Source organism: Neovison vison, chromosome X, assembly GCF_020171115.1.
Source record: "Neovison vison isolate M4711 chromosome X, ASM_NN_V1, whole genome shotgun sequence".
Lineage (NCBI taxonomy): Eukaryota > Metazoa > Chordata > Mammalia > Carnivora > Mustelidae > Neogale > Neogale vison.
In genome coordinates, this window is record NC_058105.1 from 112426820 (window position 1) to 112498453 (window position 71634).

Genomic DNA, 71634 nt, shown 5'->3' on the forward strand with positions numbered 1-71634 from the left:
GATCATGACCTGAGCTGAAGGCAGAAGTTTAACCCAGGTGCCCTTATTTTTAACTTTTTTTTTTTAACAGATTTTACTTATTCATTTGACAGACAGAAAGAGATCACAAATAGGCAGAGAGGCAGGCAGAGAGAGAGGGGGAAGCAGGCTCCTCGGCGGGCAGGGGGGCCGACGCAGGGCTCAACACAGGGCTCAATCCCAGGACCCTGGGATCATGATCTGAGCCTAAAGCAGGGGCTTTAAGCCACTGAGCCACCCAGGCGCCCCCTATTTTTAACTTTTTGAGAACCCTCCAAACTGTTCCATAGAGTGGCTCTATCAGTTTGCACTCCTACCAGTAGCGTAAGAGGGTTCCTCTTTTCCACATCTTTACTAACATCTGTTGTTTCCTGTATTGTTAATTTTAGCCATTCTGACAGTTATAGTATGATATCGCCTCATAGTTTTGATTTGTATTTCCCTGATGCTGAGTGATATTGAACATCTTTTCATGTGTCTATTAGCCATCTGGATGTCTTCTTTGGAAAAATGTTTATTCATGACTTCTGCCCATTTTTAAATTGGATTATTTGTCTTTTGGGTATTGAGTTTGATAAGTTCTTTATATATTTTGGATACTAACCCTTTTTCAGATATGTCATTTGCAAATATTTTCTCCCATTCCATAGGCTGCCTTTTAGTTTTGTTGTTTCCTTTGCTGTGCAGAAAATTTTTATCTTTTTTAAAAAAGTTTTTATTTATTTATTTGACACAGAGAGAGATATCACAAGTAGGCAGAGAGGCAGACAGAGAGAGAGGGAAGCAGGCTCCCTGCCAAGCAGAGAGCCCGATGTGCGCCTCCATCACAGTACTCCGAGATCATGACCTGAGCCGAAGGCAGAGGCCTAACCCACCGAGCAACCCAGGTGCCCCGAAACTTTTTATCTTGATGAAGTCCCAGTAGTTCATTTTTGCTTTTGTTTCCCTTGCTTCTGGAGCAGTCTCTAGTAAGAAGTTGCTATGTCCTAGGTCAAAGAGGTTGCTGCCTGTGTTCTCCTCTAGGATTTTGATGGTTTTCTGTCTCACATTTAGGTCCATTTTGAATTTATTTTTGTGTAGGGTGTCAGAAAGTGGTCATTTCATTCTTCTGCATGTGGCTGTCCAGTTTTCCCAGCACCATTTGTTGAAGAGACTGTCTTTTTTTCCATTGGATTTTTTTCCTGCTTTGTCAAAGATTAGTTGACCACATAGTTTTGGATCCTTTTCTGGGTTTCCTATTCTGTTCCCTTGATCTTGTGTCTGTTTCTGTTCCAGTACTATAATGTTTTGATTACTATAGCTTTTATTATAGCTCGAAGTCTGGAATTCTGATGTCTCCAGCTTTGCTTTTCTTCTTCCAGATTGCTTTGTCTATTTGGAGTCTTTTGTGGTTCCATACAAATTTTGGGATAGTTTGTTCTAGCTCTGTGAACAATGCTATCGGTATTTTGATAGGGATTGCATTAAATGTGTAAATCACTTTGTTTTTTTAATAATATTTGTTCTTCCAATCCACGAACATGGAATTTTTCCCCATTTTCTTGTGTCCTCTTCAATTTCTTTCATAAATGTTCCAAAGTTTTCAAAGCACAGATCTTATACCTTTTTGTTTAGGTTTATTCCTAGATATCTTATTGTTTTTATGCATTTGTAAATGGGATCAGTTCTTTGATTTCTTCTTCTACTGCTTCATTATTGGTGTATAGAAATGCAACAGACTTTTGTACATTGATTTTACATCCCATGACTTTGCTGAATTCATGTATTAGTTTTAACAATTTTTTGGTAGAGTCTTTTGGGTTTTCTGAATAGAGTATCCTGTCATCTGCAGATAATGGAAGTTTAACTTCTTCCTTGCTGATTTGGATGCCTTTTATTTCTTTTTGCTGTCTAATTGCTGAGGCTAAGACTTGGAGTACTATGTTAAATAGTAATGGTGAGAGTGGACATCGCTGTTGTGTTCCTGACCATGGAGGAAAAGCTCTCAATTTTTCTCCATTGAGGGTGATATTAGCTGTGGGTCTTTCATAGATTGCTTTTATCTTTTTTTTAAAGATTTTATTTATTTATTTGATGGAGATCACAAGTAGGCAGAGAGGCAAGGCAGGCAGAGAGAGAGAGAAGCAGGCTCCCTGCTGAGCAGAGAGCCCGATGCGGAACTCGATCCCAGGACCCTGAGATCATGACCTGAGCCGAAGGCAGCAGCTTAACCCACTGAGCCACCCAGGTGCCCCCATAGATTGCTTTTATAATGTTGAAGTATGTTCTATCTATACCTACTTTGTTGAGTGTTTTTATCAAGAATGGATGCTGTACTCTGTCAAATGCTTTTTCTGCATCTATTGAGAGGATCATATATTTCTTATCCTTTCTTTTATAAGTGTGGTATATCATGTTGATTGATTTGCAAATTTTTTAAAAGATTGCATTTATTTATTTTAAAGACAGAGATCACAAGCAGGCAGAGAGGCAGGCAGATTGGGAAGCAGACTCACCATCAAGCAGAGAGCCCGACGTGGGGCTTGATCCCAGGACCCTGGGATCATGACCTGAGCTGAAGACAGAGGCCCTAACCCACTGAGCCACCCAGGTGCCCCTGATTTGCAAATATTGAACCTCCCCTGCAGCCCAGGAATAAATCTCACTTGATTGGTGAAAAATTCTTTCTTTTAACGTACTGTTGGATTCAATTTACTAGTATCTTCTTGAGAATTTTTGCATCCATGTTAATCAGGGTTATTGCCCTGAAATACTCCTTTATAGTGGGGTCTTTGTCTTGTTTTGGAATCAAGGTAATGCTGGCCTCATAGAATAAGTTTGGAAGTTTTTCTTCCATTTCTATTTTTTGAAACAGTCTGAGAAAACTAGGTGTTAACTCTTCTTTAAATGTCTGGTAGAAGGGTAGCTGGGTGGCACAGTCGGTTAGAGCATTTGACTGTGGGTTTCTATTCAGATCTGACCTCAGGGTCATGACAGTGAGCCCTACATCAGGCTCAGTGCTCAGTAGGGAGCCTACTTAAGTTTCTTTCTCTCCCTCTTCCTCTGCCCCTCTCCCCTACTTGCACACTCTCTCTTTCTCTCTGCCAAATAAATAAATAAATCTTAAAAAAAATAGATGGTAGAATTTCTCTGGAAAGCCATCTGACCCTGGGGTCTTGTTTGTTGGGAGATTTTTGATTACCAATTCAATTTCCTTTGTGGTTATGAGTCTCTTCAAATTTTCTATTTTTTCCCATTCCAGTTTTTGTAATATATATGTTTCTAGGAATTTATCCATTTCTTCTAGGTTGTCTAATTTGTTGACATATACTTTTTCATAATATTCTCTTGTAATTGTTTATATTTCTGTGGTGTTGGCTGTGATCTCTCCTCTTTCATTCATGATTTTATTTATTTGGGTATTTTCTCTTTTCTTTTTGATAAGTCTTGCTAGGGGGTTATCGGTCTTTATTAATTCTTTCAAAGAACCAGCTCTTAGTTTTATTGATCTCTTCTTCTGGGTTTTGTTTGTTTCTCTATCATTTATTTCTGCTCTAATTTTTATTCTTTTCCTTGTTCTGTTGGTTTTAGGCTTTATTTTTATTTTTTAAAGATTATTTATTTATTTATTTGTTTGACACACAGAGATCACAAGTAGGCAGAGAGACAGGCAGAGAGAGAGGAGGAAGCAGGCTCTCTGGATGAGCAGAGAGCCCGATGCGGGGCTCGATCCCAGGACCCCGGGATCATGACCTGAGCCGAAGGCAGAGGCTCAACCCACTGAGTCACCCAGGTGCCCCAGTGTCCAACTTTTGACTTTGGCTCAGGTCAGCATCTCAGGGTTGTGAGCTCGAGCCCCACATTGGGCTCTGATGGGCGTGGAGTCTTATTAAGACTCTTCTCTCCTTCTTCTTCTGTCCTTCCCCCCCACCTCTCTCTCCCACTCTAAAAAAACCAGAATAAAATGTAAAGTCCATTTTTATGAAACAAATACAACAAATACGGTTTTACTTTTGTAAGTATTTGTCTGATAGAACTTTTCTCCTAATCTTGACTTTTGACCTTGCCGTATCATTATGTTAATGTCATAATGAGAACAGACCAGTAGGAATGGTCCACCCCAGTTGCAGAAAATATGGTCCCTGTAGCCAGTACCAGCTTATTTGCTTATCATTCTGGTTTTGAATTTCATGCTTGCTTCTGTCCCTTCATCACTTACTGCTTTCGTGTTGGACAGGACCAGGGGGTGGATTAGCATGGTATGTGTGTAAGGATCTAGCCAGTAAGTGAGACAGACTCAGATCCAGTGAAATAGTAATAAGTTCTGAATCTATTTTTGCCAAGTGCAGTGGAAAGAAGTAGAAATAGAGTTTTCTTATTTACTGGCTTGAGATAGAAAAGAGTCCCAGTTTAGGAAAATTAACATTCAGACATAGGATTCTGAAATGACAGATTTCAGGACATTTTGCGTTATGTTGGGAAGCCATTTGATGATAACCCATCAATTAAGCTAGAACCATGTGTTGTTACTTTATAATTTACCAAAGTAAAAATAGAACATTTTAAAAAAGATTTTACTTACTTGTCAGAGACAGAGAGAGAGAACGTGCACACAGACAAGCAGGGGGAGCTGCAGGCAGAGGGAGAAGCAGGCTCCCTGCTGAGCAAGGAGCCCAATGCAGGACTCAATCCAAGGACCCTGGGATCGTGACCTGAGCCTAAGGCAGATGCTTAACTGCCTGAGTCACCCAGGCATCCCTAGAAAACCTTTTTCCACATGGGGAAACTAATCAGAGAGAAATATTGGCTGAAGGCCTGGAAAATGCTGAATGTATGCATGAGAGGGGAACTCAAGGATTATGATTTGAGGCTTTCTAGATAATTTCTAAGTTTCTAGATAATTTCTCATTTCCCCGTTTGATTCCTCTGACTCTGCAGAATTGCTTGAGTCTAGCAGTGATTGCTGCTTAATTTAATTTAATTGCTGTTTAATTAATTTAATATATGGCTGGGATCATGAGACTACTTCCCCCAGATCTACCCATATCCTGTTTTTCTGGGCAAGTCCGGGGTACAAGACCGTGCCCTCTGGTGGAGGACACTGCTACTGCGTGTCTGGTAATAGCTATTGGGGAAATACTTGCTAGCCATCACTTGCTAGCCATTTTGATTTTGGGGGAAAGATATTTAATGTCTCTCCCCAACAAAATGTTTATTTATAAAATGGGAATATTGATCTCCTATGGTTGTTGCAAGGATTAAACCAAATAACTGAGCCACAAGCCCAAGTGCTCAATACTACTACTGTCCCTGCTACTGTTCCCTCATAGTCAAACAGATTTTCATCATGTATTTTCAATATGTTAGGCACTGAGATAAATAGTCAGCACATGGTAGCTATCATATTGCTTTTTAGTTATTTGGCCAATCCATATTATTATGTAATTAAACTACATTGTATCAGGTGCTGTGCCAGGTATGGGTGGGAGCCACAGGAGTAAATAAGACCGAACCTTTAAGACTCTGGACAAGTTTTTCTGGCTCTACTAGTGAGTCTCTTTTCTCCCTTATGAGTTCTCTGGACTTCTTCCAAAGAGATCACAAATGTCTTTCTGTAATGTGCCAAGTTCTGGCGGACTATAGGATGGAAGGGAGGGTATAAAAATGTGAACAGCCTTTGCCCCATATAGGCAGGTGGGAAATAAGCTGCTTAAGATAGGGGACTTTTGTTTTGCTTTGCTTTGCTTTGCTTTGCCTTTCCTTTCCAGAAGAACTTAATGTACCAAGGCGGGGTGGGGGGGGCGGCGGGAAGTTCTGCAAAAGTTCTAGGAGGAAAATTCTGCTGTCACAGGAGAAAAGAATATAGACCCAAAGCAACACAGACCAAAATGTCCACTCTGATCTTCCCACAACAGAGGAGAAGAAAGTAGGGGAGTTGTATGTTCCCAGTCCGTAGGGAAAACCCAGCCTTTTGAACTTCTTCCTCTCCTTAATGGGTGTCAGTCATCCAGTTCCTTCTGGATGAGACAGGCTAGGGGGGTAGAAAAGGACTGAGCATTTCCTAGGGCTTGAATCCAGTAGAAGAGGGAAGAAAAGAAAGAAGCCCTTATCATGGTCCTCGCTCAGAGAGGATAAGCTATAAAAAATCAGACCTTTCCCACTGCCAACATTCATGTGCTTTCAGGCATTATACTGCTACAAAGAGTTGCTGTCTCTTTCCCTATTAAATGTCCTCTTCTGTTAATCAAGCTTTCGTAGGAGGCGCCAGGCTCCAAGAATAAGGGTGGCAATGGGGTGGGGGTGGGTGGGTGGGGCAGAAAATAACCCTTTAGAGTAATAAGAAAAAAAGTTAATTTTAATTTAAAAAAATATTCAAAGGCTTTTTTTTAGATTAAAGCATGGATAATTGATTAGATTGAATTTATGGTACCGGGGAGGGTAGCTTTTGAGGATGACATTTATCACAGATGACATTGTTCTCTCCTACAATAAATCATCCTTTTTTTACTGTGATGGACCCAATCTTTAATTTGGACTCTGAATATGAACTATAATATAGATACTTTTGTTTTTATGTTGTGCTCTTATGGAAGAGTCTTACAGCTCCGTCTGGCTGGGTTTTATTTTATTTTTATTTTTTATTCTTAAAAAGATTTTATTTATTTATTTGACAGAGATCACAAGTAGACAGAGAGGCAGGCAGAGAGAGAGGAGGAAGCAGGCTCCCTGCTGAGCAGAGAGCCCGATGTGGGGCTTGATTCCAGGACTGGGTGACTATGACCCGAGCCAAAGGTAGAGGCTTTAACCCACTGAGCCACCCAGGCGCCCCTGGCTGGTTTTTAAAGGCTGGATCAGGACCAAACTAGCCTTTGAAGGTGGGAGAATTGCTTATAATTCCTCTCCCTCTGTTACTAACCTCCTCAAAAGCTGGTTTCCATCTTCTGATCAATGAAATCTTAACTAAATACTGATAATTAACTGTGTCCAAGGGCACACAGTGGTGCAGTCAGTTAAGCGTCTGACTCTTGGTTTCCGCTTGATCTCAGGATCATGAGTTGGAGCTGTGTCTGGCTCTGTGCTCAGTAAGGAGTCTTCTTAGAGTTTCTCTCTCCCTCTCCCCCCTGAAATAAATAAATAAAATCTTTAAAAAAAAAAAAAGAATTAACTATGTGTCCAGACTCAAAATTTAAAAAGATGACTCCAAAACAAACGAACAAAAAAACAAAACAAAAAAAAACAAAAAAATCCTGCCTTCAAAAAGCTTACTATAGGGGCGCCTGGATGGCTCAGTCAGTTAAGCATCTGCCTTCAGCCCAGGTCATGATCTCAGGGTTCCGGGATCGAGCCCCACAGCTTTTCACTCTCCCTCTGCCCACCCGCCCTGTGTTCCCTCTCTCCCTCTCTCTCAATAAATAAATAAAAATCTTAAAGAAGCTTGCTTTATCATTGGAGTACCATGATGGACACTTCAAGTCATTAAAGATATAATACAAAGCAGAGTATAATTAAGTGATAAATTGTCAGATTCATATTTAGTGAAATAGGAGTCTAGAGCAATTGGGAAAGTTAATGATGACTGTAAGAGTCAGGAGATCCTCTTAGAAGAAACAGGACTTCAGTTAGGTTCTGCCAATCCATAAAAACAGGAAGATGCTCGGCAAAGGGGGCTGAGCACGAGCAGAGCAGAGGAAGAAACCAGAAAGCTCAGAGCCTCAGTTTCCTCATCTGTGAAATGAGACAGGAAGGAAGACACGAACTTCTCTGTGGCAGCAACTGCTGTTTTCAGTCCTGTGGGTCCAGCATGCAGCAGAGTTTCTCTGGTAGAATTGACACTAGATCTGTGGGTCTTGAACAAATATGACATACGGAGGAGATGGTTTGGGGATTTGTCTACCCAGGGATAAAGTTTATGTTAGCCAACAGTGGCTCTCCTTCAGGAAGCTGGGACCTGGCTCTGAACGATCCTGACTTAGGCACGCACTTCTCCCAGGGTGTGGACTTAAGTCCTATGAGAACGCAGTGAAAACGGATGTCTTGCTTCTGCACTTCCCTTCTGTTGTGCCTCTAGCACAAGATTTATTTGATTTGGTCACTCAGGGAACTCTCCGGCCAGGAAATGAGCAGAGGTACCTGGCCAGCTTCTATGGGTGTCGTTAACTCAAACGACATATTTTAAGTAGCCAGGTATGTGTGTTAATGTGAGTTAGAGGGACAGATAACATTGTCCCCTTTAATTTCTTCGAAAACTTTCTTAGCCTTTTTCTAAAGGGTTTAGTTATGAAACTGGAAAATTCAATTAGGATAATTTAGTGTCTTTTTTTCTAAGGGAAAAACTCTCTCGAATGTCACTTCCTCTGTGACTTTCCAGGCCACTATCCTGTCACCTCACCAAGACTCCTTCAGTATTCCATTTCAGCAGAATGCATTATTTACTGCTTCCCTGAGAGCCTGTGGCACATTATTCATTGGAGAAATTATCACAGTGCATTTGATTACATTTCTGTTTTTTTTTCTTTCTGGGCAGTGAATTCATGGAGGTCAGGAACTCTCCCTGTTTGATCTTTGTAGCCTCAGCTCCCAGCACAGCACATGGTATGTCATCGGTGCTCAGTAAATGGATTAAATTAGTCTTTTGGCTCTATTGATTATTTTTTCAAGTTTTTATGTATGTATGTATGTATGTATGTATGTATGTAGGCTCCACACCCAGCATGGAGCCCAGCCTGGGCCCTGAACTCAGGACCCTGAGATCAAGACTTGAGCTCAAATCAAGATTTGGACACCTAACAAGAGAGCCACCCAGGTGCCCCAAGTTTCTATTTAAATTCCAGTTAGTTAACATACATATAAGTTTCAGGAGTACAGTGTAGTGATTCAGAACTTCCATATAACAGCCGGTGCTCATCAGGACAAGTGCCCTCCCTCATCCCCACCACTCCCCCCCACCGACCTCCATCACCTTTTTAACCCATCCCCCACCCACCTCCCCTCTTGTAACCATCAGTTTGTTCTCTATAATTAAGAATCTGTTTCTTGGTTTGTCATTCTCTCTTTCTCTTTTTCCCTTTGCTTGTTTGCTGTTTCTTAAATTCCACATGTGAGCGATAATCATATGGTGTTTGCCTTTCTCTGACTAACTTATTTCACTTAGCACAATACTCTCTAGCTCTAACCACATTGTTGCAAATGGCAAGATTTCATTATTTTTTATAGCTGAGTAATATCCCATTGTATCTATATTACCATTTCTTCTTCATCCATTCATCTACTGATGATTTTATTTATTTATTTATTTATTTGAGAGAGAGAGAAAGAGAGAGAGAATGAAAGAGAGCAGGCATGAGAGGGGGAAGGTGAGAGGGAGAAGCAGACCCCTTGCTGAGCAGGGAGCCGGATCCAGGACTTGATCCCAGGACTCCAGGATCATGACCTGAGCTGAAGGCAGTTGCTCAACCAACGAGCCACCCAGGCACCCACATCTATTGATAATTTTTAAAGAATCAGAGATAGAGTTCATCAGAAAAATTCCTCATGTTCCTTATCTTTCGTTTCTCTAGCTCAGACTGTAAGATGCCATCCCCAGAACTGATTTGCAGATGGTTCTGGTAAGAGGCTGAGAGAAGAGGAACAAGGGAGGAAGCAGACTCCTTGTGGGATAGGGTCAAAGTTCAAAGAGTAAGTGGAGAATTACAGACAAATCTGAGCAATGAGATCAGGCACAGGATCATAAGCCCGAGGAGAATTCTGGTATCAAAAAGTCAAGATACAATGTTCTGTTGCTGAGTAACCAAATACCACAACCTTAGCAGCCTACCCAGCACCCTTTTACTACCTCATAGCTTCTGTGGTGAAGAGTCTGGTCATGGCTTAGCGGGGGCCTCTGTTCGGGGTCTCACAAGGCTGCACTCAAGGTGTCAGGCAGGGCTAGGGTCTTATCTGAGGCTCTGGGTCTTCTGAGCTCAAGCAGTTGTTGGTAGAATTCATTGTTTTGCAGATGTAGAACTCACGCTGGCTTGCCTCTTCAAAGCCAGCAGGAGACTATGTCCAAGGAAGGCTGAAGACCCCAAGTATTTTTTTTTTTTAAAGATTTTATTTATTTATTTGACAGAGAGAGATCACAAGCAGGCAGAGAGGCAGGCAGAGAGAGAGGAGGAAGCAGGCTCCCTGCTGAGCAGAGAGCCTGATGCGGGCCTCAATCCCAGGACCCTGAGATCATGACCTGAGCCGAAGGCAGCGGCTTAACCCACTGAGCCACCCAGGCACCCCAAGTCTTTTAAGGACTAACCCGATTAGGTTAGGCCCACTCAGGCTGCTCTTCTTTTTGACTAAACTGAGAGTCAAACCGTTTGGGGCCTTAATCACATCGGCAAAATGCCTTTATTTTTATTTTTATTTTTCTAAGATTTTATTTATTTGACAGAGAGAGAGGGGGGGCACAAGGAGGGGGAGAGGGAGAGGGAGAGGCAGGCTCTGGGCTTAGCAGGAAGCCTGATGCGGGGCTCCATCCCAGGACTCCGAGATCACGACCTAAGCTGAAGGCAGAGGCTTAACTGACAGAGCCACCCAGGCGCCCCCTTATGTTTGCTTTATACCATAACCCAATCATGGGAGTAACACCTATCATATTCACAGGTTCCACAGGCACTGAATAAAAGGGACGTGGATATCAGGCAGGGGGAATCAAGGCAGCCATCTTAGGACTCTGTCTACCACAAGCCCTGAATGAGAGACCTCTGAATGGCACTAAGCCTCTATTAAGAAAAATAGGTTAAGTTTGGGAACCAAAGGGCAGAAGCAGGTGTAGCCTCAATTACTAAAACTCCTAATGACCCAATAAGGGGAGCTTTATGCTTTCGGAATCTGCAACTGTGGGCTCTGTGGAGTTTGAGGTTCTGTTCCACATAAGGTCATACTCTTGCCAATGGACACAGCAAGGGTCCATTGAGCTACAAGTATGGCTACTGCCAGGACTTTGAATTGCTGTGACCAAGGAGTCATTGTCTTGGCAGGGGTGATTGCCCTTCCTCAGCAGGAGGAAGTAAAGGTGCTGCTCTACAATGGGCCCGGGAGGAATGTGTGTGGAACTCAGGTTAGGGTGTGTGTATTTGTATATTTATGGAGTTTGTTTGCTTGTTTGTTTTTTCGTGGGTGCGATAGGCAGAATCACCGCCTCCCAAAAATGTCCCCATCCTAATTCCCAGAATGTGTCAGTATCTTAGTTTACGTGACAAAGGGGAATTAAGGTTGCAGATGGAAGTAAGGTTGCTAATCAGCTGACAGTAAAATAGGGAGATTATCCTAAGCTATCCTGGTGGGTCCAATGTAATCACACAGGTCACTGCGAGTGGAAGAGAGAGCCAGAGGACGATGTGACTCTGGAAGCAAGGCACAGAGATGCAGTGTAGCTGGCTTCACATAGGATGGACAGGAGCCATGGGCCAAGTGGTACAAGTGGCCTCCGGAAGCTGGAAAGGGCAAGAACATGGACTCTTAGAGCTTCCAGGAAAAAGCACAGCCCTGCCAATATCTTAATTGTAGCCCAGTGAAACCTGTGTCAGACTTCTGACTTTCAAGACTGTAAAGTGATAACTTTGTGTTGTCTTAAGGCACTGAATTTGTCGTAAATCTGTTACAGCAGCTGTAGGAAACGAGTATCATGGGTGAGGAAAAACTGTCCAGATCACATTGTCCAGAAGTAATTCATTCCTGCGGTATCAGGGGAACGTTCCATATTCCTCTATTAGAGTTAATGTTACTATGAAAGATCCCCCCGGGGCTCCAAGCACCCCGGAATGGACCCCTTCTCAGGAGGAGACCCCCGGACCCAAAAACCAAGCCGAGTCCACTGATCAGATGCAAACAGCACGAGGTTTATTGAGTTGACACAGGTACCTGCGGGCGATCAAGTCTTAGGAAGACTCGCGCGCCAGCCCTTTGTTCAGGGCCTTTTTATGGGGTTTGGGGAAGCGAAAGCATACGTACAGAAGCAGAAACATAGTTACAAGGTTCTTATTGGCTGGTTTGAATGTAAGGCATACTCGGTGTTTGTAGATTGGCTTTGAAGGACCCTGGCGCGCGAAGAGAAAGGTGGGGAGGGGGAGTGAGGAGGGGGAGTTGGACCTTATTACTCAGCAGAGAAACATCCTGCCTACGTGACTAGGCCCACGTACCTAGGCGACCCCCCTTGCCTACATGACTATGCACATAAGGTATCCTGTTTAAACAGGAGACCAGTATCACCCCCTAAAAGCCAAGCGGTTACAGAAGGGCAAGAGAGCGGTTAAACAATTAACTGGGGGAAGGGTCTAACAGGGGAAGGGCGAAGCCAAACGATTACAGAAAAGCCAAGAAGCAGTTAGTTAATCAGTGGCTGGGGGGGGGGGTGTCTATATGCGGAGTCTTTCAACTAAATTATGTTGATTTGTTTCCACGTTCCTCTCTCTCAGGCTGTTTGCTTCTCCTGTTGTAGGACTGTGCCTTATACATCTCTGTGTTTTTAATCTCTCAAATGTCATTGAATCTCTGTGGGTGTCTGTGGTATTGAAGGAGGAAGTGGGGAGGCCATGAAGGGAGGAGACGAAATGGTGGCAGTGGCAGTGTTAGAGAGGGAAAGCCCGAGAACTGGTGGGGACTGAATCTGGCTGATGTTCATTCTCTTCCGGTGTGGGCTGGCTCGTGTGGAAGGCAGAGAATTCGCAGGCCGGCTGGCGGCACGGGGAGGCAGCACCCCAAGCAGCTTGGTCTCGGTAGGGCTCTTGGCTCAAAAATGATTCAACAGTATTCTGAGCCTCCCGGATATGCCGCATCAACAGAGAACCCCCGCTCAAAGTCCCTCCCCTCCCCTCCACTCCCTCGCCTGCCACCCACATTGTTTTTCTCAAGCCTTAGAGTCCCAGGCGGGAAGCCAGACTTCAGTTAGAGATGGAGCAGCCCCAGTCACGGAGGTATTTCACTTGAGCTTCCTGCGGGTGTCGCTGTTTCTCTAGTCCCAACGCTAGATCTCGGTACTGTTGCGGACCCTGAATGTGTCCTCTACTAGCAAACTCAAGCTGTGTGTGTGTGTGTGTGTGTGTGTAATCTCTATCTTTCTCTTCACCTCTTCTTCCCCTTTTCCTTTTCCTCCTCCTTCTTCTTCTCTCTCTGTCTCTGTCTCTCCCTCTCACTATCTCCTCAGGAAGTGTCGTGAGAACAGCCAGGGCCAGGGTGAGGGAGATAGAGGAACCCAAGCAATACACAGGGAGTGACGAATTGTGGGTAATAGTAGCAACTAGAGTCAAGGTAGAAATGGGCACTTTGAAGAGCCTTTTAGGAGTGAAATAAGGATCTTTCCTCCCTCCACAGACGAGGCCAAACAGAACCCATATGTGGTGTCTTGTGCAGTGTGCACAAGACATAGTTTTATAAACCAAACAAAGCAGTCTAACAATCCTATAAATATCACACATAGCGATGAAACCAGCTAGAGTAATATCAGTGTTTCTAAAGATAAAGTAAATGAATACTACTGGCATTGCCCTCTTTTTGAGTGGCCCATCTCCAAAAAGCACAAAAATACAGATTTATACTCCAAAGCATGTTTTATGAATTCAAACAGCCAGCATGATCTTAGCATATATGAAATATATAAATCTTACTGTAAAGTAAGTTTTAAAAGCTTGCATGCACTCTGAAGCATGAGCTTTTACAAAGAGAATGAAATATATTTACAGCTTCGTTCCCTTCGTGGTTCTGCTTCCCAGTGCAGCTGTAATTGTATTGGAGGTACTTGTTGGTTTTCCTTGCCTGAGGAATGGCAGAATTGGCTTCTACACTGGCACCACTGATCAGGCTCCTCTGGGAACTAACGGGGGGCTCTATTTCCTAGCTGGGATGATAGAACTCGAGGTGGTGTGACAAAATATGCAAAGTGGCTGGGCAGGAGAGTGGAGAGAATTAGTATGCAGAGTGAGGAATAAATGGAAGAGAATGGAATTTGTTGGTGAAAGCGGATTGAGTGGGAGAGAGGGTGGGCATGATAGGGTGAAGAACGATCAGGTTAGGCTTTGGTAGGGGAGACACCATTGAAATTGTACTGTTTCAGCCCTCTTTTATTGAAAGAGGCATTGTTATTGAAGATGACACCCTGAAGTGAAGATGTACCTATCCTAAGGAGGCCCTCTGATCCCATATCAGTAATAATATGACATGTTATAAAAATTTGGTATTTTTTTTAAAAAGATTTTGTTTATTTGACAGAGAGAGAGAAATCACAAGTAGGCAGAGAGGCAGGCAGAGAGAGAGAGAGGAGGAAGCAGGCTCCCCGCAGAGCAGAGAACCCGACGTGGGGCTCGATCCCAGGACCCTGGGATCATGACCCGAGCCGAAGGCAGAGGCTTTAACCCACTGAGCCACCCAGGCGCCCCCAAATTTGGTATTTTTAAGCAAGAGGAAATTGTTAGAGGAAAAGGAGAGCATTAAAGAAAGAAACCTTTCAACACTTGAATTTGATAAGCAGTCATAAAAGTGGAACTGAGGAAAGGTAGGGAAATTGATAAAAATCACTGTTGTTTCCAAATTGCCTACCCTTGGGGGCGCCTGGGTGGCTCAGTGTGTTAAAGCCTCTGCCTTCAGCTCAGGTCATGATCCCAGGGTCTCTGCTCAGCAGGGACCTGCTTCCTCCTTCTCTCTCTCTCTGCCTGCCTCTCTGTCTGCTTGTGATCTCTGTCTGTCAAATGAATAAATAAAATCTTAAAAAAAAAAAAGTAAAATTGCCTACCCTGAGTTTTGCTTCTCTTGGTGCAAGCGGGTATGTATTAAGTGCCTTCATGTAACAGCTCAGTAGTCTTTCCAGTTTTTTCTTTATGGTTTGGGGGAGAATACTTTTCCATTGTTTTATCCTCTACCTCCCAATTCTGGATCCCTCTGTGTAATCTCTATAATCCAGGAAATAAACTAATTTTTAAAAAAGTAATTTCTGGATCCTAATTGAAATCGTAGCAAGAACCAATTTGTTTGAAAGTTGATGACATAGTTTTCCAAAAACATATTCTACCTAAATTAGATATCCAGAAGTTATATGGTTCAACACCCCAAGCAAGGAAAGATGGTTACTAGATACTTTTCACTCATATTACATGAACGAGCAGACAACATTTTAAGTTTTGGTATTTTATTTTATTCTTCTACTTGTAATAGTGACCTTGATAATATCTTATGTATCTATCAATGCATGATTTTTCTTGGTACTATCTCTGTTACCCTGACAACAAATCAAAATAGAACTAATGAAACAGAACAGGAAACAAAAAGGTGGGGTGGAGAATCTGTTATTTAAGGACAGTGTTCTCACCACTGTACAATTGCTGGATGTCTCCTGGTCCGATTTTTGGCCACTTTGCCTTCTATCCCTGCTACCCAGAATTTGGTATAACATATATACCTTACACACATTACACACACCCAGAAATCAGGGTTGCTAAGCCGTTTTAAGAATTTTTGTTTATTTTTTAAGATGTTATTTATTTATTTGAGAGAGAGCAGTAGAGAGAGTGCGCACGACTGGGGGGGTAAGGGCTGAGGGAGAGAGACAGAAGCAGGCTCCCCACCAAGTGGGGCTCCCCACAACAATGTGGGGCTCCATCCCAGGACCCCAGGATCGTGACCTGAGCCAAAGGCAGATGCTTAGCCGTCTGAGCCACCCAGATGCCCCTGTTCTAATAATTTTATGCATCTACCATTTGAAAAAATTGTAGACACATGGGTGAATGCTGGGCTGGCTGGGTTTAACAGGGGTTCTGTGAGGTTAGAATTGAGGTAGGTGGCTTAAGTGATGGGATCATTTTTTTCCCATTTAAATTACATATGTAGTGGACATCGCTGTGGCTGGTTGCTCAGCTCACCTTTTCTAGGAAGTGCTCCATTTCCCTATCTGTGTGGTGACTGTTGGAAATCGTCATGTTAGTTGACTGTGACCTAGTACTTGACCATGGTTCTGGCTGATGGGATTCCTGGTAAGTCACATGGACCAGTCCTATGACCTTGCATTGCTGCCACAGTTGACCTGTCCAGGGGTGTGTACCTGATCCCACTTGGGCCAGTGAATCCCTTTGCAGGACTTTTTTTTTTCATTGAAGTCTGATTGACATAAGATGCTATATTAGTTTCAGACATACAACATATTGATTCAGCAATTCTATACATTATTCAGTGCCCAGCGTAAGTGTGGTCACCATCTGTCACCATACAAAGTTATTAAAATATTACTGACTATATTTCTTATGTTGTACTTTTCATCTCTTTGGCTTATTTAATTTAGAATGGAAAATTTATACTTCCCAATCCCCTTTCTTTTCAGGAATTTTTGTACTAGGGACACAGAAATTTGAGTCAGTCTCTATGTATATAGCTACTGCTATAAGATGTAAAGTTCAGGAACTTCTTTTGCTATGTGGTGAAAGATAATATACAGAGAAAAAAGAATGAGGCCAGTGTGCAAAGGGAAGTGAAGATAAGTGATGGAAAAAAGGCATCATCATGGCCTTGAGTCCCAGGTTTCAGCTGTTCTGTCCAAATCCACACCATTTTTTGCTGAGAATGTGTCTGGTTGGGAGGTGACTTGGTTGCACAAAAAATTATGAGCTGTCTCTATCCATTATTTTTTTTAAAGATTTTTATTTATTTATTTGATAGAGATCACAAGTAGGCAGAGAGGCAGGCAGAGAGAGAGGGGGAAGCAGGCTCCCTGCTGAGCAGAGAGCCCGATGTGGGGCTTGATCCCAGGACCCTGAGATCATGACCTGAGCTGAAGGCAGAGGCTTAAACCACTGAGCCACCCAGGCGCCCTGTCCCTATCCATTATTATACTATCTTTGTAACCTGAAAAATTCTCTTTTAATTTTTCTCTCCACTTCCAACATTGCTTTAACCAAAAGTAAAAAGAAGAAAAATAGTGTAATTCAATTAAATATTTATTGTACTGTGTTAGGTGTGGTAGAGTATTATTTTTTAAAAAGATTTTATTTATTTGACAGCGAGGGAGGGAACACAAGTAGGGGAAGTGGGAGAGGGAGAAGGCTTCCAGCCAAGCAGGGACCCCAACATGGGGCTCAACACTGGGCTCCATCCCAGTTACCCTGGGATCATGACCTGAGCCAAAGGCAGACCCTTAACAACTGAGCCACCCAGGAGCCCCGATGTGGTAGAGTAGTAAAAAGTATAAGGGACACAAAATGTATCAAAACCATTGGTGAAAAGGTACAAAGTGAACAAAAATGGAAGATTATGTATCCCTGCAGGCTGAGAGCCTTCTGGATGTGGATCTGATAAAAGGGAAAGGTAGGCAGAGAGGAAAAACAAAAGCAAAGACCATGTTCCATTTGTAATTTATGAAGTGATTAGAAAAAAAACTCAGATTAGTTAAAATGGACACATTTTTACTAAGCACGAGGTATCATAAAAAGCGTAACAGTATAGTTCCTGCCTCCTAGGAAATAAACATTTTCAGGGGGAAAATCAAGATTTGTGTATATTCTGGAAGGATCCTGTCTCATCATCTTGTTTTGTTTCTTCCTTAGACTGCTTTATGACGTTTGAAAGTATGTTCTTTGCTAACTTGCTGACTTGTTTTCCTTCTAAAGTAAGCCCCCTAAGGGCAGGGATTTTTGTCTATTTTGTTGCATCCCCAGCATCTTCAACAGCGTCTGGCGCACTGCAAACGGCTTAATAAGCATTCGCTGAATGAAATGGAGAATCAGGTCTTAGGGTAAAATCATACTCATTCTGGCCTTGAAATCTCTGGGCCAGCCAAAATCTCCAACTTTCAAACACTAGGGGGCAGGCCGAGATTAGCATAGAAACGATTGTTTCCCTTTAGGTCAGTGGTTTCTAACTTCGCTTACGTAAGCATCACCTCGGGGTGCCTTTAGGCGTCCTGAAGACCAGACCCGACTCCTAGCTATAGAGGAATCCCCAGAGGGTGGGGCTCAGGCAGCAGGGTTCTGGAAAGCTGCCCAGAAGATTCCGGCGCGCCGCTAAGGGCAAGAACCACAGCTCGGGAGCCGAGGCGTGGGGGTCAAGATGGCGCGGCGTAGGGCGCGGTGCCATAACGGAGTCGAGCTCCGACGACCCCTGGCCTCCACGTCACACTGTCCGTGCTGCGCGGTGCCTTTCATCGCTAATGGCGGGGATCGGTCTGTCCTCCGGGCAGCAACACGCCCGGCGCCGCCGACCGAGGGGGAAGCTCCCCGCGACCGACTCCGGCTTCCCGCCAATGACAGAGGCTGCAGGCGCCGCGCACCACCCCCGGGCCGCCGCGAGCCCCCACCCCGGAGCAGCGAGGCTCCGCCCCCGGGCGGCTGCTCCGCGAGGGTGCGGTCGTGGGGAGCGACGGCGGGTCCTGCGCTCGCGCTCTCCAGTCCCTCAACTGCCCCCAGCCGACCGGCTCGCGTGGCCCGGGTCTCCGGTGGTGCACGCGGCCACAGAGCGCGATGAGGCGGGCGGCGCTGCGGTAGGTAACGGGGCCGGCGTGGCGCCGTCCTGGGGTCGCTCACGCTCGCGCTCCGGGCTGCTAGCGGGCCTGGGCGGAAGGAACCGGCTGCCAGCTGCAGGGACTCATGCGCTGGTTTGGGGGCAGAAAGGGGGACTGGGTGGGAAGGGGCCCCCTGGGTGGGAAGGGGCCCCTGGCTTCCACCACCGCGCCCGGACCGCTGCCGTCTGGCTTACGGTGGGGCGCCGCGACCCCCACCTTAAAGGCTTCTGGAGCAGTTTGGTATTAAAAGCGAAGCGGCACTTTAAGGGAGGAAGTTGGGTGTTCCTTGAAATTCCTTTCTCTGTGTTCATCAGGGGTGTGGTTTGGAGTTAGCCCCTTGCCGGAAAGCTCGCATTTAGGTTTCCACATTAACTTTCCAACTCCTTGCCCTCCTTTGGAAAGCATTTTCGGGTTAAGTGCTTGACCATTTGGACCCTGGGTAAAGTGCGCAGAGATTGCGGGGTACCTCTTGGGCTGTCAGGAGCTCACTAGGACCGTGTGCCTAGGGCCTTTGGTGCTGATCTAAATTTTACCTAATGAGCAGCAAGGGCGCGAGGTAGGGGACTTGATTAGGCTACTTGGACAAGGAGGATGCCTTTTTGTATGTGTCACATGCCAGCTTGCCCACTTAACGCTTAGGGGCTTAGACTCTAGGACAAGTCTGGCTCTCCCCCAGCTCCTTGCACCCGAGCACTCCAGCTGTCCCCAGATTCTTTGTGCCTAGCAAGGTCCCCAGGGGCCTTACCCTGTTAACAGCGTTTGAAATCATCCCACTACAGGTGCCACCAACTCAGTGTGGCCCACACTTGCGCTGACCCTGAACTCCATCATTTCTCTGGGGGATCGTGGATATTTCTCTCTCTTCTCTCTCACTCACTGTCCTAATGGATCTTGCTATCGGTTGAAAAAGGTTCTCTCCCTCTCTTTCATAGAACTTAAAAAATAAAAGCTTTGTGAACATTGTTTAGACAGTGTTACATTACAGGAAGGGCCACAGTTGACTTCAGGTTACATTGGACATGATGGGAGGGGCCTTCCACAAAGCTACATAGTCTTGGGGCATCTGGGTGGCTCACTTAAGTGCCTGCCCTCGGCTCAGGTGTGATCTCAAGGTCCTGGGATCAAGCCCACATCCAGCTCCCTTTTTAGTGGGGGGTCTGGTTCTTCTTTTCCTGCTCCTCCTGCTTTTGCATGCCGGGCTCTCTCTGTCAATCAATCAATCAATCAATCAGTGTTAATAAAAAAAAAAAGCTACATGGTCTTGCCATGTGCCTTTCCCCAAGGAATCCTTGTTTGATCTCCTCTCCGCCTTGGAGGTCTCTTTCTTTGCCCTGAACTCCCCTAAACCTGCGTTCCTTTCTTGTGAGTTCTGTTGAACCTTAACACCTGTTAGTGTTCAGTGAGTGCAAGAGTTCATGAACGAGTACTGTTTGAGATGATTAGGTTATTTGACAAGTGGGCAGTCTTTGTAGCTTCTTTTCTCCCCCCAGACTCAACAGAGAGTCACCTTTGTTCAGGTTCTAAATTGAGGCATTTCCGCGGAGTGCAGGGCATGTGGTGGCATTGCCTGTTAATGTACTGAAAACTCTTCCTGGACACCTACCCTAAGCTTGGGACCCAGAACAGAGCTAAGACACTTCTGTCCACACCATAGGTGACTTCGGTGACTTTCTAGGCAAGACATGAAGAGATTGGCCTCCTTGATCTTCTTTCATTGGAAAAATTCAATCACAGAGTCCTCGGGCCTGAATGTCTCAAAGGCTCTTGACAGTTTCTTCTAAAGGCCTACCTAGGAACGTCACTGTAAAACTCCAGAGAGCTAATCAGGGGATAAACCAATATCCCTGAGATACTGAGGTGTTGGGTAGTGATGAAACCATTCTTACGCTCCCTCCACCTCAGTGCTGCATATATAAAAGAGAAGTAGCCCGAGATTGTGAAAAATACAGCTTCCTGCAGATGCATTCATGCGCGCATGTGTGTATGTGAACTTCTTTCTCCTTATGACAGTCCTGTAGGATAAGGCACTATAACCACCCCATTTTACAGATGAAAAAACTTTTCTGGGGGTGGTGGGGAGTTAGTCCTCGCTTGTCCTGGCATGCGGTAGTAAGAATTTACTAATAATTTGAACTAGAATGAGTAACAGTATTGGGGGTTCTGGACCTCTCCACTGCCTTGCTTTCTTCAACTTGCATTCAGGAGATTGTTTTGTTAATCTCTGATATTATATGTGTGTTATCCCTGATGTGATAGTGAGCGATTAGGAGTCAACACGTAAACAGTGAACTGAAACCAACTTAACTTATTTTGGCAGACTAGGCTAGGCACATTTGGGCAATAGTTTTTATTTTGTTTGGGGACTAGGAGATTTCTGCCCCAGTCCAATAAATATTCTCTTTGAGTCTGGAAAGGGCTAATTCTGTTTTCTTCTCTTTTTTTTTTTAAGATTTTATTTATTTATTTGACAGACAGAGATCACAAGTAGGCAGAGAGGCAGACAGAGAAAGGGGGAAGCAGGCTCCCTGCTGAGCAGAGAGCCTGATGCGGGGCTCGATCCCAGGACCCTGGGATCATGACCCGAGCTGAAGGCAGAGGCCTTAACCCACTGAGCCACCCAGGTGCCCCTAATTCTGTTTTCAAATTGATTAACTTACAATTAGCTTTACTTATGGTGTGAGAATAAAGAACAAAATAAACGTTCATGTTTCATAATAAACGTTCATAATTAATTTACTTAACTGTTTACCAAATTGATTCTGGGCTTCTGAAGTTAATAAAAAAGCAAGAGTAGATCCATTAAACCTGGCTGATATCTTTTATTTATTTTATAGATTGTTAGCTAATTGTTCTCTGCTCTCATGAAATGTTTACTCCAGTTGGAGAGATGATTTATAGAATAGCATCATATGGAAATATACATACACTGGAGAAACAAGTACAGACCCTTACAGGAAAGTATATACTAAGGATGTGGGATGGCCAAGTGTTCTGGGAGGAGGGGCTGGTTTTTGGGGTTGCCTAGAAGCCGGGGAACCTAGTCCAGTGTGTTTTATCTTGTTTCATAGGTTTTGTTCCTTGAACAAGGGGCTGCTTATTCCTGGCAGAAGATTGACTCAAGGATCCCAGAATCCAGAGAAAAAAGGAGTTATCCATATGCATGAAGGTAAGCATGGGTGTTTACCTTTGAGGCCCACGTGGTTAAAAAAAAACCAAATCTGTCTTACTTGGGAGCCATATAGATAGGTAGTTTAGGACAAATGAGACATACTAAAAGTAGATTTTTTTAAAAAGATTTTATTTATTTATTTGACACACACACACACACACAGAGTAAGCACAAACAGGGGGAGTGGCAGGCAGAAGGAGAAGGAGAAGCAGGCTCCCTGCAGCGCAGGGGAAACCTGATATGGGACTCGATCCCAGGATATCTGGGATCATGACCTGAGTCATGAAGGCAGTGGCTTAACCAACTGAGCCACCGGGTGCCACCTTAAAGATAGACCTTTCATAAACTTCTCATTTATAAAATGATCAGTATAGTTTTCAGTAGAAACCACATTCAGAATTTTGGAGCTTTTGTTCCTGGGAGCCTGGGAGATGGAGCTCTTTCAGTAAATGATTTCCACCTTCCTTGTATCAGTACTAAAGGGGAAAACATGGACAAAAGACACCTGTTGTATAAATAAGTCATGGGCTCTTCATTTGTAGCAACTAAATGCTCCTAATCTATAGTTTTTTTAGAGAGGCTATTAATCCTTGCTTGGTTGGGACGCCTGGGTGGCTCAGTTGGTTGGGCAACTGCCTTTGGCTCCAGTCATGATCCTGGAGTCCCGGGATGGAGTCCCGCATCGGGTTTCCCACTTGGTGGGGAGTCTGCTTCTCCCTCTGACCCTCCACTCCCCTCCAGTCCCCTAGTGGTTACAGGCATACCTCAGAGATATTGCAGGTTCAGTTCCAGACCAGCACAATAAAGTGAAGATCACAACAAAGTGAGTCAAATCATTTTGTTGGTTTCCCAGTGCATTTAGAAGTTACGCTTACCCTATACTGTAGTCTGTTAACGATACTGTAGAGACTACACTGTAGTCTGTTAGCGAGAGTGCTATGTCTAAAAAACAGTGTACATATCAAAGCAATTAAAATAGTACCATCAAAGCTCACTGGTCACAGATCCGCATAACAAATATAATCATTATGAAAAAGTTTGAAATATTGCAAGAATTGCCAAAATGTGACACAGAGACATGAAGTGACCAAATGCTGTTGGAAAAATGGCACTGATGCAGGGTTGCCACAACATTTCAATTTGTAAAAAACATCCTATTTGTAAGGGACAATAAAGTGAAATGCAATAACGTGGGGGTATGCCTGTATATTTTGCAGTTCTCTATGATTTAGTTGTTTTTTTAAAGGTTTTATTTATTTCTTTTATTTTAGAGCGAAAGCACAAGAACATAGGGGGAGGGACTGAGTGAGAGGGAGAGAATCCCAAGCAGACTCCAGGTTGAGCGCGGAGCCCAGTGTGAGGTTCGATCTCACAACTCTTGAGATCATGACCTGAGCCAAAACCAAGAGTCAGACATTTAACCGACTGAGGCACCCAGGCACCCTGATGATTTAGTTGTAATTAGAGTTTGTACCAAATTTATGGCATATAACAACTGTTTGACAGAAAAATCAACTATTTTTCATTAAAGTGCATGTTTATCTAACCTTATTTTGTTTTGATCAGTTAGTTATTGAAGGACCAAGGATTGCTATAGTTAATTTCCTGTAACTAAAATATATATTTTATGAATCCTATATAAATGCATGTAAATAGGTTTATTTTTTAGTCTTTAATTTCCACTGCTTATCTAATTTATTTTCCCTTTATCCATATAGCATGTTCACCTATACATGTGAATCACGGTGTGTGTGGTAATTTGTATCAACTTTTTTTTTAAGTGCTTAATTTTTTTTGGCATTAATTCACTCTTGCACATTTTGAGCATTAACTAAAATTAAATTGCTTTCTTTGCTTTTCCTTGATCTATGTCTTTGCTTCATTTTTGTGGCTTAAACTTCTCTAACACTTAGGATAGTATAAAAAATCAGAATGAGGACTTGGCTATCAGTGTTAGTCCCCGCACTAAGCAGTCTGATCTATTACTGCCTAAAAGGAGGTGACAATTTTGGTCATAATATCTCCATCATAAAGGGGCTCCTACTGACTGTGATACTGCCCCACCTGATGAACGTTTGGAGTTACCCTTTTTTGTTTGTGTAAATAAACCCCAGTGATTGGCACCAGAGCATTCGTTTTTTGCTCTAAGGCAGCAATAGTTGTTTCAGGTTTTTAGAAAGCAGAGGCTTGATCCCTTTCCTGAGCTGTTTGTTGTGGCATTAAATGGAAATTAATCATTCTTTAAAGCTTTTGAGCACATGAACTGCTTTTCTTTTTTTTAAATTAACTGCTTTTCATAGTTTTGAACTCATTGCTATAATCCAGTTCCAATTTTCTTTGTTTCTTGGAGTGACCTCTTTATTTTTATTTTAGTTCGTGATAAGTTGCGGGAGATCGTAGGAGCATCCACAAACTGGAGGTAAGCACGCTGTGTGGCCATTCATTCTTTTTCCCCCGTAGGCAAGGCTGTATTTAGGCCCAGCTGGTGGTCTCATTGTAGGGATGGAAGGGGTCCCGTGTTCGGAAATGGGTTGAGAGGTTTTTTTTTTTTACTTGGGGGGAGAAGACCAACATTCCAACATACTCATCATTTGATGTACTGTTGTCATAAAATATCGTGATTTGTACACACTCTGCCTTTTTCACAGTGTATTCTGGTATTTTACCTCACTGGTTCTCAGCAAAACCTGTGACGTGCTTATGGCATATATTCCTATCCTTTTTACCGATGATGAAACTGAAACTCCGAGAGACTGAAGGATTAAGTATTAGGGTTTGGGACTTAAACCCAAGTTTCTTGGTTTTTCTCTTTCATGCATCCTGACTTCTTATTGCTTCTTGTCAGTTCATAGTTAACCCAGTCTCTGAGTACTTCCCCACCGTGAAATAAGATAATATCCTTTTTGGTGTACCAAATTTTGAGACTAAAGGAGACAAAAACAAAAAGCAGTCACTAGACATAAAATAATCTATTGTTGGTGTAGAAATTATCTAAGGACTTCTTTTTAACTGTTTATATGAAAATTTTCAAATTATTGAAAAGTAGAAAAAATGAATACCTATGTCCCTACCATCTTGATTGGATACTTAGGGTTTTCCACTATTTCTTTTTTTTTTTTTAAAGATTTTATTTATTACTTTGACAGAGAGAGATGCAGAGAAAGGGAACACAAGCGGGGGGAGTGGGAGAGGGAGAAGCGGGCTTCCTACCGAGCGGGGAGCCTGATGTGGGTCTTGATCCCAAGACCCCAGGATCATGACCTGAGCCAAAGGGAGATGCTTAACCGCTGAGCCACACAGGCACCCCTGGCTGAACTATTTCTAAGTAAATTATAGGTATCATGATAGTATGACACTTCAGCGTGTATCTCCAATAAATAAATACTCTTGTGTAACAAAATCAGCAATTATGTAACTTTAACAAACAGAATATTCTCTTATAGATGTAAATTTATAGTATTATAGTAATTCCTCAAATATCTTTTAAAGCTTTTAAAAAAATACCAAGATCCAATAAAGGATTGTATATTGCCTTTAGTGGTTATGGCTCTTTGGTCTCCCCTAATCTGGAATAGTAGACAATTACCCTCCCTCCTTTTTTTTTTCTGTGAGCTTCACTTTAAAGAGGTCAAGCCATTTGTCCTGTAGAATGTTCCGTATTTAGGATTTACCTGATGCCATTTAACTTGTTCCTTTACCCCCTCTATTTTTGGTAAGCTAACAGTTTCTGGCAATAATATCTTGTAAGTGAAACTTAGAAAGACATCTGAACTAATGATATTGTCAACATTTTTGTTTCCTATCCCCTTGTCTCTCTCTCCTGTCCCACTTTAATTATCTTTTCTTTTTCTTTCCTTTCCGTCTCCTTTTCACGTTCTCTTCCTCTTTACCTTTTGCTCTGCCTTCTGTACTTCTTTTGGATATGCTCCATTTTTCTTCCTCTGTCTCTTCTGAAATTGAAGGCAGAGGGCAGAGAGAGAGAGAGAGTGAGCGAGCGAGCGAGCGAACTGGGGCACAGAGAATGTAAGAATTGTCAAGATGAGGAATGGGAATATAGTGTTCAATGGCCACTGTGTTCTTTAGCCCATACACATGTTTGTGTCCATCGCTGCATTTTAAATTCAGTGTCAGGTGTTCTGTTTTTTGAATACACTTTTTGATGAAGAGAATATATGGTTGGTTTGGGTGTATCTCTCTCACTTATAAGTGGTTTTTTTTTTTAATCTACAAGCCCAAGGTATTCTAACAGAAAATTTTTAATTCCACCACATGTCAGGTGGGGAGGGAGGGAAGGAAGAGCAGACGAGGTAGGTCCAGACCTTTGTTTTCCTCCTTTGATAGTGTCTGGTGTGCTTGCATGTCACTGGCATGTGGGATAGCACTGCCTCTGTGTTTCATGAAGTTTGCATCCTTTCTTCTCAGAGACCATGTGAAAGCAATGGAGGAAAGAAAATTACTTCAGAGTTTTTTGGCCGAGTCACAGAAAGGACTGCCGCCCAGGAGAATGAGAGACAGTTATATTGAGGTTCTCTTGCCTTTGGGTAGTCAGCCTGAATTACGAGAGAAATATTTGACTGTTCAAAACACCATAAGGTAACACAGTGCTCTTTTTATTGCTGTCATTTATTTGTTTTTATTTTATTTCCTTTAATTACTGTGACTTTGAGATGTAATTCCCATATCATACTATTCAGTTATGTAAAGTGAGCAGTCTTGTGGTTTTTAGTGTATTTATAGAATCAAGCAGCCGTCACCACAGTCAATTTGAGAAACTTTCATCTCTCTGAACTGTTCTTCCTTTTTAAGGGATGATCATCATGATTTTCATTTAATTGCAGTTGTCTTTATTTCACAGATTTGGCAGGATTCTTGAGGACCTTGACAGCTTAGGAGGTACTGGTATTATTTTAGTATTTCTAAATAGATATTTACTATTTTAGTTTCTATAGATATACATTGAATCCTTTGGCTGGAGGGGACCTTTTAATTCTTTAACTTGTACAGATGAGGATATTCTAAAAGAGGAGTAAAAGAAGACTCTGTTACCTCTGAGTTGTCATAACTTTTTTCCTGAAAATGTAGATTCCTGTTTAACAGTTGTAATCTCATTAATTCTTCTTTCTAATTACTTTTCAAAAAGTCTTAAATTTATGGGAAAGTTGCTAGTACAGTACAAAGAATTGTTCTTCTCTGAGTCATGTAAGATAATGACTTCACCCATCACCCCCCGTGGTTTTCATTAGTCTTTATTACAAACAAGGACGTTCTCCTTCATAACCACAATACAGCCGTCAAAATCTGGAAATTAACCCTGCTGCTTGAGATTCTTTAATCCTCGGACCCCATTCACCTTTCACTAGTGGTCCTTTGTAGTAGAAAGGATCTAGTTCTGAATCACATGTTGCATTTAGTTGTTGTGTCAAGAACAGCTCCTCAGTGTTTCTCTGATCTCAAAGACCTTGATACTTTGGAAGGCGGTAGGCCAGTTCTTTTGTGGAATTTCTCTCAATTTCAGTTTATCTGATGCTTCCCCATGATTAGATTTGAGACCTGCATCTTTGGCAGGAACATCACAGAAACGATGGGGTGTTCTTACTGCAGCTCATCAACTGGTGCAATATTCTCATTTGTCCCATCACTGGGATGTTAACTCGGATTCCTTGTTGAAGGTGGTGTCTGCCAGGCTGCTTCTTCTTCTTCTTCTTTTTTTATTATGTTCAGCTAGCCACCGTATAGTACATGGTTAGTCCTTGATGCAGTGTTCAGTGATTCGTTAGTTAAGTAGAACACCCAGTGCTCATCACAGCACGTGCCCTCCTCAATACTCATCACCTGGTTACCCCTCCCCCGTGAAACCCCCACATTGTTTCTCGGTGTCCATAGGCTCTCATGGTTCATCTCTCCCTCTGATTTCTCCCCCTTTGGATTTCCCTCCCTTCCCCTATGGTCCTCCGAATGAAACCATCTTTCTCTGCTTGACTTACTTCACTTAGCATAATCTCCTCCAGTCCCGTCCACACTGATGCACAGGGTGGGTACTCATCATTTCTGATGGAATTTTATTCAGCCAGACTTCTTCACTGTAAAGTTACTCTTTTCCTTTGTAATGAATACGTACCTGGTAGGCAGGTAAATTTAGACCTTATAAACAGTCCATTTCTCATCAGACCTCCAATTTGTTATTTTAAACTCTATATGGACTCAAGGATTCCTATTTTATTGAGTGGATTATGACAGGTCACTTTCATCTCTTGTGGTGCTCAGATTGGGCTGGGACTGTCCCAGTCCTTTCACACTGGCCTGTGTTTTTTGTGTTTGTCTTTCTTTCTTTCTTCTTCTTTTTTTTTATTTGATGTGTCCCTGTCATTCTTTGAGCATGTCCTCACTTTCTGGCACAGGAAGACATTTTAGGCTTATTTGTACTTTCCAGGACTTCGTCCCAGAATCAGCCAAAGCTCCAAGGAGCTCTGGTTCTTTTTGATGGAGAATGGTAATTAGAAACCAAGATAATGGTGCTGGGAGTGGTCCTCGCTGCTGGGGTGTCACTGCTCCCATGCCCTTTCAATAGATGAGGTGGGGAATCAATGCACATGCACATACATTTACATCTATGCTTTTCTCTGTGTCTGTTTATCCATCTATGAAAATGATGGGTTCGTGCTGACAGTTCTAATTCTGGTTCAGCACCGCAGGTTCATTGATTTCTTGCCTTTTTGTATTTGTAATTCCCTTTCCAGCTGGCTCCATTTTTCTAAATTCATTTACTTATTTGATCAGTGTCGGCTGCATGAAACTAATTTCATACTTCTGCCACCCCATCCCCTCACGGACCCATCATGGATGCTCCCCTCATCTCACGGGGATTCGTCCTAGGTCCCCTTCTGCAGGGTCACCGTCCTCATTGTGCTCAGCCTGCAACATGCTGGGCCGCTGCTCTTGTTGCCTCCTTCTTTATGTCCTCCTGACCCCATTTGGGCTTCAGCATCCTATTCTGGGCTACCTTACTTGCTCTTACTAATGACTTTTGGACTGAACTGTTGGGAAAGGATTTAAAGAAAGGCTCTAATGACTTCTACAATATAGACATTAAGTCCACTGTTGGGCTTAACACCCAGCTGCTTGTCCCTTCAGATTAAATAAACCTGGTCAGGGGCACCTGGGTGGCTCAGTCAGTTAAACGTCTGCGTTTGGCTCAGGTCATGATCCCGGGGTCCTGGGATTGAGCTCCACATCGGGCTCCCTGGCTCCTGTTGATGGCCATTCCTTTCACCTGTTGACTTGATTCTGTTCTTTCTAGTTCTTCCAGCAACTTGCCTTATCACTTATGCTTTCTCATATCTCAAGCCTTTTCTCAAGTTCACATTTCCTTCAGCTCATAAACATGTTCAAGGTTCTTCCATCTTACAAGGAAGACTATGTAAAGCCACTTTCCCTTACAACACTGTCGAACTTTCTCCCCCACTTCAGAGCTAACTTTCTGGAACGAGTTAGAAAAAGTCATTTGCTCTTATTTTTTTTATGTCTTGACTTCCTGTTTACTTCGTAGTCTCACATGTTTTGGCTTCTGCTCATCCTTGCCATTGAACTGCTCTTGCCAAGCCCTCCACTGGCCCCCTTATTTCATGATCTAATGGGTGCCCAAGGCTTACCTGATCCCTTTGTGGTTCCTAATATTGCCAAACTCATCCTTGGGCATTGGGGACATTTCCTCCTGCCTCTCTGGCTGTTCCCTCCCAGTCTCCTTTGTGGGTTCCTCTTTCACTAGTAACCTTTTCAATGTTGGTTATGCCCAGGGTTTTGTCTTCTGCGCTTTCTTGCTTATCTGTACGCTCACTATAAATGGTCGCATTTACTGCCAGTGCTTCACTTGTTCTCAGTATGTGGAATCCTTAGGAAGCTGCGTTTCTTGCCTTGCTTTTCTGAGTTCTAGACCCATTTGTCCTCCTGGACATCTCCATGTGGATATGCCATAGGCTTCTCAAATTTAACATGTTGAAAATAGTCCATTCTACTCTTCTTGTATTCTCTTTTTCAGTGAATGGTGTACCATATTCACTCAGGCGAGCTAAAGACCTGGGGTTATTACAATTTTGCCAAGTGTACTTTCTTCTTAACTCTAGGATCTTTTCATTTCCATTGGTACTGCCATAGGCCTGCCACACGTGATTTATTTTATGAGCACCACAGAGGCTTTTAAATGGCCTTTCCTGCCTTTAGCCACTCGTTCCCCCAGTGCATCCTTTAGCAGGCACATGGATGGAAGGATTTATTCTCACTTAACTAATATTTATAGGATGCAGACCCTGGGCCCTGAGGGTAACTGATCTAAGTTTGAATGAATCATGGGGAAGCAATGAGGCCACCAAACACAGAAATATAATGCAACTTTAAGTGGGTTGTCATTTATAAGATGCATAGAGCCACGCTAAGCTTATTGAGACATGGAAGGTACACAGCCACAGGGCAGTGTAGGAGTCAAGGGTGTTATGGGGAAGGAGGGAAAACTTAAGTGAAGTAATTGCTTTATGATTAGGAAAGAATCAGAGGGAAAATAGATAGCTGAGTCCTTGTGATTTGTTTCTCTTTTCTGAAGATGTTTGACGCTGTCAGACTCATGTGCTGGGGTCTTTCTCTAATTGAGGCACCGCGTCTGTGCAGCGGTAACAGGACACCTGGTAGGCTTGGGCTTTGGGCTTTGGTTTCTTCACCAAATCTAAAATTGAGTGGGCAGTTAGATTAGAGAATCCCCAAATCTCTTCAATGTATGAAAAGTCTTTGGTCCTCTGGTAAGACCACTAGTGGGATATAGGGGGTTGGGTCTTCAAAACAAGATAATTTCAGGGCATCAGTTGTAAATGTTGAGAAATAATTTTGTTTTTCCTTTATTTTGTTCTCTTCTCTAATAGTTCTTATTTGCTACATGCACACCAGAATTCATGAAGCTAAGATGTCTCCTTTGTCAATAGTTACAGCCCTGGTAGATAAGATTGGTAAGCGATATTATTTTCTGAGCATAATTTGAATTCTCAGTAATTACAAGAGGTTATTGAAATTAAGGGAAATATTTTCCTTTTATGGGGGCATTTTTATGTATATATACAAAGGAAAATGTCTAGAATGCTGTATTCCAAGATACATATTTATTATAATATTCTTTGAGTGGAAGGGTTTTGCATGATTCCATTTTATTTTTTATATTCTTTGCATTGTCTGCAGTTTTCCAAAAGATACATAAATTTCTTTTGTATGTCAAAAAAGTTATTTTGGTTTTGAAGACTAAAAAAAAAAAGAAAAGGAAATGTGGTAGAATTTGCCAGAATTTCAAGTGAAATTTTCCAGTTGTAATAGAGAAAATTTTGGGTATGGTTTGAACTCAGATTGATTTTCTGTTTTGTAGATATGTGTAAGATGAGCTTAAGCCCAGAACAGGACATTAAGTTCAGTGGCCATGTTAGCTGGGTTGGGAAGACATCCATGGAAGTGAAGATGCAAATGTTCCAGGTGTGTATGCATCTAAAGTTTGCCTGCTTGTTCCAACACCTTCCAACACCACCGGCCAGGCCTAGTGAAAGAAAAGTGTATTTACCTCTCTGTGAATGGACAGATATACAGCTCACCACTTCTAGAAAAAAATAAGTGAAAGTTCATGTCATGCAGATGGTGGGTTTTTTTTTTTTTAGATTTACTTATTTATTTTTAGAGTGAGAGAGAAAGAGAGAGAAAGCAAATGCGGGGAGGGGCAGAGGGGGAGAGAGAATCTCAAGCAGGCTCCCTGCTGAGCCCGGAGCCCAACCAGGGGCTCCATCTCAGGACCCTGAGATCATGACCTGAGCCGAAATCAAGAGTCGGACGGTCAACTGACTGAGCCACCCAGGCACCCGGTAAATGGTGGGTTATTAATGTCCTCCTCCTGTGTAAAGACTGATACATTATTTAGTGTTTATGTTCCGTGTGTATTACTTTAAAATCACATATAGATATTTACCCCAGAGAATTCACACGAGTCTGAGTTCCATTAGGCATGAATGGTAGTGGTCACTCTGTTAGTTTCCTAGGGCTGCGGTAACAAAGTACCACGAAGTAGGTGGCTTCAAACAAATTGTCTTGCCGCTTGGCAGCTGGAAGTCCAAAATCAAGGCCTCAGCAGGACCATGATCCCTCTAACATCTATATCCCAGCTTCTGGTGGTTTGCTGGCAGTGCTTGGCGTTCCTTGGCTTGCAGCTCTGATGCTTCAGTCTCTGCCTCCATTGCCGTATACTCTTTCCCTCTTGTGTCTCTATGTCTCTTCTTTTTTTTTTAATTAAGTAATCTCTGTGCCCAGCGTGGGGCTCGAACTTACAACCCCGAGATTGAGAGTCACATGCTCTACCGAATGAGCCAGCCAGGTGCCCCTCTTCTTACGAGAACATCAGTAATGTTGGAGTAAGGCCCCACCCTTCTCTAGTATGACCTCATCCTACTTCCAAGTAAAGTCATGTTCACAGGTACTGAGGTGTAGGCCTTCATATCTCTTTTCAGGACACTGTTCAATCCGTAACAGTCACTTAGACCCATACAGCAGTTAGGAACAGCTCCTCTAATGAGCAGAATTCAGAGTAGCTATTATAAAGAAGTAAAGACATTTGACCAGAAAAGGTTCCTCAAAGAGGATAGTAGCACAGAAATCAGATTATTCAGAGTACGAATGGTGAGCACAGCGTAATGGATAAACTTGTTCAGTCACTGTGTTGTACACCTGAAGCTAATGTGACAGTGTGTGTCAACTTTACTCAAAAAGAAATAATAAGGGGCAAAAAGAATGGCTTCTTCAGTCATGCCAAGGTATTCAGTAGGCCCATTATTCAGATACATTTTTTCTGTTCTGGAATGACAAAGCATTTCACCTTTCAGAAAAGTCTGAAACCTGCTCTACAGTAATTAAAGTTTTATCAGAATAGTTTAGTTTTTTATTTGATGCTGTATATAAGCAGTTGGATTCTTTAACTCCCATGTTGCTATAACTGACAGTAAATTTTTTAGAACAAAATGCAGATCGTAGGGGATATAGCTATGATTTGTCCACACTGGTTTTTTTTTTTAAGATTTTATTTATTTATTTGACAGAGAGAGATCACAGACAGGCAGTGGCAGGCAGAGAGAGAGGGGGAAGCAGGCTCCCTGCTGAGCAGAGAGTGTTGTTTATTTTTTAAAATATTTATTTATTTATGGGGCAGAGAATCTTAACAGACTCCACACTGAGCACAGAGCCTGACATGGGGCTTGATCCCAGGACCCTGAGATCATGACCTGAGCTGAAACCAAGAGTTGGACACTTATCTGACTGAGCCACTTTCATGGTTGATTCCTGCTCCGATTCCTGCTGTCCAATCTGCTTTTTGGAGGATTCTTGGTAATTTGAATCTTGGCCAAATAGGTTGAAAAGAGAAGCAGGAGTTATTGCGAGGACAGAGCCAGTGAAAATTAATGTCAAAATTAATGTCAAACTTTTTAAAAAATTTATTTGAGAGACAGAGATCACAAGTAGGCAGAAAGGCAGGCAGAGAGAGAGGAAGGGAAGCAGGCTCCCCGTTGAGGAGAGAGCCCGACGTGGGGCTTGATCCCAGGACCCTGAGATCATGACCCGAGCTGAAGGCAGCGGCTTAACCCACTGAGCCACCCAGGCGCCCCAGACAAGTACAAACTTCTGTTTTAAGTTTGTGTTTCTCATTGGCCATTTTGGCTAATAACTCAAGAGCTGAGTGATCCTTCCGTTCCAGAGAGGAAACTTGGTGGTAGGGTGCTTTGCCTTTGGTTTGGGTACCTGTAGGTTCAAATCCCAGCTCTGCTGCTTATTAGCCATGAGACTGTGGGTAGATTACGTACCTTCTCTGAGCTTCTGTTTTCTCAAGTGTAGCATGGAAACAGTATCATGTTATATTGTTTGGTAAGTATGAATAAAAAAACAACCCAACTGTCTTAATTACTTGGTAGAATTGCATGTCACACAGTGAACACTAATGCTATGTTGGCAGTAATGTTAATTTGTTATCGCTCCTGTGGAGGTGGTCCCAAGTCTTTTCTGGGATTGACCTTCAGACCTCTCTTCCGAGCGCCTTTTATATCTCTGCCCCTGCATGTGCTTCTGCTGCCTCAAATCCAGTGTGTTAGAAACTGAGCACCTCAGTTTCTTCTGCAGCCCTGATCCTCCTCGACTCTCGCCTTCGCCTCCACAGCCTTGTGGCAAGTCTTACAAATTCATCACCCAGAACAGCTCACCAGACTTCGTTCTTGTCACACAAGAGGCAGCGAGGCCTTGAATGAAGCACAGGGGCCTCGTCAGTGAGCCTCCCTGCTGCAGTCTGTGGTCCCTCTGTTGAGGGACCAGTTAGACCTTCCAGAGCCGACCTCAAATCACCTCGCTTTCCTTCTCAAAAACCTTCTGTGACCGTTCTGTGTGCATTACAATCTAAACTCTTCAGACTAGTTAGGATCCAAGGCGCTCCATCAACTAGCTCCACAACCGTACTTACAGCAACTTCGCATTTACATACCTTCCTAGAGCTTGCTGCGGGACATTTTGAACCTCCTAAGAGTAGAGCGTTGTTCGTTTTTGCATTCTCGATGTTTGGGCCTAGCAGGTGTTCCTTCTGATGACACGTACTTGGAACAGTGGGTTGGATGAGTATCATTGCTTATGCTTTCTTCTTGGCCTGACGTCCTCGTGCTCTGGCTCCACAGATCCGCATTCCGCCCGTGCTCCCAGACCCCCTCATGCCCGGATGCTTCCCTCATCCTTCCAGCTCGCAGCCCCTGTCCCGTCCCCATGCCTCCTTCCCCACCACCCCTGCTCTGAGCCTTTCTCCTGGCGCCTCTTCTCCACCGAGCTGCATATGACACATCTGTTTCTCCACTGCTAGGCTATACATGTCTTCAGAACAGCATCTGGGCGTGAGTCGGCCAGCTCACCTCCTGACATCCATTCATGTGTTGTTCCCTTAGCCATTGCTTCTGGAGGGCCTCTTCTGTGCTAGGCATGTGGCAGTGAGCTAAACAAAGTTTCATTCTCTTAGAGTTTACAGTCTAGTAATACTCAATCATTTTCTGCCCTGATTCATACATCAGCAATGATCTGCTCTCTGCTGGTGCTTGTGCTCGGTGCTAGAGATGCAGACGTGAGCGAAAATGGTCTTGGTCCCCAGGGTGTGCCTGCTGCGGAGGGACTCCGCCACGTATGTAAAGGACCGTGATATACGGCCCCCAACTTAGGATGGTTTGATTTTTCAGCTTTACGATGGCGTGAAACAGTGTTCAGTAGAAACTGTACTTTGAAGTTTGAATTTTGATCTCCTCCTGGGCGAGTGATAGGCAACATAGCAGCCGCTGCGAGCTGCCGCTCCCCCGCAGCTACGTGACAGTGAGAAGAGGTGACTCATACACTTGCAACGCGACTGTCCCCGGGCAGTATTGAATACTGTCCCCTTTCAGGGCAGTATTCAATAAATGACCTGAGGTAGTCAGTGCTTTGTTATAAAATAGCTTTGTGTCGGATGATTCTGCCCAGCCGTAGGCTAACGTCTGTGTTCTTGAGCACACTTCCAGTAGGCTAGGCTAGGCTGTGACGTTCTGTAGGTCATGTGTATTCGACTTAATGACATTTGCGCCTTTGGGTGTGTTTGTTGGCATATAATCTCACTGTGAATCGGGGAGGCTCTGTAGTATTGAAGCATCGTACAGTGTTTCTCCACAGGGACGCTCTTGGCATTGCACGTAGGAAGTTATGCAGGACAGTCCCCTGCGTTGTGAGGTGTTTAGCTTCTTGGTTACCCCTGCCCTGTTAGTGATGTCCCTCAAGTCATGTGACAACCAAAAACCTCTCCGACACATATCCAGACGCTCCCAGCAGGGGTGGTGTCCATCTGTTGTGTTGAAAACCACTTTCAGGGGAGGATTTCATTTCCATTCTAGTAGCAAACCAAGGAGGGAATGGTGACCTCTGCCTGGGGAGGAGGGATGGGACAGGGCTGGGGAGGAGTGTCCTGAGGAGGGCGGCTATGACGAAGGCATCAGGCACAGGCATGGACAGGACAGGTTCACTAGCACAGTGCGTTCCGGGACTTCCCAAGTTGTCAGCGGTGGCTAGGGCAAAAGGTGCAGGTGTGAGGGGGGTGTTTGGTGAACAGCCGGAAGGGAATCTGGGCTGTGTTGTGGAAGGCTTTATATGTAGTGCCCGCAGGCTTAGAGCAGGTGCGGGAGGAAGGTTGAGGGGGAGGGTGATGGGGCCTGAACGAGCGCAGGGAGGAGGATGAGGGGTGAGGGGTGAGGTCTACTGACCAGCGAGCCTGGCACACCCCCAGCTGATGATGGGACTTCACGGCATAACCTTCCTGCAAGTACAGACCCCTAGAGGCTAAGAAATGCCTTAAAACCTCAAAGCCTTGTGCATTGTACATGGCTCACTTCATCCACAGAATTGTCACTGATCCTCACCCTTTCTTGGGAGCCCCCGGGCTCAGCTAAGGAAAGCCAAACGGCCTGGTCATTGGCAACTGAAAACACTGACGTCTGTGGGAGCAGAGGGCCCTTCACCTGGCTCTGTGTGCCTTCATGAGGACGGGCGGGCGTGGAGAACGCAGAATCCTGCGCTGCCGGACAGTCCCATGATGCTGATGGGGCCGGTCCCTCTGTGACCCTTGCCCTTGGGTCTCAGTCACGCGTGGTTCCAGAGCCTGTGGGTCATGGCCATCCCAGCCCTTCTCGCATGGATCCTGTTTGAATGTTCGGAAGTCTTTCTCCTCTCTCACACCACAGGCTCCTTGGTCTTGCTGCCTTTCACCCAGAGCTTAGTTCTGTGCCTCGCAGCTCAGCAGATGGTGGTTAATAAACGCGCTTTTTTTCTAATTGCAGCCTTTTCAAAGCATGCAAGCTAGCTGTTAGAATTGCAGCAGGTCTTCCCAGTAAATGCATTTCTTACATCTGTATTTTCTTTCCATTGTTCTTTAGTTACATGGCAATGAATTTTGTCCTGTTCTGGATGCAACATTTGTAATGGTGGCTCGTGATTCTGAAAATAAAGGGTAATTTCTCTTTTTTCCTAATGCTTTGTTTTGAAAATTTCAAAGAGACCTAAAACTAGAGAGAGGACTATAATGAATTTCCATATACCCATCAACTAGACTTAGAATTTTTAAACATTTTTTGCCATATTTGCTTCATCTGTTTTTCCAAATTATATTATTTTGTTATATTTTAAAGCAAATCCTAGACATAATGACCTTTCACTCTGAATACTTTTGTGTAGGGATCACTTTAGAGATGAGGATATTTTCCTAAGAAAAATACATTACCATTAGAGTGCCTAACAAAAATAATAGTAAGTTTGTAATATATTCTCATGGTCAGTGCATATTCAGTTTTCCCCAGATATCTTTTTAATGATCTGGTCGACTCAGGATCCAAACAAAGTTCAGGCACTATATTTGATTTTTAAGTCTATTAAGCCCTTTTATTTTTATTATAGCTTTATCGAGATATAATTCACATACCATACAATTCACCTATTGAAAGGGTACCATTTAATGACTCTTAGTGTATTCACAGAATTGTATGATCTTTTAAGGCTTTTTAATCCAGAACAGTTGTGTGTCCTCGTTGCCCCCTTAGTGTTTCATATCAACTTGTTGAAAGGCCAGATGGGTTCTTCTGTACAGTGTCCAGCTTTCTGGATTTGTCTCGTGGCTCCCTCATGGTGTTTTTTTTTTCCCCACTTATTTCTGTATCCCTAGTATTTTCTGTAAACTGAAGTTAGATCTAAAGTTTTGATCGGTTTCAGGTTCAGCTTATTTAATGAGAGCATCTTGTAGGTGATGAGATCTATGTATCTCAAAATTGTAATGAATCTCACGTATCAAGTCAGGTACAGGTTGTCCTGCTTGTAGTGATGCCGAGATTGGCGTGTGGCGGATCAGTGGTGACCGAACTGACCTTTTCATTGGAGGGCTCACTTATCCTCTTGGGATCAGCAATAATCTGCAGGTCCTAGTGGGGTACAGGGTATTCCCAGAGTGTACTTTGTCACCATGTGAATAGCTAGCTCCCTGTCTTTTTTCAGTGCCTTTTTTAAATAAAGATTTTATTTATTATTTATTTGACAGACAGAGATCACAAGTAGGCAGAGAGGCAGGCAGAGAGAAGGGGGGGAAGCAGGCTCCCTGCCAAGCAGAGAGCCTGACTTGGGGCTCGATCCCAGGACCCTGGCATCATGACCTGAGCCAAAGGCAGACGCTTTAATTCACTGAGCTACCCAGGTGCCCCTTCTTTCAGTGCTTTGAATGTCCATTGCTGATCATTGCTTTAATCATTAAGGTAAATCCTGTCTTTCCTCCTATATTTACTACCTGGAGTTCTGGAAAGAAGAACCTTCCTTTGTTAACTAGGACAGTTTGATTTATAAAGGAAAGTCAGGATTGATGTTTCATTCTTGCCCTTTATTTACACATTTTCCAAGTAATGGGTTGCTTAACTAGCTAGTGATGACATGGCTTGTCTACTTTTTGGCTTTTAAAAAAAAGCATCATTGTGAATTCATGGATTTTAATGGTATGTATGTCAGTAAGTTGCAGCCTTTGTTCTTCCTGGGGCTCAGAGTGTACCATCTTTGTGCAGTAGGACCCCCTTTAAGCTTGCTTCTGTGAAAAGCCCTTTTCGTATTTCCCCTCTAGTCTTCCTGTTCTCTGGTACAGTGGGATATTTGGGCTCATCTAACACATTTCCTGCCTCGGGCCTGGAATCAGCCATTTCTCCACGGAGGCCAGGGTTTCCTCTCAGCGAGCACTGGTATTCAGAGACCAGAATCCAGGCATAAGAACTGTATGTTGTTTCTTGTTTGTCATTGTCTCTACACGTTTTCAGTGGACAGAGCTAGGGTGCGTGTTAAAAAGCAACAAACACATGCCCAGTGTTGTGAGTTTATACCATCAATTCCAAGTCAGATTGAACTTTACAGATTTTAACTTCTTTGGCTTTATACTTTCTTCCTCTTAAGGTGTATTTTTGGTTCCTAACCAGAGTCATGCCCAAGACGTTGAAACAGAGAAACACTGGTGCTGGGGTGGGAGGGAATGGAATGGGATTGCTGTGGGTACAGGACAGTCTAGGGGCCTGTGGAGAGTCTGATTTGTATTAGAAACTTGAAGGAGTCTGCAGCGAGAAACCTTTCCTGCTGCATGGAGAGCTGACTCGGAAGAGTGAGTTAGGATCAAACCGTCCTCTGGTGACTGGTGTGAGCGTAGAATGCAGCCCGTGGCTCTTCACTCCTCCCAGCAGCCCGGCTGACCCGCTGCTGCTCGCTGGCCTGGGCCTCCTTGCCAACCCTGGAAAGGGCTGGATTTAAACTCTCTTGCAGATGATGCTTTTGAATTTTTCTGAGCTGCCATTTCAGTATCTTTGTTTCCATTTTGAGAAATTTACCACCTATAGAGAGCTAGGGTAATACAGTGAGCACTGATGGGGCTTCAGCTAAAGTCACTGATTAATGCTTTGCCACCAGCCTTATTCTATGGCCCTCTCACTCTGAGTACACACATGGACACTCTCTCCCTGAATCACTTGAAAGTAAGTTTTGAGACTACTTCTGTAGATGCTTCAGCCCATACCTCCTGATAATAAGGTCATTCTGCTACATAACTTCGATGCCTTTATTATAGCCAGAAATTGAAGTGGTATAGTGGTGCTATCTAATGTACGACCCACATTCAGACTTTGCCACTTGTCCCTAGTTTTATAGCCCTTCCCCCTGAGTCAGGATCTGATCAAGGATCATGTACTGCATGTGGTTAACATGTTTTTTTTTTTTAAAGAGCCCCCTTTCCATTTTCTGTCTTTTAAGATGTTGACATTTTTTATTTTATTTGGTTTTTATTATGTTAGTCACCATACAGTTTTTGCTGTAGTGTTCCATGATTCACTGTTTGCATATAACGCGCAGTGCTCTGTGTGATCCGTGCCCTCCTTAATACCCATCACCGGATATTAAGGACATTGGCATTCGTTTTTAAAAAATTTTATTTATTTGACAGACAGAGATCACAAGTAGGTAGAGAGACAGGCAGAGAGAGAGGAAGGGAAGCAGGCTTCTGGCCAAGCGGAGAGCCCGATGTGGGGCTTGATCCCAGGACCCTGGGATCATGACCTGAGCCGAAGGCAGAGGCTTTAACCCACTGAGCCACCCAGGTGCCCCAGGACATTGGCATTCTTTGAAGAGTCCAGGCCAGGTGTCCTGGAGAATGTTCTACAGCCTATTTTTGGCTGTTTCCTCGTTACTGCGATCAGGTGAAATTTTTCGGGGAGAGGCGGTATCCTTTTTATAAATGTGAACTTCCTAGTGTACAGACTAGTTGATGACCAGAAAGCTCCTCAGTTGTTCCAGAGTTATTAAGGAAGCAGTCAGGCAGCATTACCCAAGACCAGCAGTGAAGACTTCTTGAAATGAATGGGTAATTGGTCACCTTCCATATTTACTGGGTTATGACACCTCTTAAACTGTAATCTTTTCTTTTCTTCTCTTTAGGCCGGCATTTGTAAATCCACTCATCCCTGAAAGCCCAGAGGAAGAAGAGCTCTTTAGACAAGGAGAATGTATATTAATTTGTTTATAATGTAAAGATACAGTTTAAAAAGCCCATTAACTATACTGCAGAGGAGGTTATGGAAGAGTATGGATGGACTCCTCATGGCGGTCACGTGTCTCTCTCATGCCAGGAATTTATTGAAATTAAAAATACCTTGTTTTTTTTTTCCCCGCTGGAGTCCTCAGTTAGAACAGTTTTATCAATTAGACAATATTCACTAAGTGAAAGAATTTGCTTTCTCATTTTGTAATACATGGATCAGTGAGATAACTGCTGGGCAGGGGTCTAGGTCAGGAGGGTCTTTCCATGTGGTCTTTAATTGGCCCCACCTGAGCCGGTGCAGCTTCCTCCCGGAAGCCAAGAGTCGCCGGACAGCTTACGTAGCCTCAGCAGCCTTCTCTGGGATATGTGTATAATTGCCCGTGGGCTTTACAAAATCTGGAAATGTTCCCTTTGTAGGGTCCAGCGCAGCGCAGGTCAGGAACCCCAGTGCTGTCGTGTGACCCCCACCCCGATCGTAGCTTTTTATTGTCCTGTGTTCCAGTGAACAGGGGGAGAAGGGTCGCCTTCAGTGCCAAGTCATTACTGAAAATGGCTCCCAGTGCTGAGGAGAGGACTACCATCCACGAGATGTTTCTTAACACGCTGGATCCAAAGTAAGTTAGCATGGTGAGATTGCAGGTTGTGAAAGCATTTAAACTTTGGCCCTCTCGTGCTCGCTTCGGTGGCGCATATACTAAACTTTGGCCCTCTCCACAGTTAGGCCTGCCTCGGCATGCTGGGAGTTGTTTGCATATATTTTACTTTTCATCAGTAAAACCCTGGCCTTTCAAGAGGGTTTACCAAATCTCTGTTTGTTTGTACAGAACTGTAAGTTTTCAAAGTCGAGTTTTGCCCCCCAACGCAGTGTGGATGGAGAATTCAAAACTGAAGAGCTTGGAAGTTTGCCACCCACAGGTATTGTAAGTTAATGAAAATCCTTTAAATAGGATAACTCGCATTCATGGTTCTCACGTAAAATCTGACACACCTTTAAACTGACCTCCGTTCCGCAGCATTGTTCTTTCTTCTGTCTTCGAGGGTGGCCGTGAGCTTGTGTATGTTCAGCCTTATTTTATGTCCAATAGGAGCGCAACATTTTCAATCGGATCTTTGGTGGTTTCCTTATGAGGAAAGCATATGAACTTGGATGGGCTACTGCTTGTAACTTTGGGTGAGTTGGGGGGAAGGTGGTTGTAACCATTGAGAAGCAATGTGTACTGCCCCCTTGAATCGAAACATTTCAGCCCAGTCTGGATGTGTTGGGGCAGGTGCTCTGTTATTAGATACACATTACAGTGATACCACCTACCTTTGGTGTTACTTTTTCAAAGGCTGTTGCTCTGCCTTTGTCACTTAGTACATTCAAGACCCGAGAAGAGGTGATGAACAGTCAAGGGAAGAGGTAGAGGGGTGGTCTGGTCTCAGGGGCCTCGCTTACCATTGCTTACTGGTAGGATTATTTCCGCCTTCCCTGGGTTTATTCTTTGATCATTGAAATTTTGCTTCAGCTGATTGTTAGGGGAGAGATAGAGGTCACGTGGATTTTGTGGTTGACCCCAGTTCTGCCTTTTTCCGTTAGTGGCTCCCGACCGTTTGTAGTAGCAGTGGACGATATCATGTTTCAAAAACCCGTGGATGTTGGATCGTTGCTGTTTCTGTCTTCGCAGGTAGGTGTGCGATGAGAGGCAAAAAACAATTTTTTATCGTTTAGGCCTAGAAGAGAAGTTTGTTTTTCTAAAGCCACCGTTTATCTTATGACTGCCTTTCCCCACCTCGCGAATGCACTTGAGTGACTGTCATGTCTACATCTCCTAGGTTTGCTTTACTCAGGACAAGTACATTCAAGTCCGAGTACACAGTGAAGTGGCCTCTCTTGAGAGTAAAGAGCATATGACCACCAATGTCTTTCATTTCACGTTCATGTCCGAAAAAGAAGTGCCCTTGGTTTTCCCCAGAACATACGGAGGTGAGCGGCGGTGTCTGCTTGTTCCTAATGAATGGAAGAACTTTCAAAGACATTTTCCTTCTTTTAAATTGTGTAGGACGTGTACCATTGCCTGTTAGCTCAGGAACATATTTTTAGAAGATCGTGCTTTTGAGGGGCTGCTGCCTGCCGGTGGCTGTCACTGCTCTGCCCAGGCTGGCCGTTGTCTGAGGGGTCGGCGCTGGTGGTGGTCAGAGACTGGTGTAGCCCCAGGAGAGGGGCGCAAGTGGAGGCCCGCTCCCTCAGGAGCCTTGCACGGCCCTGGCCCCACAGGGCGTGCCCAGTGTCACATTTGCACGCTCGTTGCTGGCCTCGTGTTCTCAAGTAGCCTCGTGTTTGTTCAATAATTCTGTAAGGTTCTGCGGGCTTCTTCACGGTTCTCTCTTCTGTGTTTCAGAGTCCATGTTGTATTTAGATGGGAAGCGGCATTTCGATTCCATGAGCATACCGGTGAACTTGAGGAAGAACTACCTTGTGGAGCCCTAGGAAAACCGTACTTGTTGAAGAGCGACTGTCCACACGGACATAGTGCCCGATGGAGGCCTGATCACGTGTTTCTGCGTTTATTCTCCTCCTCCAGAGAGAAGAATGGATTTAGCCTTTAGGATGATCAGAAAGTACACCGAGAGGGTAGCTGGGTGGGGCAGAGGGAGGAGGAGTTATTAAACAATAAATACTCTCCAGACAGTTTAAATCATGACCCTACCATGTTGCCTCCTGTGTGGTAGAGAAAATAGGGCAGAATGCCTTTATACGCGGTTGGAAACATTCCTTTCTGACACGTATCACAAAATATCCATATGTGCTCTTTCCTGCCAAGGTGTTTGGAGGGCATTCCTTAAGCCTGACCTTGCAGTTTCCCTGTGTTGTCTAAATCCTGTCAACCCGACAGGATTCCTCTGTGTTTTGCCTCCCTCTGCTTCCCAGCTTTTGTTGTTAGCAGAGGGCAGAAGAAAAGTTGGTGAAGGGATCCAACAAAAGGTAAGGCATTTGGAAGGATCTGTGGGAAGCTTTAGATCTAAAGCTGTACCAAGAGGAGGTGTTCAGAGAGGCAACACACATGAGCACATGACAACACACAGAGCCCACAGGTTCATTCTTCTGTTTGCCAGGCAGCCCTTCAGCACACTCGGCCAGGGGCCGGCCAGGATGTATCTGATTCAAAACAGAACTGTAATAATAACAGCTGCGGATGCTTACCGAACGCTTGCCCCTGTGCTAAGGCACAGTCTGAAGCACTTGACATGTATTTGCTCATTTACTTTCCCACCAACGCTAGAGGTAGGTTCTGGAACCCCATCAGTTCAGTCCACTCGGGAAACTGAAGCACAGAGACGTTAAGTAACTTGCTCACGGCCCCACAGCTAGTAAGAGCCAGGTGGTGAGCACTCTTAACCAGAACACTCTACTGCTTCCTGGGAATCTAGCAAGGAAGTCCGTGTCCAGTATCACAGTGTCACCTAGGAACCCAAAGGGAGGTATTCCCATGAGTCTAGCCGAGACAGTGTCTTCCTGGATGGAACAGGAGGTTGGCTGAGTCCGGTAGAGACAAAACCCAGGCCGCACAGAAGAGTCCTCCCTGAGCAAGTGCTCCTAAGAAGGAAGCAGTCCTCAGTGTAGGTTCGGGATCAGCGATCATGAACTTGGTTCTGTCACAGAATTAGCTCAAGTGCTTTCTTTTTAAAAAAAAATTAATATTGGGGTGCATGGAGAGCTCGCTTGAGGATCTCAACTCTTCATTTCAACTCAGGTTATGATCTCCGGTTCATGAGATTAAGCCCTGTGCGGAGCTCTGTACTCAGTAGGGAGTCTGCTGGAGATTCTCTCTCTCCCTCTGCTTCTGCGCTCTCTCTCTCTCTAAGAGAAATAAATCTTTTAAAAGTTTCACATTATTTTTTTTGTTAGTCACCATATAGTACATCATTAGTTTTTGATTTAGTGTTCCATGATGTACTGTTCGTGTATACCCCTCAGTGCTCCATGCGATCTGTGTCCTCCTTAATACCTGTCACCAGGCTCACCCATTTCTCACCTCCCCCTCTAAACCCTCAGTTTGTTTCCTACAGTCTCTCATGGTTTGTCTCCCCCTCTGATTTCACCTCCTTCCTTTTTCCCTTCCTTCTCCTAATGTCCTCCATGCTATTCCTTATGTTCCACAAATAAGTGAAACCATATGATAATTGACTTCTCTACTTGAGTTATTTCACTCAGCATAATCTCCTCCAGTCCCGTCCATGTTGATGTAAAAGTTGGGTATTCATCTATTCTGATGGCTGAGTAACATTGCATTGTGTATATGGACCACATCTTGATCCATTTGTTGAAGGGCATCTTGGCTATTTCCATAGTTTGGCTATTGTGAACATTGCTGCTATGAACATTGGGGTACAGATGGCCCTTCTTTTCACTACATCTGTATCTTTGGGATAAATACCCAGTAATGCAATTGCAGGGTCATAGGGTAGCTCATTTTTAATTTGAGGAACCTCCACACCGTTTTCCAAGGTGGCTGCACCAACCTACATTCTTGACAACAGTGTAAGAGGATTTCCCTTTCTCCACAGCCTCTCCAACACTTGTTGCTTCCTGACTTGTCAGTTTTTGCCATTCTTATTGGTGTAAGGTCGTATCTCAATGTGGTTTTGACTTGAATTTCCATAATGACTAATGATGATGAACATTTTTTCATGCATCTTTGGCCATTGGTCTGTCTTCTTTTGAGGAGTGCTGTTCGTGTCGTCTGCCCATTTTAAACTTGATTATTTGTCTTTTGGGTATTGAATTTGAGAAGTTCTTCATAGATCTTCGATATCAGCCTTTTATCTGTAAATGTCACTTGGAAGTATCTTCTCCCATTTAGTGGGTTGCCTCTTTGTTTTGTTGACTGTTTGCTTTGCTGTGCAGAAGATCTTGGTGAAGTTCCAAAAGTTAATTTTCGCTTTTCCCCTTGCCTTTGGAGACGTGTCTTGAAAGAAATTGTCGCAGCTGATGTCAAAGAAGTTCCTGCCTGTGTTCTCTCGGATTCTGATGGATTCCTGTCTCACATTGAGGTCTTTTGTCCATGTCGAATTTATCTTTGTGTACGGTGTAAGAGAATGGTCGAGTTTCATTTCACTCTTCTGTAGATAGCTGTCCAATGTTACGTTAATATTTCCTGGAATCACGGTTAATCTGAGCAGGCACTTGTGGCATGGTCAGGGGAAGAGAGTCAGCCCCCCAGGAGGCGTGCCGGTTGACTACTGGAGAACAGGCAGGGCTGCGGGGCATTAGCTTTTAGTTTGCCCACGCTGCCTGTGGCACAGCATTGTGCCTGTTCACCTGTGACTCGGTGACCCTGAGAATTGTGTGAGTGCGGTAAGTGCAGTTCAGTTAAGAGACCTACTGTATGCCGTTGCATAGATTATACATTTAAGTATTTATTGCTCTATTCACTGAAGGTCTTTCTAGAACTTTTGCTGTTCTAAGCAGGGTTGCACAAAATATCCTCAATAGCTGAAATACTTAACCTTGTAATGACTTCCTTAGGAAATTTGTAGAAAAGTGTTGTCTAGGTCCAAATAGTATGCAGACTTTGAAAGCTTTGAATATGCATTGGACATAACCTTCCAGAACAGTTGGAAACCTTCATTTATGCCTAAATTTCCTTAAAATTTGCCAAATCTTGTCCTTTTTAAACAGCTTTGCCATTTTGATGGGTGAAAAAGGACATTCACAAATGGCCTTTCTTTGAATTGTACTGAGATTGAACTTTACAAAATTACTTTTTATCTTTTTAGTTAAATTACTAGTTCAAGTAATTTTAGATATCAGAATCTTAAAATCTGTTGCCTCCCAATATGGGTTTTCTTTTTTTTTTTTTAAACTTATTTTTTCAATTTTACTTATTTATTTGACAGTCAGAGATCACAAGTAGGCAGAGAAGCAGGCAGAGAGGGGGAAAGCAGGCTCCCCCCTGAGCAGAGAGACTCGAGCAGTGGGACTCGATCCCAGGACCCTGAGATCACGACCTGAGCCGAAGGCAGTGGCCCAACCCACTGAGCCACCCAGGCGCCCCCCAATATGAGTTTTCATAGGATAAGAACAATTTTCAGTGCTAGAAGAAGCAATTCTAAAATGTGTGTGGAACCACAGACGACCCCAAATAGCCAAAGCAATCTGGAAAAAGAAAAGCAAAGCTGGAGGCATTAGAATTCCCAGACTTTAAGTTATACTATAAAGCTGTAGTCACCAAGACAGCATGGTACTGGCACAAAAACAGACCCATCGATCAATGGAACAGAATGGAAAACCCAGAAATGAACCCACAACTATATGGTCAATTAATATTTGACAAAACAGTAAAGAATATCCAAATGGGAAAAAGATGGTCTTTTCAACAAATGGTGTTGGGAAAACTGGACAGCCATATGCAGAAGAATGAAAGCGCAGACCACTTTCTTTTTTTTTTTTTAAGTTAATTTATTTGGCAGACAGAGATCACAAGTAGGCAGAGAGACAGGTGGAGGGGGGGTGCGGGGAAGCAGGCTCCCCGCCAAGCAGAGAGCCCGATGTGGGGCTCGATCTCAGGACCCTGAGATCATGACCTGAGCTGAAGGCAGAGGTTTTAACCACTGAGCCACCCAGGTGCCCTGAGATTTTCATTTTTAATACAGGACTTTAAGAAGATAAGATGAAGCAAGCAATAGGACATACAGGAGGCTCTAGGTATTTAATGTTCTGTCCCTCTTTAAAGAATTGGGAGCTTTGGGCACCTGGGTGGCTCAGTTGGAGGAGTGCCTTTGGCTCAGGTCATGATCCTGGAATCGCAGGATCTAGTCTCTAATGAGGCTTCCTGCTCAGCGGGGGGTCTGCTGCTCCCTCTGACCCCCCCCCATGCTCTGTCTCTCTTGCTCTCATTCTCTCTCTCTCTCAAATAAATAAAGAAAATCTTTAAAAAAAGAATAGTGAGTTTTTAACTAAGCTCAGCATTGTTAATGTGTCTAGCAAGGAAGTCAGCATGGTTTGTACGGGGTTGTCCATGCTGAGATACCCGCAATTTACTTATTTATCACCATGTTCTTTCTTTTTGCTCAGGCATTCCTTCAGCAGGCCGTCTCTGACGATGGCGTCTTTAATGCTGCTTTTTGGGAAGAGTTCACGGTAGTGTGCTTTGCGCTGTGCTGTGTGTACCCATGTGCTGCTGTGCGTCCATTCCTTGTGAATCTGAACACCGCGTGCTCCCTTTGCTCCCCGTGTTCTCTGGGAGGTGATCTGCTTTCTCTCCTCTCCTAGAATAGGGCCAGGAGCTTGACTGCTGAAGAGCTGAAGTCTTCCCCGCAGTCACCCCAGGGACTTCAACATTTAATTTAAAGTTTGTGCAGAGAAAGAAATTTTATCTTTCTAAAAGCATTTTTTTTTTTTTTGAGAGAGAGCGAGCGAGCGAGTGCACATGCACAAGAGTGGGGTTGGGGGGCAGAGGGAGAGTGAAAGTCTTAAGCAGGCTCTGTGCTCAGGATGGAGCCCTGTGCGGTGTTCGATCCATGACCCTGAGATCATGACCTGGGCTGAAATCAAGAGTTGGATGCTTCCCTGACTGAGCTTCCCAGGTGCCCATCGAAGACATATTTGATTCTGTGGGATGGCTGGAAGAATCTGGAAGGTTCTTTTCCATGTGGTGTTGGCTGTTCCATGTCACTTAGGCAGCTGTGTGCAGCCAGGAGCTGAGCTGGGAGCATGGCCGGGCCTGGAACATCTCCCACCTCAGCTGGGGCGGCTGGAATTGGTGGGGGCTGACCAGGCCTGTGAATAGGTGGCCTGAGGGTTCCACAGAGGGCCAGCCGGATTTCCAAATCCTAACTGTGCCATCCCTCGGCCTTTCAGAGCCGTCTCTGTGGAGGGAGTGATCAGGTGTGGCATGGGCCGACAAGGATGAGCCCTGGGTAAAGGCCACCAGTGGGATGATCGAGAGGTCACTGGTAAGAAAAAAATTTCAGAATGTGATGGTGTCTGGAGCTGGGTGGGGATGGGCTGAGTCATCCCCAGAGCCCTGCTCTCTTTCCCGGGTGAATTGCTCAGACCCTGTGCTAATGAGATACTCTCCTAAAGACATTTATCAACAAGTTCCATTGGGAAACACTACATCAGATACCCGTCCTGTGCTTGTTTTTAATGCGTATTGGGTTACAAAAGACTCTTTGAAAAGTAGGCCCATAAGAACACCTGTTTGACTTTGTTTAATCAGCTTTCAAGAACCTCATTTGACCACGGTCTTTTTTCTTCTTTTTTTTTTCTTTTCTTTTTTAAAGATTTTATTTATTTGTCAGAGAGACAGAGAGAGAGAGAGAGGGAGAGAGAAAGAGAGAGAGAACGCCAGCGCAGAAGCAGGCAGAGAGGCAGGCAGAGGCAGAAAGAGAAGCAGGCTTCCGGCTGAGCAGAGAGCCCGATGCGGGACTCAATTCCAGGACCCTGGGATCATGACCTGAGCCGAAGGCAGTGGCTTAACTGGCTGAGCCACCCAGGTGTCCCTTCTGTGGTCTTTTTTCTTATTAATACCTTTTAACAAGGGCTCCTGGGTGGCTCAGTCAGTTAAGTATCTGCCTTCGGCTTGGGTCATGGTTCCAGGCTAGAGAGCCTGATTCTCCCTCTGCCACTCCCCCTGCTTGTGCTGGCTTTCTCTCTGTCAAATAAATAAATAAAATCTTAAAAAAATAGCTTTTAACAAAGTGTACACACAAAGATATTTTATAATGTACAAATGTGGGGTCATACTCTCTATTTTGTGCTGTGTAAAGCACTGTAGTATGTTGTCCAAAGAATAAATCTTTATGCCCTCTTTTCTTAGGAAGAATCAAATAGTAGTGTTATGTTTCTTAAAACCAGATGTAGGATCTCATGTTAGATCTGCCTGACATTTCCAGCTTTCAGGGTTGACAGTCTTGCTTTTAATGGGAGTGTAATTGCTTGTTGTCACTGCTGATGTGGTAGAAAATATTAACTTTTAGGAACATGTACTTAAATTTATAACAAATTCTGAACAATAACCTTGTAGCATTGTACCTCCTTACAGATGGGAAGAGGGAGACAAAAGGAAGTGCCAGAGGGGGACAGTGAAGGTTAGTTTACATTTTCTTCCATTTTGATACCAACAATTCAAGTTTGGTACCAATTTCTATTTCTGGGCCAGAGCCTCAAGCTCAAATTCAAGGTTTTATGCTTTAACACAAAAACATTTGGGAGCAATTAGGGATTCTTTATTTGTTTACAGAACCCCATGGCAACTTGTTTTTTTTTAACTTCTTAAAAAATTTTTATTGTGTTATATTAGTCACCATATAAAACATCTTTAGTTTTTGATGTAGTGTTCCAAGATTCATTGTTGACATATAACACCCAGTGCTCCATGCAGTACATGTCCTCCTTAATACCCATCACCAGGCTCACCCATCCCCCATCCCCCCTCCTCTGAAACCCTCAGTTTGTTTCCCAGAGTCCACAGTCTCTCATGGTTCGTCTCCCCCTCCAATTTTACCCCCTTCACTTTTCCTTTCCTTCTTATAATGTCCTCCATGCTATTCCTTATGTTCCATAAATAAGTGAAACCATATGATAGTTGACTCTCTCTACTTGACTTATTTCACTCAGCATAATCTCCTCCAGTCCTGTCCATGTTGATGTAAAAGCTGGGTATTCATCCTTTCTCATGGCTGAGTAATATTGCATTGTGTATATGGACCACATCTTCTTTATCCATTCGTCTGTTGGAAGTTATATTGCTCTTTCCACAATTGGGCTATTGTGGACATTGCTGCTATGAACATTGGGATGCATGTGGCCTTTCTTTTCACTACATCTATATCTTTGGGGTAAATACCCAGTATTGCAATTGCTGGGTCATAGGATAGCTCTATTTCTAACATCTTGAGGAACCTCCACGCTGTTCTCCAAAGTGGCTGCACCAACTTGCATTCCCACCAGCAGTGTAAAAGGGTTTCCCTTTCTCCACAACCTCTCCGGCATTTGTTGTTTCCTATCCATGGCAACTTGTATGTTGCAAAGTGCTGCAAAAAATTGGTGACAAGATGTAATCATTAGAAAATAAGAATTTTTATAAATGGTTAACATTGGAGTCTTACTGTGGGTTAGGCACTGTGCAAATGACATTCAAGGGTAGTTTCTCATTCAGTCCCTACATTCACCTTTTGAAATCACTATCATTGTTACCCACATTTTGCTGATGAAGAAAGTGACTTCCCAAAACCCATCTGTGACTGTAGGTAGTGAAAGTCCAGACTGGTCTAGAGTGCTGCCCTTTTACACATTTCATACAGCTGTTATGATAAAGGATTAAGGACTGATTATATATGTATATGTATTTATGTATATGTATTTTATATATAAAATATATCTCAGGATATAGTCAGGTCTTCAACCATGAGAGGTGAGGAACTGAAAATAAGGATTTAGGAAGTTCAAAAATGGATTTAAGGGTCCTTGACTCATCATATTGCTTCTAGACAAAACTGTTGTCATAAAATTGTTTTGATCCAAGAAGATCAATCTGAGGTTTGATATATCCATATATTTGAGGTTTGGTATAGCCGCACTATATCCATCGTGTGGGTTTCAGAAGACAGTATGATGTGATGTGGTTCACCACAACACAGGTGTTGGCCAGAATGTGCATGCTTGTGAGCTCTTGCCTACAGGTCTGCACGTGGCTTTTTCTGGGAGTGCGCTGGGGGATTCATGTCTTTGAGTTCTGTTTCCTACTCCTAAAAGGAGGGACACTCTCCTTATTTCACAGTCCCCTGATTTAGGCTCTGTTTTTTCACTTGATTCAGCTTTTCGGTTAGTGGACTATTTTTTATTTTTTTTTAAAGATTTTATTTATTTATTTGACAGAGTAAGAGAGAGAGAGAGGTCACAAGTAGGCAGAGAGGCAGGCAGAGAGAGGGGGAAAGCAGGCTCTCCGCCAAGCAGAGAGCCCGATGCGGGGCTCGATCCCAGGATCATGACCTGAGCCGAAGGCAGAGGCTTTAACCCACTGAGCCACCCAGGTGCCCCTATCCTGATTTTATATGTATCTGTATCTCTGTCATATATAAGAAAACGGTGCATTTATTTATTTATTTAATTTGTAAGCTCTAGGTCATGACATTTAGTGACCAACATGCAAAACTAAAAGATCAGAATGCATCATGCCCACTAATGGTAGGTCTCATGTGAAACTTGTTCTGTGTGTTCATGGTGCATACTTTTATAGATGTACTAGGTCACAGTGTAAAATGTACTCATTGGGCCATGGTAACTGATGGAGGGAGTACACTTAGCACACATTAAGATGCCTACTTGAGGGACGCCTGGGGGGCTCAGTTGGTTAAGCAGCTGCCTTCGGCTCAGATCATGATCCCAGTGTCCTGGGATCGAGTCCCGCATCGGGCTCCTTGCTCGGCGGGGAGCCTGCTTCTCCCTCTGCCTCTGCCTGCCTCTCTGTCTGCCTGTGCTCGCTCTCTCTCCCTCTCTGTCTGTCAAATAAATAAATAAAATCTTTAAAAAAAAAAAAGATGCCTACTTGAGCTGTACTTATGTTTAATTTTAAAAATTAAAAAAAATATTTTATTTATTTGACAGAGATCACAAGTAGGCAGAGAGAGAGAGAGAGAGAGGAAGAAGCAGGCTCCCCACTGAGCAGAGAGCCTGATGTGGGGCTCGATCCCAGGACCCTGGGATCATGACCTGAGCCGAAGGACCCACTGAGCCACCCAGGCACCCCTGAACTGGTCAGACTTTTTAAGTTTTTTTCTTAATTTAAATTCAGTTAGCCAACATATTTAGTTCCAACATCATTAGTTCCAGATGTAGTGTTCAGTGATTTAAAAGTGATAAATCAGTTGTATATAACACCCAATGCTCAAGTTTTATTTTTAAGTTAGTTATAAAAATCCCCAAACAACAGTAACAAAGAACCTCATTTGGTTTAGCCTGACAGGGTGCAAGGATGCAACAAGTGCCTACGCCACATTGGGGTGCCTGGCGCCATCTTGTGGCCATGGGTTACAGTACAGTGTACTACCTTTGATGGAAAATTTGTAAATCCAGTTTCTGATGTCCTGACTGAGCTGTACAAATGGCCAGAGCTTGAAGTTCATGAGATTCAATTTTTACTTCCATGTAACCTTGGCCACAAACCTCTAACCCCAACAGATCAACTTTTAAAGTATCTCCCAGTAGATTATCATGAGAGAGGAAAACCAATTATTGCTTCCTCTCTTGAGGTTGGGCCACAAATATCGTGTGTGTGTGTGTTTTGTTTTATTTAAAAAATTTTTTTAAGATTTTATTTACTTGTTAGAGAGAATGAGCAGCAGGCAGAGCGAGAAGCCGACTCCCTTGTGAGCTCCCTGCTGGTGGGACACTTTCCCGCATCCCTGTCTATTCTCGTAGTTACTCACTCTCCCCTTAGAACTACCACCACGAGTGTTGGTTATTTTAGCGTTTATTACATTGTGTTGGTCTTCTCTTTTTTTAAAGATTTTTTTATTTATTTGAGAGAGAGAGAACAAAAGCAGGGTGAAGAGCAGAGGGAGAAGCAGGCTCCCCACTGAGCAGGGAGCCTGATGTGGGGCCCGATCCCAGGACTCTAGGATCATGACCTGAGCTGAGGGCACACGCTTAACTGACTAAGGTCCCCAGGTGCCCGGTGTCACTCCTTTTGTATATTTCATTCAGGAGACTGGGGGCTTCTTGATGGGGTTGTTTCACGTGTTCCTATCCACTTCGCCACATGTGTAGGGCATATTTTCTCTATGAACGAATGCATGAATTAGGTGAATTTGGGTTTTGACTTGGCTTTAGATTTTGTTAAATCTGTAAGCTTAAGCCTTAGGAAGATGGATCTTTAAAAATATATTCTTTTTTTTTTTTTAAAGATTTTATTTATTTATTTGACAGAGAGAGATCACAAGTAGGCAGAGAGGCAGGCAGAGAGAGAGAGAGGAGGAAGCAGGCTCCCTGCTGAGCAGAGAGCCCGATGCGGGACTCGATCCCAGGACCCCGAGATCATGACCTGAGCCAAAGGCAGCGGCTTAACCCACTGAGCCACCCAGGTGCCCCTAAAAATATATTCTTAGAATTTTATTTAAGTGTATGACATTATGCCCAAATTGTGTTATGTTAATAATGGAATTGGTAAAAGTTGCTTTGCTATATAAGGCTAAATACATAGTAACTATGATAAACATTTTCTTTCAAGAGCCAGGTACAGATTTAATTACAGAAGTGTGTGTGTATATATATGTGTATGTGTATGTCTACATAGGTATGTAGACATACACACATCTCTCCTGACATGGAGACCTTTGTAGAGCAAGTTACCTCAAATACACATTTCATCACAGTCAGATATTAGTAACTCTATTCAAAGACGTTTCATTGAAATAGTGTTGTTATCAAGTTCATGGGTAACAAAATACAAGGATGCGTTCCATGTTATCAGATAGGGGTTTAGGGTATAAAATCATTAAATAATAAAATAGTGGTTAATGTATTTGAAAATAAAATATACAACCTGAAGGATTACTGAGAGGTGGAAAGTTTAGGATGTAGGATTAGAGATGTCCGTGGACAGAGAAGAAATGATGGGACTAGGGAAGGAGTCCTTGCATGAGTTTCTGGAGACCACAGTCCCTGACAGAGCAGTCTGCCACTGTCATTGTAAAGTTCAGAACACGAGTAAGGCTTAGCTGGGAAATAGTGAACAGAAGAGCACACATGTGAGGAAGACACAGGGAATTATAGATGTTATCTATGTGCCAGTGCCCTGAAAGGCAGTGCCTAGTGTACTTTGTAGAAGCTCGAAGTTCCCTCTTGACGTATTATTGTGAAGACGCAGCCACACGGGCATGGTCTGTTCTGCCGGCCGGCAGCTCCTAAACCGCACTGGCCACCTTTCCTTAAGTACCTGGCAGCTGTCTCTACAGAAAGGTCTCTTAACCTTACGACTACTGACATCTTAGGCCAGATAATTCTTTGTTGTGGGGACTTCCCCGTGCAATGTAATATGTGTACCACCACTCCTGGCCACCAGACACCAGTGGCACACCCACAGTTGTGACAACCCAAAATATCTCTAGACATTACCATGTCCCCGGGGGCAAACTGTTGCCAGCCGAGAGCTCCTGCTCTAGATTATGGTAGGTCACGGTGTTCTGGGAATAGGTCTGGGAATAGGTCTCCTGTAGCTGCACCCCAGTTAGGCCCAGGGCCCACTCTCTCCAGGAGGATACGGGACTCTCCTTTCTAAACACTACTTTTCCTGTCTTCTGTAATTGGCCACCTGAGATCATCTTTAGGATATAATTTTGGACCTGTGGACTTTTCAGAGGTAAGTTATTTAAAGGGATAATTTATAAAAGGCACTGAGGAGTATATTTAATGCCATTTTATTCATAGGCTACTTACATTATCCAGTTAATAAGAAAGTGGTGACTCGGGATGTATTTTTATTTTTAGGTTTTCCCCCATCCCCAGTTACTTACTACACTATCAGCACCTGCCTCAATAATCAAATACTAAGCTCCTTGAGGGCAAAAATTTGTCTTTGGCTACTTGATAAATGCCAGGTATTTAGAGATGATCAAAAGTTGCTGAATACTGAATGAAACATTAACAACTGGCTTTTTGGAATGAACCTGAGCATAACATACCTAAATACCTTAGGGAGTTTTATATTCTTTAAGAAATTACTATTACAAAAAAAAGAAAAAAGAAATTACTATTGTAACACAGTATGGTACTAAAACGGTGAACTTTATTGAGGACTTTCAAGCATTGAAACCTGAGGAAGTATTTTTCAGTTGAGTTTATCGAAATACTTCAGTTTCCCAGCTGGATCTGGAATTATCTGTTTAAAAAAAAAGCAAATTATTAATTTTTAAAAATTGTTAATTTTTTAAAAAGTAAAATTGACATATAATATCTTACTAGTTTCAGGTATATATCATAGTGATTCAATATTTTTATACATTATGATCCCCATAATAGGTCTAGTTCTCATCTGTCCTAAAGTTATTACAATATTGACTATATTCCTTATGCTATACTTTCCATCTCTGTGATTGATTTATAACTGGAATTTTGTACCTCTTAATCCCCTTCATCTATTTTGTGCTTTCTCAACCCACCTTCCCTCTGGCAACCACCAGTGTTTATATTTAATATTGTTTGATTTTGTTAGTTCATTTGTTTTGTTTTTAGAGACCACACATAAGTGAAATCATATAGTATTTGTCCTTCTCTGACTTATTTCACTTAGCATGGTACCCACTAGACCATCCATGTTGTTGCAAATGAAAAAAGAGTTCATTCATTTTTATGGCCGAGTAATATTCCATCATGTTTATGCACCACATTTTCTTTACTCGTTCATCTCTTGGTGGACACTTGGGTTGCTTTCATATCTTGGCTGTTGTAAATAATGCTGCACTGAACACAGGGGTGCACATAGCTCTTCAAATTGATGTTTGCAAATTATTTAAAAGCCGAAGTACATCGGTAGTAGTCTGATATTGGTTGCCCATCTCTTGACTAAATAAGATAAAGACGATTTTGTGTGCCAAATTACATCATATATATAGGAAAAACTGGATTTGTCCTACCTACTAATCTCACCTATCCCAAAGGCAAATTTTGTTAATAAATTAACATCTGTATTCAAGCATCCCAAAATTTACTTACAGCTCTTCTCTTGGCCACCAGGCTTTCATGACATCTTCAGGTTTGATCTAATTAAGTCAAACACATTAAGAGAGCATGGCTACAGATGTTAATGTATTTTTAAAGTTATCTGCTGATGAAATGTTGGTATGCCACAATAACCTGAAAGGCAGCAGTGTGTTCAAATCGATTTTTATTTATTTAAAAATAATTGACTTACAATATTGTGTTAGTTTCAGGTGTATATCATAGTGATTCAGTATTTGTATACATTATGAAATGTCACCACAGTAAGTCCAGTTACCATCGGTCACCATACAATATTATCGACTATATTCCCTGTGCTGTACTTCTCATCCCCATAACTTACTCGTTTTATAACTGGAAGACTATACCTCTTAAATCTCTTCATGTATTTTGTCTATCCCCCTGGTCCCATCCCCTTTGGCAAACAATATTTGGCAATATTGTTCATCTATTTATACCTCTCTGTATCTATGAGTCTATTTCTGTTTTTTTTTTTAAGGATACATATGTAAGTGAAATCATAGAGTATTTGTCTTTCTCTGACTTATCTCACTTAGGATGATACCCTCTGGGTCTATCCAGGTTGCTGCAGATGGTAAGATTTAATTCTTTTTATGGCTGAGTAGTAGTCTACTGTATATATACTATATCTTCTTTATCCAGTAAATGGATTTTTTTGAGGTCCAGAATGCAACCTTTTCATCTCAAACTACAAAGTAAAAAAATACTAACATATACGGAGTAGTACGTTCAATCACTATTTAGTGAATCAACACTCTGGGGAAAAAAAATGCTCCTTCCTTAACAGGATCACAGCCTTAGAGCCCTATTATATTTTTAAAAAATTTCCAATATGATTTGAGCTCACATTAACTACATTATTTGATAGTTATAGGTAAAGTACATCTGCCCTATACATAAACAGTACTGTTTATGATAGTTCTCTATGCATTTTCTTCAGAATATAATAAATATTACATAATTTTTCAGGGGTCACTTCAAGGAGTATTCTGTCTTTGCCAGTTTATAATCTCTCTGCACTGAAATTCAATTTGCAAATACTTATGGACTAATACGGCACTGTGTGCCAACAGTGTGCTGGGCAGTGGGGCGGGGTACAAGAATAACCACACTCAAGTCCCTGTCTTTGAGACTTGTCCAACCATGTGGGGAAGACGTGTGTGTACACAAGTTTCCGATGCAATGCACAATATGATCATGTATGACACAGGCTATGCCTAAATGGAGGCTGAGATGGCATCAAGGAAGGCCTCAGAGTGGAGGTGACATTTAAGTTAGTCTTGAAAGATGAGTAGAAATTTAGAGAAAGGGGAAGATATTCCAGGCTAAAAACCCAAGTAAAGGCACACATCTGTGAAAAAGCAGGACTTATTTTGGGGAGAAGTGAGTCAAGGGACGTGGAGGGAACACAGTGTGTGTGCGTGTGTAAATTGGACTTGGAGGGAACACAGTGTGCGTGCGTGTGTAAATTGTAGGGAAGATGACCTAGGAGAGATTGGTAGATACAAACAGTGCAAAGGGTTGAAAGCGGTGCCAGGGATCTGGCTTTTGTCACGTGAGTACTGGAGGGCTGCTAAACGGTCCTGGCTTGGAGAGTGGCATGCGGTGGAGAGGAGAGAAGCTGGGGTCAGGGCAACAAATCAGGAGGCCTGTGCAATATACAGGACAGAAGTGAGGCAGATCTATTTTCAAACTCCTCCAAACTAGCTGCTGCCCTCACCATAGTCACCAAAGACTTCGCATTTCCGTTACTTCACTGTATTCCCATTCTCCATGCCACGTGACACTGGTGTCCCTATTCCCTTTCTCATAGCTCGCTCTATTCCTGCCACATGGGCCCTCTTGATGTTTCTTGAACATGCTAAGTTGGTTTCTGGCCTTAGGACCCTGCCCTTGCTTTTCTTTCTGCACTGCTCTATGCTTGACTTGTTCCCTCTTCACTTATGTTTCAACTTAAATGTCATCTTAAAAGTCTTTTCTGACCACTTAATCCTTCACCCCAGGCACTATCCCATCAATTCTCATCAACCTGTTTCTAAAACCATTTGCCACAATCTAAAATTAGAATTAGAATGTAACTCTGATGGTAGGGACCTTGGCTGTGGTATTCACTAATAAATACCATCTTCCTATTGTAAGAGTTTGAATAGTTGCCATACAGCAGGTGGTCAAGAAATGTTTGTTGCAAGTATGCCCACAGCAACAGCAGAATTGTGGGCTGGGGGTGGGGGAAATGGGGAGATGCCAGTCGAAGGGTACAAGCCTTCAGTTTTAAGATGAGTAAGTTCTGAGCATATCATGTACAGCACAGTGACTATAGTTAATAATACGGTTTTGTGTACTTGAAATTTGCTAAAAGAGTAGATCTTAAGTGTTCTCACCACACACAAAAGAATGTAACTGTGTGAGGTGATGGATTTGTTAATTAATTTGACTGTGGTAATTATTTCACAATAGATCAAATCATCACGCTGTTTAGTTTAAGTATCTTTAATTCTGTTTATCTATTTATACCTCAATAAAGCTGACAACAAGAAAAGGAATGCCCAAACACAGTATGTAATTACATATGTGAATTTTTTTGGGTGGGAGAATTCATGGTTTTTTTAACCAGATTCTCAAAGGGATTTGTGGCCCCTCTAAAAGTTAATCAAATGGATAGTCAATATGTTTTCTGAAATGTAAAACATTCATCCTCTAATACCTTTGTAGTCACTTTGTACCTCTTGGAAGCTCTGGCTCTTCTTTCAGTACAAGCATGTGACTGATGTGAGGTTATTCACCACTCTTTGTTGGTTTTGCTACAGCTCTGGGGGAACATCCCCCGACTTTGAAGACCCATCCAGAAATGCCTTCTAAGGCTTCTCAGGCGATGCCTGCAGCTTCTCATTCCTATTTCTATCTGGAAGCCTCACAGTCAATAGCTATAGGCTAACCTAATGATTCATGTGTAAATTTAAAGTACTTAGGGCTTAAAGCACCTTTAATGTCTACCTTCATATCTATCTTTGAGATCTATCAGATCTATGTAGAAGTAAATTAATTTGTACTGTAACTTAACTCTGATCCACAAAGACAAAGCTGTTTTGCAAACTCTTCAAAAACTGGTTCAGAATCAGTGAAATGTTACTTTACCCAATCCCCAATCTGAGTTAGGTTACAGAGTGAATTTCTACCTCTCATTGTCTATGATTAATGGTATTTTTTGTTGATTTGCTAAAGAAGAAAGTCTTGGGAATCTGTATTTTTCTTTTATCGTAAGATAATGATTTCTTCCTCCAATGCTCTAATATTTGTCAGTTTCCTAACTACAGTTTGTATAGAACTGTTGATTTTTAGAATATAAACATGTTATTTAAAAAAAGGTTCAAGCAAGTTTCTGAATTGTATTTTGGCCAGAGACTACTTCAGGGATTGGCTATAAATTATACAGCTTCCCTAAATGAAAGGATATACCTGTTTCAATCTTCCTTCAAGCAATAAAGGAGAGAATCACTTAGCCTCAATGTTAATTAAGCCAGATTTTCTCAAAAGTTTACTACATACAGAAAGGTTTGCTTGTGAGTTTTTTTGGCCCACAATATAGGAAGGAATTCCATACATGATCCCTAAGACTTCTGACTTAATTTTATCAGGTCTCCACTGTTTCTCTGTTTTTTTTAAATGGTATCTCTCTCTTAATACTTGGTTTTAAAATTCACAGCATTAAGTCTCATATTCTGCTTTCTCCAGTTTCAGCTACCCTGTCTACGGTGCAAAGAATGCCTGTACTCTTATGATTTCTGTAGTATGTTCACTTCCTTTACAAAATCAAGGTTCTATTACAAAGAAAGATTATTCTAAGGTTGGCAATTTTTGGCCCCAGCTATCCCGTTGACAGAAAAATCAGTTTGACTTACGGTTTCACTACCAGGTTTCCAACCAGCAGGACAGACTGAAAGGAACAAAATTGGCAAAAAGTTTAAAAACAGATTTCAGTTCTCTTTAGCAACTCTTGGTTTTTCTTTTTCCAGAATGAAACTGAAAAGAGCCTATAACAATGAGAACATTTCTAGGTCACTGAACACTTGACTACTGTTCAGTTGCCTGCTTGCACCAAGAATTCCAGTCATGGAGTTCATCAGCAGGCAGCTAACCTATGTCAATGGTTGCCAATTACATTTAGTTACATTTACAATAGAAGAAACCAAGTTGAGTGTCCGCCTAATAAAGTTGGAAGGTTCGGGAATCTGGTGAATTGACAGGTCAGGGCATGGCAAAAACTTCTCTGAGTTTAATGTAAACTTCCAGTATAAGCGTATCTTCTGATTTCTGCAGTACTGTGTACTGACGCCACAGTTTGCTGTCTGTCAAGTAAGAGTTTAAAATTGCTAGGAGAGTGGCGTTTCCCTTTTATTTAGAATGAACCCTTACTCAGGCACTGAGTTATACTTTTGAAAGAAATATATATGTTCTGTTTTAGCAAAATCTGACCTTTTCCATTTAGCTACTGAAAGAAGCTGGAGTGAAAGGATGAACTGATAGATTACTAGTGTGATAAGGAACAGCTTTGAGGGAAAAAGCTAAGTCAAATAATGTACATATGCAAATAAAACCTGCATGACTAAATATTGCCAGACTGGCACATTTTAAGTTTACAGAAACACAATTTCAAAAACCAGAGTAGCAGAAACTTTTCTCTGTGGACTGTGCAAATAATGACTATTTTTGCATCTTATTCTGTAAGTAGAATATATTAGTGATACTTTGTTAAAAGCACTTTAAGTAATAACTGGTTCTGCTAAGAAGATCAGGTAATAGTCTGAAAATAATTAGAGGACTTTGGAACCACCCAAATTACTTTTTGACTAAGAACCCAAATTAATCATGCAATCATCTCTCAAATGAAAAAAATCAAAAGGCTAAGATGCTTAGAAGGAAAGGGTACCTTCTCCATGTTTGTCAGTATACTGGAATGCTTGAACCAAACGCAGTGTCTCATCCACTGATCTACCGACAGGAAGGTCATTCAGAGTAATCTGCCTTAGGATTCCTTTGTCATCGATAATGAAGAGACCCCTGTAAAATACAAGAGTGGTACAGTTGAAGTCATTTCATCTCAATTAAGACAAACATTCGTTAACCTGATCCCTGTGCCATCCACACAGAAGGATGTTCCACAGAAACAACAACACACTACCTACCTGCTTGACTGGTATACACACATATGCAAACATACCCATGCTTATCTGCTGTATAATTTGGGAATATCATTGTCAAATGGTAGCTTTAAAAATTTGTTTTTGTGTAAGCAATGTACTGTTATATTTCTATTTAAATCTTTATGAGGACTAGGTTTGGGATTTTACTGCACTATTATTGAATTATGAATCTACATAGTAAAGTCTTCCTCTGGGTGAAGGAGTGATCTGTCTTCTCACTGGCTGTTTAGAACTCTTTGTATTTCCTTTTCCAGAGGTGGAAAAGGCAAAATTCTCAATATAAGCAAAGTTACCTTTCCCTCTAAATATGTGTATGTGTGATTCACTTTTTTGGCCTAGGGAATAATGGAATAGTTTAATCGAAAAGACCTGCTATTGAGATGGAATGGCATTGCAAGAGTTAAAGCAGACCAGAGAAAAATGAAAATTTCCAAAGGACTTTACCATCTTTATTTCAGTCAATATGGATTTCAACCCAATACTTGGTTTAGAAAAAGATTTCAGGGACTAGGGCTAATTGCTTGAGTACAAGTATTATACATAATAATGAGATCTATTTTTAATAGAGATACATGGAATTACTTATCTATTACATGAAATTTTGTTTTATAGTCATATTAAACATTACTAAAATATTCCTGCTTATCTTACAATATATTTTTTTAATGAGCACCATGATGTCTGAACTAACTAGCGCTCCCTCTCCTTGGACTAGGTCAACGTGGCCAAACTCAGGCAAAACTGTTAACTATTATTCCTATGGGTGTTCTTTCATGTAGCTACTTTTACAGTAGAAAATGGTTGTTAATGGTGATGAAGTCTGTTCTCAAGTAAGTGAGTCTGTTGTGACAATTTGAACTTACTTTGGTAACACACATCATACCATCACATACCAAACAAAAACAAATATGCCTTGGGTGCCTGGGTGCCTCAGGTGGTTAAACAGCTGACCTTTGATTTCAGCTCAGGTCATGACCTCGGGGTTACCTGGTTTTACTTGGTTAATGCTCAAATAATTAAAAACTGTAAAATAGCTTCAGTTTTTATAGTGGCATATTTACTCTTTGGTAATTAACGTAAGTCATAAACTCTATGAAAGGAGAAAAGATTAAAGAGTTAGCAAGTACAAAAAAAAAGAAACTATTGGTAGTGACACCTGATACAATATGAATGAACCTTGAAAACATTATGCTAAGTGAAAAGGTTCATCATAAAAAAGCATATATTGTAGGATTCCATTTAAATGAAATGTCCAGAATAGGCAACCAGAGAGACATGAAGTAGATAAGTTGGTTGCCCAGGGCAAGGGTATGGCGATTGTAGGAGGAAGAGTAACTGCTATGGGTATGGGGTTTCTTTTTAGAGTAATGAAAATACTCTAAGACTGATTGTGGTGATGGCTACACAATTCTCAGGCTATACTAGAACCCACTGAATTGTATGGTTTAAATGGGTAAGTTGTATGTGAATTATATCTCAATAAAGCTGTTATTAAAAAACATAGGATTATAAAATACTGGACCTTCACATAAAACATTCTAAAAAAGAAACAATTAGCACTGTAAAGCAAATTGATAATATAATTATAACAAAATTATGATTCTTTTAAGTTAAAGTTTTCCTTTTATTAAAGACTTCTAATGGCACTTCCTTAATTTGTCCCAATCCCCAAGGCACAAGTTTGCTAAATACTAGGATATCTGTATTTAGAAAAACCATTATTGGAGTCATTTTAGAAAAGAGGAAAAAGAAACAGGCAAGGAATTTGGGTACTGGGTTCAAGTGTGGGCTCTGCCATTAACTGATTATATAACTTTGGCTAAATTCATGGAATTCTATGAATCTGTTTATCTGTAAAATGACAGGGTTGGTCAAAGACCTCTAAATAATCTTCCAGCTTTAACAGATTCCAATACTCACTTAATTTTAGTAGAGCACTCACCAATTATTTTAAACAGTATCTACATTTATGCAAATAGAGCAAATAATTCTTCTTGATCAAACCTTGTATCTTTTAACTCCATTTCAGGGAGGATTACAAATAATATTTGGATTTGTCATAATATAAAACCTGTGGAAGGTACCTAAGGGTATGGCCTGAGTCCTCCAGATAAACACCATAGTCCTTTGAGATTTGATGGGTCAGATCTGAAAGAAGTGGAATCCTTATTGGCCCGAGTCCTCCTTGTCTGCGAGGGGTATTAATCCTGTAACACACAAAACATTACCACTCAGAAAGAAGTAAATGTATGGATCCAAACAGCACTATTAGTCTCCGTCACACACATATGAATGAACACAAAACACACACATTCTTTCTCTAACAAAAAACAAGCTAATACATATTTTATTTTTCCCCTTTACTCCAGACTTTGTATATTCATTTCCTTTAAATAAATATGGAGATACTTATCACATTTTTAAAGTATTTACATGCTGTATTTTGCCAACCTCTATTGCTAGACATTTAAACTATTTCCATTTTTCTTTTGCTTTTATCAACACCACTGGAAACATCGATGTATTCTCAACTTTGCATACTTATTTGATTAATTCCTAGAAGAACTGATGGATCAAAGGATATGCACTGTCATAAACATAGAGTTGTGATCACAAGACCAAGCTTGAGAGATAGAATACAACTGGATGATACTTTAATATTCTGAGACAAAGGAATGCAAAGTCCACTTGAAGCAGGGAAGGAAGTTAGGTATAATCTCAGACACATCGGTCTTCAGATTGAAGCATTTTTACTTGAAACCAGGGAATGTGGGTGTCCTAGTGGGACAGAGCAGCTAGCAAACAAGGAAATACTGCTCCAGATGTCTGCAGCCCCAGTTCTGATATCCAAGTAGAAATCTCTGGTTGATATGTAACCCGTCCAGCTCAGAATGTATCTCCCCAAACTTCTTGAGAGGATATAACTTTTTCCCTAGTGGATTTATGTTGTAATCCTACAAAGATTTAGAATTACTCATAGAAGTAACAAAGCAAATTAACTCATTGTTTTCACTTTGTGATTCTAATTTAAAATGTATAATGTGAAATTTTATTTAGTTTATAAATAATAAGGAAATATTTTTAAAGGACTTAAGGCATGCCATATTTGTCTATTAGATTTGCAAGAATTACTTAAGTTCTTGGAAGTTTTATCTGAAAATTGAGATAGTTAAAGGAAATCAAATAAATATATAACTGCATTTAAAAATACTTGAGAAAATTAATTACTTAAGAGAACATAAATTGTAGATCCTTACCAGTTAAAATTGTTTATATATATATATAATTGTAAATGGATTAAGTAGTTTTGAATTTGTTATTTTAATGAAATGAATATTGTAAAACTAAGATAATTCTAAACCATCTTTATTGTGCATAAAATCTTTTTTTTTATTTTTTATTTATTTATTTTTTTATTTTTAAAGATTTTATTTATTTATTTGACAGAGAGAGATCACAAGTAGGCAGAGAGACAGGCAGAGAGAGAGAGAGAGAGAGAGGAAAGCAGGCTCTCCGCTCAGCAGAGAGCCAGATGCGGGACTCGATCCCAGGACCCTGGGATCATGACCTAAGCCGAAGGCAGCGGCTTAACCCACTGAGCCACCCAGGCGCCCCTGTGCATAAAATCTTATGCACAGAATTGTGGACATGAAAAATTCACATCAACACACACATTTAAGATTTTGAAACATACTGCTCTTCAGAATGCTTAACCAACTGTATGTGTGAGAAGACCATTTCTTCAGACCTTTGTCATCACTGGATGAAATTTTTCAATATTTGAAATCTTCGCCAATCAGACAGGGAAAAGATGGTGTCTCTTGTCATTTTATTTTATTTTATTTTATTTTTTTCTTGTCATTTTAATTTGCAGTTCTTGGCAATTATTCAGGTGAAACATCTTTTCTTGTTTAATGAGTTTAAAAAACATTCAGAAATTAAGAAAATCAATGTGTCTTGAAAAATAATTATAAAAGCTATTTTGAGTTTGACTTAATACTAGACAACTATGTAACAGAGAAATGGAATTTTAAAGAATTTTTTCCCTTCAGATTAAGGCTACCCAATTTATCATAATGAAGTAATCATACATACATGTATCAACACCACTGGAAACATCGACAACTCAGTGGTGTTTGTTATGGCTATTATGTCTCTTGCAATGAGCTTTTTCCCAAGTTAGAAATGTCCTATAAAAATCCTTAAGCATTTTTGCCATAACTTCATTGAACTGGTAGCTCTCAGATATATCTCTTCCCAACTGTCTGATAACTACATTCTAAAGCGCCAGATTGGCTCAGTTGGTAGAGCACACAAGTCTTAATCTTAGGGTCAAGAGTTCAAGCCTCACATTGGGTGTGAAGCCTACTTAAAATAAAACTTAAAAAACCCCTATATTCCTATCACAATGAGAGTTGTTTGCTTATAATCAAAAAGTGAATCCATTCTTTTTCCTATAAATGCTTAAGTGTAAAGATACAGACCAGGCCAAGTGGGTAAACTGTGAATCCACAGAGCATGCTACCACTTCAGCATTTATAGATCTGAATTCTTCAATCCTGTCACCAAAGGCGATGATTTCAGTTGGACACACGAAAGTGCTGAAAGTTAAAAAAAAATTTTAGTATTCTCAAAATATGCATATGCTTGAAGTTTCAAATGACTTAGTTTTTACAAACACCTTTATAACACCTATATAATATGCATATATAAAAATGCATATTAAGAACAATTATATATATGAGTATTGTCACGATGTAGCTGTCTAGACGATTTGATCAAATATAATTTAATTAAAAATGTATATTACAGAGTTCACAATTACATCTCAATAAATGTTTATTTTTATAACTTAATGGATCCGTGGTCAACCAATGTTCCCTTCTCCATTATATAACAATGCTTTATATTTATATAGTGCTTTACAGCTTCCAAAGGATCTACACAAATCTTCCATCATACCACTCCTTTTTTATATTTCTATACCACCCCTATGAGCTAGATGCACTGATCTTTATTTCAGAGATAAGAAAATGCTCTTCCATCCTCCTTCCCTTTCTTGATAAGGTCCTCTTCTACCTTGTCTCCCAGTCCTGTTGTCAGAAGGGCATGTTTAGAGAATATTACCTTAGGGTGGTATTTTCTGAACCATCACAGGGACTCCTTAAGCCGCTTTATGGAATTCTAACAAATGTTTTAAACAAGTGGAGTAAAAAATACAAGAATACTTTATATACAGGAAGGTTAAGACATGAAACATATGTGTACATACACATGCATATCTATGTGTGTTTGTGTTCAGGAGTGATACTAAAAATATTGAACAATCTTAACTCGAAGTTGGCTTTACCTCTGGAGGTTTCTGAAAAGGACCAGGTGAGAGGGGCAACTTGGGGAGGAGGTTGGGAAATTGGCTATTTACTATTTCGTATGGAAGTGTTTCAGGATTTTAATGATCATGGCTGTACTGGTGCTTACAGACTGAATGATACCCTGTATGTATATTGAGTGGCAATAAAAAGTGGTTTTGTACTGTGTACAGGTCATGGTCAAGAAAGTCAGAAGAACACAGACTTAGGGGACAAATTCCTCTTGCAGCCCAATACAGGCTTTTTGAAGGTTTCAGTGGTTCAAATGTAGGACTGCCACATGCACGCAGACAGTTCTAATCTTAGATTATATCCCTGGAAACCTGGGCTACAATATGTATTTTCAATAGTTTTCCCAAGGTAGGAATGGTTGGCCCCTGCGTGCCTTCCTATTATTCCAACAAATGCTAGTTAGAGACATATTTATCCAACTTCTTAGTGAAGACAGAAAAAAAGTTCTAGTAGAACACTAAAGGGTGGGCGCCTGGGTGGCTCAGTGGGTTAAAGCCTCTGCCTTTGGCTCAGGTCATAGTCCCAGGGTCCTGGGATTGAGCCCTGATTCAGGCTCTCTGCTCTGCAGGGAGTCTGCTTCCTCCTCTCTCTCTGCCTGCCTCTCTGCCTACTTGTGATCTCTGTCTGTCAAATAAATAAATAAAATCTGTTAAAAAAAAAAACTAAAGGGTTACATTTTTTACTTTCACACATGCAGACGGTGGCAAATGCCTCAGAACTCTTCCTTTCTAACCAGGCCCAATCTGGCATCTCAGAGAAACAAAGAAGTAATCTTAGCTTCTTGCCCCAGGAGGCCATTGGTGACATCATTCTTTAGATATGTCTTATTCATTATGGAGTTTAAAGTAATAGTCGGGGAAACAGGATATTTGTCTGCTATATTAGACCAATCTCAAAACTCATGTTTAGCATCCTGTATATTTAAAAGATGTTAAAGTTTTGATTTTATAACATGAATTTAGAAGGCCTATCATTTTTTAATATTAAAATTTGCACTTCTTGTTTCTATTAGAAATTAAGTTATATCATACATTTCAGCTTGTCAGGCCACAGTACAAGTGGATTAGAAAGATGGAAGTTCTTGCTAATTTAAAAGATTATGTACTATCCACATTTATGACTTGGTTTACTCTCAATGAACTAATTTTTCTGAGAATTTTTCCTATTTGGATGAGAGTAGGGGTTAGCAAACTTCAGTCCCATAGGCCAAATCCAGCCTATCTTATTTTTTGTAAATAAACTTTCAATAGAAAACAATACTCATTCATTTGTGTATAGTCTCTGGCTGTTTTTGTGCTACAGTGGCAAAGCTGAATAGTTGCAACAGAGATCACAAGGCAAAAAAATATTTACTATGTGGCCCTGTATAGAAAAAGTTTGCTCACCTCTGGCCCTGAGACAATCTATAGAGATGAGCTTAAGTATACTCTTCTGTAAGTTTAAGGTTTTATTTACACAGTTCTAGGACAGTCCTAATGGAAAAAAGACCTTAATATACAGTGGCAAAATAGAAGAAAGTTCTCTTTTTTATAGCCAAAAAATATATTCAAATAGAAAATAAATAAAAGTCAGGATAAGTCTCTTTTTGTTATCTTTTCACCTCCATGGAATTTGAAGAACACTCCGGATAAAACTATATCCTCGAAAAAACTAAAGCTGCAAGAGTATTTATTTGAGTCAACTTTTTATCTGAAGTGCTATCTGAGTTAAAGGGAAAATTCCCCCCAACAAGCATAATTTATATAAATAGGCATTATTTCTTAAGCATATGCGGTATTTTCAGGAAAATGTTCAAACCAAAGAAAAGCAATAGATGCAGCAAATAATAAAAGTGTAAAGAGCTAATTTTCTAGTTAAGAGAGAGAAATAGATTTGTGGCCTAAGTCTTGCTATTAAGTGCTTTCTAAAATATCCATTGTCTTGCCTTAGCAGGTATAGCTTAATATAATTGTAGCCTTCCTTTCTTTGATGATGACATTACAAAACGATTACGTAGATTTAAGTATAAGGCATTGGGGACAATGGGTTTTGGTTCTGAAATATATGGTAGATGTTACCTTCTTGAAAAAATTCGTATCAGCTTGTCTTTTAGGAACCAAGAACTAAATAAAATAATTTGTACTTGATGTTCTTGAATAATGATTGATAATGACTGTCGACGTTTTAGGACCTGTACATGTATTACTCACAAATCAAGTGGGTAGAAGAAAAAAACCAGGTATTTCCCACGGTAATCAGTCAACTTGAGCTCCTTGAATTCTCCATTTATCACAGCTGTTCCTTCCCAATAAGGTGCTGGCTTGGAAACTAAGAAAGAGAAATATGTGATGTTCTACAACTGAGAAAATTGGATGACAGAAAGACATCTTCAGGAAATCACTAAAAATTAAGGATTCTACACCTTTGCATCTCTTCAGCAATCTGGTGAAACTTAGGGACTTTTTCTATGGATAGTGTTACTGAATGCATAAAACAAAATATATAGAAATACAAAGGGAGCCAAGTATATTAAAATGTAATTATCAAAGTAATAGAAAAAAACCTGGTGATAATAGTAATACCTTTGCCCTTTTATTAACACTTTCAGACTTCAAGATCTATGAAGTGCCTGGGTTACTAAGTTGAGCAGCTGATTGTTGATTTTGGCTGAGGTCATGATCTCTGGGCTTGAGGGTGTGAGACGGAGCCCTGGTGAAGCCCCACTCACTTCTCTCATGCTTCGTCCTGAGTGAGTCTGCTTGTCCCTCTTCCTCTGACCCTGCAGGCAAGCACGTGAGTGCGTGCGTGCTCTTACCATCTTTCTCAAATAAATACATAAAATCTTTAAAACTGCAAGATCTAGCAGTGGTCTAGTAACTGTCCATGACAGTGATGAGTGTAAATTTTGTTGCAGGATACCTGCAATTACGTGGCATAAAAATATCTGTGATTCTCTTGGCAATATGTATAATCAAGTACTGCTGAAGCTAGTGTGATTTGTTGCTGATGTTCATAATGGAAGGAAATTCTAAATTTCAGTTGTAGATTAGTGAAAATAAAGATTTTGTTTTTCTATGCATGCTCACAGACCCCTCTACATTCCATCCTTGCACTAAATCCTACTGGATACGTCACTACAGCCCCTCCAAGTTAATGAACTTCCTACAGTTCAAATAATTAAGATTTTCCTTCCTCTTTCTAATGACAGTCTTTTAGATGTACTCATTTAAATGTTTGTCCAGTTTCTCACATTCACACAGAAGACCTGCTCAAGGAGTAGGCAATCTGCAAATGTCAGGTGAGAAGTTTAAAATCCCAGACCATGGGATTATTTTCCCGAGGGCTCTGAAAGAGGAGACCCCTTTGAACAGGTTTCAAGTGACCTGATGGAAACTGAATGGTTCATGCTGCTCTCTTGTATGGGCATGCTGTAATTCTAGCCAACATGCTTTCATTATAATGTAGCTTGATCTTCCGTTAACACGTTCACATAGCACTTAACTTTCAGAGTCTACATATATTGAAGCCAACACCCAATTCCAAATTTAAGGTTCCTAGAAAGTAAGGTTTACAACAGCTAGCATTTTTGACCATTGTGAGAATAAAGACAAAGTTAAGATGAATTTTTTCTGTGAAGCTAATATATAACACATGATTATGTATCTTGAGCCAGCAGCCTGCCTCTTATAAATATTCTGATCTAATTAGGTAAAGGCCATGAGGGAGAATTGGACAGAGGGGAACTGAACTATATACGCTTTATATACATTACTGAAAATGCTACTCAAGTGTGAGGTTATAATTGTAATGATCTGTTAAAATGGCACTCCTTAGTGATTTTAGCATATAGGAAATACCAACTCTGAAAAACAATTTTTTTTCTGAAAATTGTGATTTTGGAAATTTGGGGTTTTTGACTTAAGAACTGCAGTGTTCTAATAGTTTTTTGATGGCATCTTTAGGGTTTTCTATATATAGATTTATGTTACCTGCAAATACTGAAAGTGTTATTCAAAGAAAAAAACCTCATCAATTATAAGGTAAAAAGACTGCAATTACTTTACTAAGATCTATAAAGTAACCCCTTGCATCTGTTAAAAAATAACAACTGTCCCAAATATAAATAGCAGAGTTAACAAAGATTCTGGCAAATGCAGAGCAATAAAGAAGAATGTTTAAATCCCTTCTTCCCGTATCTGCCCCTCCCATCAATATAACTACTGTTAACATTTTGAGGTCTTTCCTTTCATTCTTTCTTAAACACAGAAATTTGGATCATGTTGCACCCATTTTTAAAAAGGGAACAGTAATGAGAACTGAGTAATATATGGAACTGTTAAATCGCTGTATTGTATGCCTGAAACTAATGCAACACTGTTTGTTAACTACACTGGAATTAAAACTGAAAAAAAGGGGGGGAAAGAGTAAATCATGAACAGTTATTCATGTTACTAAAATTTGTTTAAAATTTAATGGTTCTGTAATATTCCATTTTATGAATAAAAGTCCTCATATCTTTAATTCTAGATAAGCCTACATGTGACACAGAAATGCAGCAGATATCTAAACTTTGAAAATGTTTGCTGGTTAAGGGAAATCTATCTATTATTACTTTTTTTTGCTTCCATGAGCAGACTTGGATGGAAATTGTTTCTTATGGGATATTTATGTCATGCCAGTAAATACTTAACTGGCTGCCATATTTCAAAATATCTTCCCAAGTCAAGGAAAAGCAACGGGACTTGGAAATACTATGATTTTAAAAGTGCAAGACTGGCTCTTTAAAAACAAAAATCCAAGAGTAACTTCCAGTTAACTTTCAGTAGGAAAGAACTGCCAAAGTGTAAGGAGGCAAAACAGTTTTTCTCATTTATCACTCCCATTCCATCCTAAGTTATAACAACATCCTGTTTAACACTGGGGATTCATAATTTTGAGGTATTACTTTTGTTACTGAATACAAACAGGGAACATGCTGCAATTGAACCAAATATGTATCTATAGAATGCAAAATGATCCATAGGAAAAG

The 71634-nt window shown here is 41.7% G+C and overlaps 2 protein-coding genes across 4 annotated transcripts in view; one reads left to right on the plus strand and one right to left on the minus strand.

The window, feature by feature from the left end:
* The first annotated feature begins 18336 nt into the window (after positions 1-18336).
* On the plus strand, positions 18337-43004 carry ACOT9 (acyl-CoA thioesterase 9). 2 transcript variants are annotated; one of them, XM_044236058.1, is made up of 16 exons: positions 18337-18481; positions 21571-21668; positions 23390-23416; positions 24045-24090; positions 26094-26264; positions 26527-26564; positions 30578-30661; positions 31069-31172; positions 36653-36726; positions 40218-40285; positions 40823-40934; positions 41145-41235; positions 41406-41491; positions 41900-41987; positions 42136-42286; positions 42702-43004. In XM_044236058.1, exons 1-16 carry the CDS (start codon positions 18462-18464, stop codon positions 42788-42790), a joined length of 1347 nt encoding a protein of 448 aa, XP_044091993.1. In that variant the 5' UTR covers positions 18337-18461; the 3' UTR covers positions 42791-43004. The 2 variants fall into 2 exon arrangements, with proteins under 2 accessions (XP_044091993.1, XP_044091994.1); XM_044236059.1 differs by lacking the exon at positions 23390-23416.
* A 12067-nt stretch (positions 43005-55071) lies between these two features.
* The window catches only part of PRDX4 (peroxiredoxin 4), a 17788-nt gene continuing 1225 nt past the window's right edge, over positions 55072-71634 (minus strand). The window contains exons 2-8 of one of the 2 annotated variants that reach the window (XM_044234915.1): positions 68816-68933; positions 65730-65846; positions 63330-63452; positions 60972-61102; positions 59944-59978; positions 56018-56064; positions 55072-55184 (exon numbers count right to left, since the gene is read on the minus strand). In XM_044234915.1, the coding sequence (XP_044090850.1) occupies positions 55181-55184; positions 56018-56064; positions 59944-59978; positions 60972-61102; positions 63330-63452; positions 65730-65846; positions 68816-68933 (575 nt within the window). In that variant the 3' untranslated portion in view covers positions 55072-55180. The remainder of the gene's footprint in view (positions 55185-56017; positions 56065-59943; positions 59979-60971; positions 61103-63329; positions 63453-65729; positions 65847-68815; positions 68934-71634) is intronic. The other variant, XM_044234914.1, reaches the window with a different exon arrangement.

What these genes read in the sequence shown, in the direction of transcription:
- ACOT9 (XM_044236058.1), top strand. Translation starts at nt 18,462, where the DNA reads ATGAGGCGGGCGGCGCTGCG. An exon ending in CGTGATTCTGAAAATAAAGG is followed by an intron (nt 36,727 to 40,217) that starts GTAATTTCTCTT and finishes TCTTCTCTTTAG; the next exon opens with GCCGGCATTTGTAAATCCAC. An exon ending in TGGAAGTTTGCCACCCACAG is followed by an intron (nt 41,236 to 41,405) that starts GTATTGTAAGTT and finishes TATGTCCAATAG; the next exon opens with GAGCGCAACATTTTCAATCG.